Source organism: Acinonyx jubatus, chromosome B1 (genome assembly GCF_027475565.1).
Source record: "Acinonyx jubatus isolate Ajub_Pintada_27869175 chromosome B1, VMU_Ajub_asm_v1.0, whole genome shotgun sequence".
NCBI lineage: Eukaryota > Metazoa > Chordata > Mammalia > Carnivora > Felidae > Acinonyx > Acinonyx jubatus.
Window position 1 is genome coordinate 68,649,569 of NC_069382.1, and position 71,717 is coordinate 68,721,285.

General features: G+C 35.2%; 1 protein-coding gene and 1 long non-coding RNA gene across 4 annotated transcripts in view; one reads left to right on the forward strand and one right to left on the reverse strand.

The window, feature by feature from the left end:
• Positions 1-38,655: 38,655 nt before the first annotated feature.
• Positions 38,656-43,433, forward strand: LOC113601147 (uncharacterized). The gene is made up of 3 exons (XR_003422317.2): positions 38,656-38,882; positions 41,670-41,793; positions 43,326-43,433. It is a non-coding gene; the product is annotated as an uncharacterized LOC113601147 (long non-coding RNA).
• A 27,273-nt stretch (positions 43,434-70,706) lies between these two features.
• The window catches only part of GRIA2 (glutamate ionotropic receptor AMPA type subunit 2), a 159,272-nt gene continuing 158,261 nt past the window's right edge, over positions 70,707-71,717 (reverse strand). For all 3 annotated transcript variants that reach the window (XM_015084768.3, XM_053216802.1, XM_053216803.1), the window contains one exon: positions 70,707-71,717. This exon is cut by the window's right edge and continues 1,637 nt beyond it. The gene's annotated coding sequence lies outside the window, so the exon portion shown is untranslated.

Genomic DNA, 71,717 nt, shown 5'->3' on the forward strand with positions numbered 1-71,717 from the left:
TATTGTAACAATGGAGCTTCTAGTGTCGTTAAATATTATGACTCTTATTAACAAATACATGCTTGAAAATATTTTAATAATGAGACTTAAAAAATTAACAGGATATTAAAAATATTCAAGTCTGGTAATTTTAAGTGTATATTGACAGTGTTGATTTGTTGGACTGGCACACAAGAGCTGGCGCCTACGGGCTGGCAGAAGCTGATCGTACACATCTCTTCTAAGCTCCTCTTCAATGGCACTATGTAGATTAATTGAAATCAACCATGATGAGAATATTTATACAATGGAAATCTGCAAGCACTCTAAATTAGGGGAATTTTTATGGTTTACCAACATACCAGTGGTGATGTAAAATATTGCTAACTAATAAAATCCTATACAGAGTTTTTATTTTTAATGATGTGAAATCAATGATTATTAGAACATTTAAATTTTGATGTCCGGCTATTTTCTATTTTATGATTTCCAGCAATGAGGCTGAACTTCACCTCCCATATCTTTACATTACTAAGTAGTTCATAGCAGCCTTTTTCATATAATTCATTTTGACAAAATGTTGCTTTATACACACATACACCTGTACACACACACACACACACACACACACACACACAATTGTTTTAGGCTCACAGCAAAATTAAAGAAGTACAGAGATTCCGCATATATTTCCTCCCCAATACTCATATAGCCTTCCCTATTATCATTATCTCCCAGCAGTTTAGTATATTTGGTACAAGTGATGAATCTACATTAATACATCATAATTATTGTTTTTAATGTTTATTTAAATTTGAGAGAGAGAAAAAGCCTGATCAGGTGAGGTGCAGAGAGAGGGAGACATGGAATCCGAAGCAGGCTGCAGGCTCTGAGCTACGAGCAGGGCTGACACAGGGCTCAAACCCACAATCAGGAGATCGTGACCCGAACCGAAGTTGTACGCTTAACCAGCTGAGCCATTCAGGTTCCCCTCAAGTCAATCCTTTACATTACAATTCACTTGTAGTGATGTACATTCTGTTGGTTTAGACAAATGTATAATGTCATGTATCCATCTTTATGGTATCATACACAGTATTTTGACTGCCTAAAAATCCTCTGTGATCTGCCTATTCATCCCCTCCCTCACCTGTTGCCCAGGCTGCAGAGACCACTGATCTTTTACTAACCTAATAGTTTTGCCTTGTCGGATTGTCATTTAGTTGGAATCACACAGGATGTAGCCTTCTCAGATGTGCTTCTTGACTTAGTAGTATGCATTTCAGCTTTGTCCATGTCTTTTTATGACACATTAAGCCATTTCTTTTCAGTCCTATATAATATTTATATATTATTGAAATCATATTTCAGTGTCTGGAGATACCACAGTTTATGCACATACTTAAGGACATTTTGGCTGCTTCTAAGTTTCGGGAATTGTGAATAAGGCTTCTACAAACATCAGTGTATAGGTTTTTTGAAGGCATAGTTTTCAACTCTTGGTAAATATCAAGGAGAGCGATTGCTAGATTGTATGATGAGATTACATTTAATTTTGTTAGAAACCGCCAAACTGCCTTCCAAAGTAGCTGTACCATTTTGCATGTGCACCAGCTTCACATCCTTGCCAGGACTTGGTGTTGTCAGTTTTCCGGTTTGTCCATTATAGTAGGCAGTAGTGGTATCTCATTAGTGTTTTATTTATTTATTTTTCTCTTCTTCTTTAAATATGAAATTTATTGTCAAATTGGTTTCCATACAACACCCAGTGCTCATCCCAACAGGTGCCCTCCTCAATGCCCATCTCCCACTCCCCATCAACTCTCAGTTTATTCTCAGTTTTTAAAAGTCTCATGGTTTGGCTCCCTCCATCTCCAACTTTTTTTTTCCCCTCCCCCATGGTCTTCTGTTAAGTTCCTCAGGATCCACATAAGAGTGAAAACATACGGTATCTGTCTTTCTCTGTATGACTTATTTCACTTAGCATAACACTCTCCACTTCCATCCACGTTGCTACAAAAGGCCAGATTTCAGTATTTCTCATTAGTGTTTTAATTTGCTTCCCCTAATGATGTATGAGATGGAACATGTTTTCATATGCTTATTTACCATCCCTATATCTTCTTTGGTGCAGTGTCTTAAGGACTTTGCCCATTTTTTAATCTGGTTGTTTGTTTTCTATTTGATTACTAGTGTAATGCTTGTCTAAGACTTCTATTTTATTTTTAAAAAGACTTCTATTTCATTAAAGGGTTTGTGTAATATTAGTATTATTTATTCTTCAAATAATTGGTAGATTTTGCAAGAGAATCCATTTGGACCTTTGTAAATTATGTTTCTTTTTTATCTGGTTGCCTTTTATATTTCCTCTTTACCTTTACATTTTAGCCCTTTGAATGATGTCTCTAGGCATGAGTTTTGTAGAGAAGAAGATATTTTCCAGCTTTATGTTCTTTGAATTTTTTGGATCTTCAGTTTAGTGTTTTTCACCATTTTGAGAGAATGCACAGACATTATCTCTTCAATTTTTTTTTCAATTTTTGGTTCTGTTTCCTCTCTCTTCTCCTGTGAAATCCTAATTATATTGATGTTCAACTATCTGATGTCCTAAAGTACAAAGTGTTCTCTTCTTTATTTTGTTTCCTCTTTATTTACTTCATATATTTTAATCTGGGTCATTTCTATTGGCCTGTCTTCAAGTTCACTGATTCTTTATTTGATTGTTTCAATCAGATGACTCTCTTAAAGCCATTTTTCAACTGTGTCACTGTATTTTTCATTTCTAGTGTCTCAACTTGACTCTTACTTATGGTTTCCATTCATATGCTGAATTTACCTATCTATTTATGCACAATCTGAAACTTTTCTATGAGAGCCTTTATGAGATTAATCATAATGGTTTTAAATTCTCTGTCCGATTGTTTAAATTGTTATATATAAGTATGATTGTTTGGATTGGCTTGTCTCTTGACAGCAGAATGTCTCTTGATTTGATTTTCTATGGTCATTTAAATTTTGGTTGAAGGCCAGATATCACGTGTAGGAAAGTACAGACTAAGAAATTTATGCCTAGAGTCAGGCGCTCCTCTTATTTGGTTAGGTCATTTACTATAGGGGCTGACAACATTATAGTCAGGAGTATATCTGAGCTTGTGTTCTGTTGTTGCTATGTTTAACTTCAGTGTAGTACTGGCTTGCATTCTCTGTGTCTACAACTTTCAAGGGCTCTATACTCTGATGGTAGCCAAAAATTAAACCTTTCAAAATTTAACTCAATAGACAGCTCCACCTTACTTTCTTGCTTTTCCCCTGGTAATTCAGTGTTTACATGGCCATGTTGCTTTAGTATCACAACTTATTTTTTTAGATATTACAGTAATCGGTTGCCTTGTGACCTCAGCTTTTTGATGTTTCCAGTGAATGTTGTGATTTTGTGGACTTTTCCTTACTGTTAGGATAGGAGAGGTGTTCTTCCAGAATTTCATATTGTAAGCAGAAGCTAAAAACTCTTTTTTAAAATTTTTTGTATGCTTTGTATTGTTGGCTCCATCAAGAAACATAACTGCATTTTATTGTGTGAAGTATTTCTTGGATGGAGAAAAAGGATGAAAAGGAGCAGTTAGAACTAATGATTGCTGCTACAGTTAAATGTATTGCTAGCACAGCAGGGCACCTATGACACATCATCTTCATTGAATTATGTATGGAAATACATATTTTATAAGGATGTGACAATCTGGTTATTTATCGGAAAAATATCTCTTGCAGGCATTAATCAGATTTTACAACTGAACTTCATGAAGTTTTTAATCTTTTAAAGACTTGGAACACTTTACAGACAGTATGCATATCTCAAATTGTAGTTTGCAGTTCTGCCAGACATAAGCTTATATTAAAAAAAAAGGAAATAAAAGTGAGGGGGAAAAAGGTGTCAATTATCTACTGTGCTGCCATAGGAAATCTAGCTATTTTGAGCACATCCTTGAGTGCAGGAAATAACTCCACTTATCTTCTTCCAAACGACTTCAGATTTAGGATATTCTGGCTCATTAAGTACTTTGAAATGTTACTCAGTTGAGGCCAATCTCAGGAGGGATGTTTGAGTAAATGAACAATTTGATCAGTTTTTGCCTCTTCTCAATATTTCCTATTAAAATTTGTACTCTGAAACTTATTTTAAATGAAATATGATAAAAACGCATTTATTTAATGGTCTCTAGGCAGCATAAAATTACTATTACCTTACAGATGTCATTTTAACTTTTATAATTCTTTATTTTTTAACTGAAATTTGGGAAACACCTCCAAAAGGAGCTACTGGCTTTGTTTTACCTTTAATAATGCTTAAAATAATGCATTCAAAACATGCATAAATGAGATTTTACATTTTTGATAGTAACCAAGCAATAAATGTTGCTCTTAAATAAATTATGGAAATTTAGTCATTATAATCCGGGATCTAAACCTATAAAAAGTTAGGTATCACAATCACAATCTCAGTTAACCTTTGGTCTGAGATTGCAGAGTAGATTTCTCTCTGTGTGTTTTTACCTTTTAAACCAATCAAAACTATGGTAATGAGAAATCAAAATAGAAACTGCATCTGTGATAACACTACAAGACATCTTTGTTCCCCAATCATGCTAAGAATAAGAGGCTGGCAGAAGCAATAAAGATTGGACAATATTAGGAAAGGACTTTAAGAGATGCTATGCAACTATTTCCTTTCATCTTTAGCCACCTGCAGTAAGCATATCATTGGACACATAGTATGAAGTATTTTCAATATATTTGCTCAATGATATTGGTTAATGAAAAGAACAAATGTTAAAGCTCTATGTATTTTAGATGCTATATCAAAGAGCAGAGGTACTGCAGCACTGTTCTTTCTAGTTTAATTTCTTTAAAGGTAATTAAAGACCAACGTAGACCAGAATATTTTTTCCAAAATGAGGGACAGCAGTCTCCACCTATTTCATTGTATTTGCACGTTTTATTTTTAAATGAATTCTCATTCCACTTTAAACCATCCTTGCTGTGATTTTTATCATAAGAATATGATATTTTCTCCACTTCAGACATATAAAATTTCCCTTGCCCTTTAAAATTCATTTTGGAAAATTCTTTCTGCATTGTTCTATGTTGTTGGCTTAATTTGTTATATGACAAAAATTAATCTCCAAGGTAATATTTAAGTTGGCTGGGGTGAAAAGGAAAGCAATGGCTTTGAAAAACACAATAGAGTATTATTACCAAGTAACTTACTCAGGGAATTTCTTATCTTGAACTCATGTTCTATTAAACTGACTGGAAGAGACTAATGACAAGAGTCTGAAAGACAAGTTTAAGACTAAAGAGCCAGAATTCAGTCAATTTCCTGGAGTCCTGAAGAGAACTTGGAACTCCAGATCCGTATCAGTTAATGAATGTTCCATTAGATTCCAAGTATCTCAAGATGACAACTTTCAATTTACATTTAAATTTTTTTTTAATTTATTCATCTTTTGAGAGACAGAGAGATCCAGAGCATGAGCAGGGGAGGAGCAGAGAGAGAGGGAGACATACAATCCGAAACAGGCTCCAGGCTCTGACCTGTCAACACAAAGTCCGACAAGGGGCTTGACCTCACAAACTGCAAGATCATGACCTGAGCTGAAGTCACACACTTATCCGACTGAGCCACCCAGGCACCCCTCAATTTACTTTTAGTAACTAAAGAAAAGGTAGCTTTTTAGTGGAAGGAATCTTGATATGAATATCTTTCACTTATATGAGCCTAATTTCTGTATTTTTTGTATGGTCCATTCAATAACATCAAGAAAAATAATCAAATTTTAATTCACTTTATTTTCTCATTCTATCAATGCTTTCTAGAAATATTTTTTAAGGTGATATATTTATTTTGAGAGAGACAGAGACCATGAAAGTTGGGAAGGGGCAGAGAGAGAGGGAGACATAGATTCCCAAGCATGCTCCATGCTGTTAGCGCAGAGTCTTACAGGGACTTAAACTCACAAACCCATTAGATCATGACCTGAACCAAAACCAAGAGTTAGACGCTTAGCAGACTGAGCCACCCAGGCACCCTTAGAAATATTTTAATGAAAATGTTCTTAACATATATGCTTTATTTCTACTTTTTCATAAATTTAAGGGATGTGCTCTTGAATTTCTATATATATGTATACATATATATATATATGTACATATATATATAAAGTTTATTTATTTATTTTGAGAGAGACAGAGAGCACCAGCAGGGGAAGGGCAAAGAGAGAGGGAGAGAGAGAATCCCAAGCAGGCTCCGTGCTTGTCAGCACAGAGTCTGAGATGGGGACAACCTGTGAGATCATTAACTGAGCAGAAATCAAGAGTTGGACACTTAACTGACTCAACCACCCAGGAGCCCCTGAATTTATATATATTTTTAACTTTCAGCTGCTCTAAATACTCAGCTCAATAACTTTTCCTTGTCTTTGTTGACATACATTGTGGTTGCTTCACTAAGCAAATATATACATAAAATTCATTATTCACCATGATAATAATACCTGATTTATTATGGCCCAAGTTTGTTGAAATTTTTAATTTATATTGGCTTTATTTTACAAAGCTAAGAAAGCAAATTGTACTGTGAGAGAATTTTTAGTTGTGAATTATAAGCAAAATATTCTTTTCTAATTTACTCAGAAAGATGAACTCAGGATTAAGTGAAGAAAGATTATTTAGTCTACTAGAATACAATTTAGGGAAAAAAATCACTGGTTGGAAACAAGCAAATAAATTTTGTATAACTGAAACTTTTTGAGGGCAAGAATGTGTGTCATTAATTTTTGTATTGACAAATCCTAACACAGTGACTGATTATTATACTATCATTAAATGTAGTATGTTTATTATTTTAGTAAGTAAAACTGTTACTGACTCACTCAATGACTAAACATATCAGAGGATGTGCCAATTTTCTGGACAGCATTATTATACTTAGAATCTTCCACACTGGTTTAATAGCATTTATGCAACCAGAAGAACTCTCACCTAGACCTGCAGTCTATGACTTACCATTACTAATCGCCTGTTTATACTGGGGGAAAATGCTCAGTCCTTGAGATTTTTAGTCTTTCACTTGTAGCCTGGGATGTTACACTTATTTTTAATATATTGCAATAAATTTACCTCCAAATTTTTCATAAAGACTATACAGAGAAACTTTTTCATAAGGTCTTTAATTTTTAAACTGATATTCTTTGTCTGTTTCTCCATTTCCCTCAAATATGTGGATTCTCTTTTATTAATATGGAAAAGAATTAACCTACTGTATGTTTTTCACTCAGCGTAATCTCTACCAAGTATAACTTTCTGCCCAATTGGTAAGGCATGGACTCTACTAATAAATGGAAGTTATGTCTACATAAATTCTCCAAAATGGTAAAGAGTAAGGACATAAAATCATTCCCCTGTCCTGAAATGATGAGAAAAGTGACAGATCGTCTTTCTCATATTACCTACAACAACCTGTCAGAAATGATCTATATTATTTTTTAAAAATCTCTTTTTTTTATCATTTGTTATTTTTTTTTAGCTAGCCCATGAATCTTTAACAGGAACATATGAAGACTGAACTTTAGTTCAATGGTGGACATAAGTGATACATCAACAGTTTTGCTCCCAACATGTAGGAAGAAATCCATGAGCAAAGTGACATTAGAACTAATGGGGGCTATTTGTAGTCCTTTCTCAGCTGTGCAATGAACTCTTACAAAAGTTTATCACTGACACAAAGGAAATAAAAAAATATATATTTTGGTATTTTTTACCTATTGAATATAATGCCATTGTTATGGTTAAACTTATTGTGACCTATAGCAATGAATTCAGTTTGTATGTGTAGTAAGTCCTTACATATAGGGAAATATTTATCTGGGTATTTAAGTTTCTAGCTTACGTTATATTTCGAGACTTCTTCAGTTAGCTCCTTGATATTTTCATGTCTTCCTCAATGGTTCTAATAAAACACTTATTTATAGTTACCTCTGCTTGATACTTTTTTGGATTTCTAATATTCTCAGCAATATCTTGGTATAATAAACTACTTCTTTATGTTACCATGACTGACATTTAAAGAATCTTTGTTCCTCACTAAATTTCAACCCGCTGTTGCACAGCTATCCCCCTGTGGTCTCCACAAACAAGTGTGGACATAAATTTTCGTAACTAAAGTTTCTCTTTTAGATCAATAGTCACAACATATTGTAATTCATTAAATTAATAACTTACACTCTTTTTTCCAGTCTCTTTAGATGCTTCATTTTGTTGCCTATAAAATGTGAATGATGGACCATAACATGAGACAGAATGCTAATTACCATTTCATATACCTATAATAAGCTTCATAAATTTTTCCAAAAAGTTTGACTTGAATAGGATAGAATATTACCAACAAGTATTGCAGAGTCCAAAAAAAGCCATGCTTATTTTGTCCTCTCTTGCCATTTGAAAATGGTATTAGTAACACTAACTTCCCTTTTTGTAATCTGAATCCATCCAAAATTATCAGCTCAATACCAACAACAGTTGTATACTTGCCATTACTTTATTATAGAAATATAAAATGTCATATGTGGAAAACACGCAAGAGACTATTATATTGAATTTCCTCAATTTATTCATGAAGAAGTAGAAAAATGGAGAGCGTAGGATAATATCTGTTTAGTTTGTTTAAAAACTAGCAGCGTAAGGTCAAGAACTATGGTGCTATGATTTTTAATTCAATGTTCATATTAATCTTTTCCATTAGACAACCTCTTTGCCTCTAATGTAATTTATCTTTGTGAATATCCTATATTTCTTTATGAAATGTATTAGGGTTCTCCAGAAAAACAGATCCAATATGTGATACACTGTAAGAATTGGTTCATGTGGTTATGGAGTCTGAGAAGTCCCGCCATCTGCCACAAGCTGGTGAAACAGGAAAGCTAGTGGTGTCATTCAGTTTGAGTCCAATGGCCTAAGAACTAGCAGAGTCAATGGTGTATGTCTCAGTCCAAGCCCAAAGGTCTGAGAGTCAGAGAGCTAATGGTATAAGTCCTGGTCTGAGTCTGAAGGCCCAAGGACTGGGAACATCAGTGTCCAAAGGAATGAAAAGATGAATGTCCCAGCCTAAGCAAAAGGAACAAATTTGCCCTTCTTCCACCTCTTTGTTCTACTCAGTCCTTAATGGATTGGATGGTGCCCACCCACCCTGATGAGGGGGAGCTTCTTAACTCAGTCTGTGCATTTAATTTCCCTTCCAGAAACACCCACACAAACACACTAAGAAATAATGTTTTACCAGCTATCTGGGCATCCCTTAGCTCACTCAAGTTGACACATAAAATTAACCATCACAAGTCTACTTTCTTTCAATTTAGTACTCATACACATCTCTTTAAACAGTACTTAATCTCTAAATTTAAAAAATGACAAAATCATAATTCCATCTAACATGATACAATTATCCTGTGTACAGCACAAATGTACTAATTCTATCCCCAGAAGAGGAGGTAAAGTCCTTGAGTGATTTTACTTTTTCCCTGATACTACATAACTTAAATAATATGATTTAAAATTAATAATACTTCAACACTGATATAAAGTCAATACATCTTACGTTACACAATAAGGGAAGAAGAAAGGAAACAAAACAAAGATAACTGCTTGATATATGTATATCATGCACACCAACATATTCATAACAAAATAAAGAGAAAATACTAGTGATAATTACAGTCCTTGATCTTGTAATTTGTCATATGGTCATAGCTGGTATTTATAAATACCTTCTTCTACTTATTCAGTATTCCCTCTGACTTCAGAAAACACCCCAGCTGGGCATGGTTCTATACCTGGTGGGATGACCCAAACTTTAATTCCTTAGGGGTCTGTGCCGTTACTAATCCTACCTGCATTGAGTTGTAGTTTTCCATTGACCTTGATCACAAGACATGGTAACAATAAGAGATGTCCTAAGGGATGTTCTGTATTACAGACATATTCTTCCTTACCTATACTGTGAAGGAGTAGTTCAGTTTACCTCCAATAGTCAGGGTCAGTCACCCCAGCCAAAAGTATAATTCCTTTTTTAGTGTGTTTGTTGATTCCAAGGCATGAGGAACCCAAAATGTCTGAGTGGCAATCTTAACTTCCAATTCAATGAAATCATTGTTGTGAGTCCTGGTTAAAGCATTCCTCCCTTTGGAACTAATACCTCTAGGGAATCAGAACATAAAGTCATGGGAACAGGAAGCAAGAGTTTTGCTAATGGGTCACTAGGGGAAATAGGTCCAGGATTTCTGGACCCATGAATCCTGACCATCAGAAAAAGAATACCATATACTGGATGCTGATTCAGAGAATATACATCATTCTGGAGAATCTTGCCCTAGCTCTGAAAGGTATTGCCATCTACCTGGTGCTATAACCAAGTCTTCAAAAGGCCATTCAATGGCTGTATCAAGCCAACACTGCTTCAGGATGGCAGACAGCATGGTAAGATCAGTGAATTCCATGAGCATGGACCCGTTGCTGTATTTCCTTTGCTGTGAAGAAAGTTCTTTGATCACAGCAATGTTGTGGGGAATATCATGGTGGTGGATAAGGTATTTTGTAAGTCTAGGTATTGTAATTTTGACAGAAGCATTGCATGCAGAAAATGTCAATTTGTATCTGAAGTGCCTATTCCAATAAGGACAAAACACTGCCTCTTCCATAATGGAAGTGGTCCAATGTATTCAACCTATCACCAGGTAGCTGGTTGATCACTCTGGGAAATAGTTGTCATATCAGGGGCACAGTGTTGGTTTCTGCTGGCAGACTAGGCACTTAGCAGCGGCTATAGCCTGGTGAGCTTTGATGTGTATAAGTCTATTTGCTGAACCCAGGAAGAACCTCCATCCCTGTGACTATAGTCACTTTTTCACGAGCCTATTGGGCAATAACAAGGATGGCTGGGGAATGAAGCTGACTGGTATCTACATAATGGGCCATCTTATCTATTTGATTATCAAAAATCCTCTTCTGCTGAGATATTTGTGCTTTCTCTGGGGCACAAATATCTTCATGTCTTTTGCCCTCCAATTTCTTTGTTATCAATATTTCAATCATGTTCCTTACAATTCCTTGACCATCCAACCAAAACTTGGCTACAGCCCACAGATCAGTATATAACTGCATGTTTGGCTATTTCTTCTTCCAAGAAAAGTGATCAACTAGATCCAAATTTCCACCCATTGGGAGGATTTCCCTTCACCACTATCTTTCAGGGATGTTCCAGGAAAGGGCTGCCATGCTGTGATGTCCACTTTCAGATGGTGTCTACATAAGGTGTTTATACTTCTATTGCTGTGAAATGAGTTCTTTGATCAGAAGAGTTCTTTTGTTGATTGATTGCAGAAAACTCTATAAAGTAACAAATGCAGGTGAACAAACAGAAAGAAAGTAACAAGACAATGTAGCCCATGGGAACCATGGGCATTTGGTCCTCTTCTTCATGTAACTCATTTGTGCCTTGAGGGCATGCTTGGCCAAATCACATATATATACTACTTTCATCTGATGACACAGTGTTCACTCAAATTTATGGCTCAATGGGTCAGATGACATCAATTCATAATGGGCAGCCCAAGTCACATGGTAACTTGGTGGCCCATGGTCAAGTGTTCAATCTCTCCTAAGGCTCAGTAGCAGGCCAAGAGTTGTTTCTCAAAAAGAGAGTATTTCTCTACAGATGATGGCGGGGTCTAGCTCCAAAATGCAAGAGGCTTGTACTGCAGTTTACCTATAGGGTCTTGCCAACATTCTAAACAGCATCCCTACGTGCCACTGAACCTTCAGTACCTTTGGATCTGCTAGATTGTGTAGCCAAAGTGGTAGAGTAGGTTGAACAGCAGCCTAGACCTGCTGCAGAGCCTTCTTGTGCTCTGGTCCCACTCAAAACTATCAGCTTTTAAGTTTGTTCAGCAAATGAGCGAGAGTAATACATCCAAATAAGGAATATCTTGCTTCCAAAATCTAAAGAGACCCACTAGGTTTTGTAACTCTGTTTTGGTTGTAGGAGGGATCAGGTACAACAACTTATCCTTCACCTTACAAGGGATATACCTTGATATGTCTAACACCCCTGGAGCCCTAGAAATTTCACTGATGTAGAAATCCCCTGAATTGCAGTCAGATTTATGTACTACCCTCCGATATGCAAATATCTTTTAATAAGTTTAAGGTAGTTGTTATTTGAGCTTACTAGGTTTAATCATATATATGTATACACACACACACACACACACACATATATATACACATATATATATATACATATATATATATATGAAACCCATTATATTGAGGATACAGAGACTCCTGTGTTGGTAAAGTACTAATGAAGTGAATTCTGATTCTGAAATAAGAAGTGTATTAATGTCATTTGGAAAGGAAAGAAAGTAAAGAGGAGAAAATAAGCACAAAAGAAATTATCAAGTTTTGAACTAACTGTGGCTTTTGCAGAATATCTTAGGTCCTGTTTGTGCTATTCAAGCAAAGGAGAAAAGGAAACAAGAGTCAAGTTAATAGAGTAATAATGCCTTAGACATGAGGAAGTAATATGTATCTACTATTAGTAAAGCGCTTCGAATGTACACCAATTTGGATGTGAAACAGTGAATTTCACTGGGCTCTGAAGCTCATGTTGCCCCAAGCAGCAGTAATTTCACAGGGAGATTTGCACATGGCTGGAGTTTCTCCATCATCTGAACAGGGTGAAATAATGAATTTGTGAGAAGGATTAATATTTGATGTGATCTCATCTGTACACTGATAGGTAAGCCCTTATTCTACCTAATAAGTAGAGCATCACTAGGATTCAACTCAGCTATTGCTGGTGTCCATATTATTAATACACAGAATATTTGTACTAGAAGGAATTTTACAGATCCTCTTTATGGAAAATCTTAGTACACACATTAGGAGGTGCACACAAGACAACTGGCCAGCACTTTTCCATGTGCAGCAAGCTGACCAATATCCCAGTGGGCCTTGCAAATAATAGAAACTCAACCATTAATGCTTTAGTAATTGATATAAGTTTAGCTAAAGGACCTTAATCATGGTCTAAATTTCTCAGACTCTGTTAATAATAACATATGGTATTTCTGTATTTAAGTATTTTTGCCTGTATAATTCCATACCTATATCCAGATATTTTCATATAATACTTTTATTTTGTAATCACAAATTTACCTAGAGATTATATTTTAACCATCATGGACTCCTAGTGCTTAGCATACTGCTCAAAAATACAACTCAATTAACACTTATAAATATCACAGTAAGCAGAGACATGAACTCTAAATTGTCCTATATGATCTTTTGGAGCTTGAGAAGCATCGCAGAGTTACAGATATTTTCATTAGGTAGCATAGAAGTACATTCTTCTCAAGCAATAGGTTTTCATCTGCATCCATCATCTCAAATTCACGAATATGTTGAAATGGAAAGACATTTTGTCAGTGGTGCTGGCGGAGTGTGTGTTTTAGAATATAAAAATGACACATTCTACTAAAATAACCTGTTGCAAATTCAGAACTTTGACTAGATTTCTCAAGAAGAATTTTTAGTTGGCCCCAAATCAACTTATTATTTCCATCTGGCTCTTAGCAACAATGTATCCTTGGCATAAAATTGGTCTAATCTAATACTAATTTCAAATTAAAAAAAAAAGGATGAATCAAATTTGAAGGGAGAGTTCAAGTTCTATCATGTCATTCCATCTCATTTAAATATTCTATATTATTTTTGACCAGAGATAATATAATGGCAGCCCTCATTTTATTGCCAAGTAAACAGAGGGAATGTTTTTGAAAGCATTGTTATCACAGTCAAGACTAAGTTCGAGCAATCAGTGATGTCAAGAGATAAAAAAATGCCGTCACTAATCCAGAGTGTTTCTTTGGAGTATCCTTTTTCCGTGTGTCTTCTCTATGGTTGAGCTTGGGAAGTCTCGATTATTACTTCCAAAGAGCTAAATCTAGTATAATTTTATTATTTACAAATTTATAGAAGCCATTTAAGTGGTTCCTAAATAAATGTTCTCCAAAGAAACAAAAAATAATAGTAATACATGTATTTAGAATTCTTTCATTTGAAAAACCTTATATTGAATTATACCCTGTAGACCCAAGTGTCTTTCTCTCAGTGCTTTCCCTTCTCATATTTTGTGCATAGTGGATTTGTATTGTTTAAAGCTCTCTATGAAACAACGTGCCGTGTTAAGACTTAGCTGTCACTCTAAGGGCTTGTAGGTTCTCAAGATCCTCAGGAGCCTCCCAAGTAAAATCTGTAACCATCCCCCATACACAGAGAGGGCAGGGAGAGACTGAAGAAAGAGAGAGGCCCCTCCACATTGATGGTGGCAGGTATAATAGGCAAGAAAAGTTACCTATGAGGCTTTTCCTATTCAGCCTCTGCACTGGCTGGCCAAATCTTAAAAGTTTTATAGGTACCTTAACTGGCTTCAGTCATATATAGTATCCAGAGGATCTTAACACAAAATCACCATCTCAAGGCTATGGAAAGAGCAGCCTCTGGGAAAGGGGAAGGGAAGCGGAATGCACCTTTCAAGGACAGGAGAGAGGGTGAGGAGCCTCCTATTGCCCTGAGGTCAAGTATTAAAATGAACCAGAGGTCAGGTACCCTCAAAGTCATCTCCAAAGAGCTTTCTAATATACACTGCTTGTAGTGGTTACTCTTCCTTTCTTTCTTTTTAATTTTTTTTTTTATGTTTTATTTATTTTGAGAGAGAGAGCATGGGAGGGACAGAGAGAGAGGGAGACACAGAATCTGAAGACAGGCTCTGAGCTGTAAGCACAAAGCCTGACACCGGGCTCCAACCAGGAACCATGAGATCATGACCTGAGCTGAAGCCTGTCGCCCAACCAACAATGCCACCCACGCACCCTGTGGTTATTCTTTCTTAAGTGCTGACACAACAAAAGGGTCACTACCTTGCAACTTTAATTTTCTAATTTCCTAACTTTTGTATTGCCTAAGAGATCATAGATAAATGCTGATGGAGAATACAACCATTTGATTGTTAAGAGCTTTGTTGTAGGAAAAACATCATCAGTGTTCTGCAAGCTGCCCTGCATTTCTTCTTAGTGTTAGGTGCCTCTTTAGCTTTAATTATAACATCGTCCTGGGATTTACCACTATGGCTGGTGCTTCCTTGAAGGAAATAGTCAAGATATGCAAACACAATTTGCCAATTGTTCTCTTCAGATCAATTCAGAGGATAAAAAATAAAATTTTCTCGTAGCATTATAGTCAAATTTTGTTCTCGCTATGCCAGCTGCCCTGGATCAATTCATCTTCAAACATCCTACAAAAACAATATGCTTGTGTATTAGCATCTGATAAGAGAACATTTATAAGAGACTAAGGTCCCTTTTTGAGAGGTGCTTGTTAATAAAGTTTAGTAACTTAAAATTGGGTTGCCAGAATGTGGAAAAATGTATTGACGTAAAATGAATGCTTATGGCCAAACATAAAATCTGGTTATGTTAGCTTAAGGAAACCTGTGGCCAAAACTGTCTGAATATTCTCCTCATCTTAATTAAACTTTAGACAGGTTGCTTCTTGGCTTTCCTTTAGAAAACACGCAATTGTAAATTCCTTCTCTGTTCCTTTGAAATATAAACCTTCTCCCAGCCTCTTGTCAATATTTCAAGCCAGTAATGTCATTCTCAAGGGCTGGAAACTATCCCTTGGTAATGTAATCATCAAGAAAGTACCCTTATCTCCTACTTTCTGTGGGAAAATAGGGGTTTAACTTTGATGAACACCAATTAGCAAATACAAATTGCCTAATCACTTTGGCCTACCTCTTCCCTAAAGTCACCCAATACTTTTCCAGTAACTCATTCTAGCACTAAACACTCTCTTTTCTTTTTAATGTTTATTTATTTTTGAGACACAGAGAGAGAGAGAAAGAGAGAGAACAAGCAGGAGAGGGACAAAGAGAGAGGGGAACAGAAGATCTGAAGCAGGCTCCACACTGACAGCAGAGAGACCAAGGTGGGGCTCAAACTCACAAACCATGAGATCTTGACCTGAGTAGAATTTGGTCTGAACCACAGGCGCCCCTCTTGTCTTTTGTTCTAGCAGAACTGAATTCAATCTCTCTCCTACTGTAGTAGTCTTGAATAAAATCCTCCTTGCCTTTTCAACTTATCCAGTGCAATTTTTCTTTGACACATGTATGCCATATTACTTGAACAATTTCTCAATAATACATTAATTAGAAGATGAGAATTTTTTAGGCCCATAGAACATTGAGGCAAAATAAGTATCTTTGCTAAAGGGCAAAGAGGCACTTAAATTAGTCAACTATACCAATGATTTAAGATATTCTGTTTAACTTCCTCTTGTACTCATTTATAATGACCATAGCAATGATATAGAAATCCATGTCAGGTGTGAATAAAGGGACAGAATCACTCTTATCTTTGCAGAACCATTCTAACTTCCCATATCTCAAAGAAAAGAAACCTGCAAGTATTTATAGGAAACCTCATATGGATAAGGCACAATGGAAAAGGGATGGCTCATCAGAGGGGAAAAGGAAGACAATCTGAAAATGACCAATGTATGAATCAGACTTATTACAATAACCTGGGAGTGTCCCAGTGCTCTGGGGAGGATGTCTACGTACAAACTGATAAAAGAGAGGACTTCTCAACCTGGAGTACTTTGGGCCCCAGGCCACTAAGATTAAAGTCTTGTAATTTATTGTGATATTGGAAACTTTTCTTTCCCAGGGAAATGCTACTTAAAAGATTCCTCTAGAGTCTTTCTGGTTGCCACCAGGTAAGTTGATTAGCCTCTGAAATGAAGTTTGGGTTCCACTGTCAAAGGCAATATGACACCGCTCCTCTTTGAGGCGGTCAGATGTTTCAGATGAAGAGACTCTTATCACTCCCTGTAGGTCTGATTCCATCACTCCTCCCTATCTTTGAATCAAAAAGGAACTGAGAGAACTTTATCTAAAAGAACCTGGGAGTTCTGACTAAATCCCCTACACTAAATATATGCAACAGAGTGAGAAGGTGAATACCTGAAGATTTGCTTCTTTAGGTAATGTGTCTCCTATGCATCTGTGTCCACTGCAGAAATTAATATTTCTTCTAGATATAACATTTTCATCATTAAGGTCAACTTTTTCCTCTGTGGTTATAGTCAATATTTGATGGCAAAACCAACCAGAATCCACAGCTCTCTATGACTCTTAAGAGGATAGAACCCAGAATGGGGAAGCAGGCCTTAGGAGAGGGATAGTTTAAACGTCCATTACCAGAAGAGGACAACAATTCCTTACTCTGGGGATAGAATGGAACATATTATCTGTAGCTTAAGCTATGTAGGACAATCTGACTGATGTTATGTATGATTTTTACCTTTATTGATTTTTAATGACTTGAATTTTCTTAATTGATGCTCTCTCTTTCCTTAACTTTAGTTGCTATGTATAGATATAATATCCTTCATTGCTGTAGCCCTTGGAATGCTATTGAAAGGTAACATCTTTAAAGTCCATTTTGGTATGGTTTAGGTTTTTTTAATCCGTGCCAGACATTGTAATCTGGCTACCAAAGCTATGACTTTTGGGGGGGCACCTGGGTGGCTTAGTCAGTGAAGCATCCAACTCTTGATCTCAGGGTTGTGACTTTGAGTTCCACTTTGGGTGTAGAGATTATCTAAAAAAAATAATAAAAGTGTAACTTCTTTTTACTTTCTTTAAGAAATCTATAGTATGATAAGATGCAAGTATTTTGGTGGTGATTCATGTTTTTATTTTTTGGGCTTTGTTTTTATTAATCACGTTTATTACTTTTATACAAACTACGTTTCAAAGAAATTATATCAATTTTCATTCATGATGATATAGTAATTTCATCTTTTTATAAGCCCCTCCATTCTATATGCATGAATGGATGGAATATAATTAGATAAAAACAAAATGACACAGCTGGGTTCAAATACAAGTTGAAAATTTCTTTGGACCAGAATCAGAACAAAGATGTAAAATATTAATATGTTCTGAATCTCTGAAATATTTCTGACTTTGGGGTCTAGAATTTGTCAGGAGAGTCCTAGACCTTACATAGGAAAGTGACTAATTCAAGACTCCCTGCTGAAAACTAGTTTTTGCAGTCTCCAGATTTGTTTTGGGGAGTTATTTTTTGACTATTATAATATTGATGATTTTCCATAGTAAGGAATGATTGTTTTCTCTCAAGTCAAGGAAAACAAAATTATTACAGAATTTTTGCATTTCCTTATCTTCAGAGGTTGCCATTTCCATATATTTTTTTGTTTGTCTTATTAGGGTCTTTTTCTTCCTTGAAAGACCAAATTCTAAGAACTTAACTGGGGTTCATTTAAGTTGTATTTTTCTTGCAGTATTGATTATCCTCTATTTGTAAAAGTTCTATTATTTCATTAGCCTTTTGATACATTTTTCTTTATATTCTTCTATGATTATATATCTATAAATATCTATTACAGTTAAATGTTTTTACATAGGTTATTTACTCTCTTTGGTCTACTGAAATAACTCTTGGAGCTGTCTAATGAAAATATATTGGGCCCTTTCCATGTAATGTGAAATGTTTTTGGTGGTCTTCAACTATGAAATTGCAAAGAGCATGAGACAAATAAATTGCTGACATGTATTTCCACGTGGTAACAGAAATCTCACAAATTAATTGTCCTAAACCTCATCTAGATCCTGCCAATTTTGTTACCTTTTTTTTTACATTTTTAAAGTCCATGACAAATCTCCAATTCATAGAAGCTTTTTATTAGCAAGCTACAATTTTGAATTATATTATGAAATGGTGACTTTGATTATGTCTTTTTATAAAACATCGTATATTATTTTTACTATGTCCTTAAGTTTCTTTCTACTTTGTATTGGAAGCTATTTGCATTTTGAGCTGGGTTGGAGAGATAGGTTCCCATCTGCTTATCCTACCTTCATAGACTTAGATTTTATTTATCTGTCATGTATTCTGAAAAGCAACCCAAATAATATTCATTGTTATCATGCATTCAGTTGTTGGAGTAATTATTGCTTTATATTGTCTTATAGGCCATCTCACAACCTGAATCCATTATTTTACATGTCATTTAATTATATTCCTATCATTTCCCAATATTTTAAACATATTGTTTGTGGACTTTCCATCCTTGCTTCTTTGGGGATGCCTCTCCCTAAGTGTGCCTTCTAAGTAGTGTTTCTATGCAACTTATTGTAAATAATGCCTAGCTCAATATACTTACTCTGTTCATTTTGTCTTGTTTCTCAAGCTTAGCTCTGAAGCAGTTTTTATTCTATGGCATCATTCCCAGGCACACGTTAAGCCTTCAATGTCTTTAGCAGCTGTTATGCTATCTAGAATATTTTTCCCTTCTGTTACTCATGTGGATTTTATTAGTATTTTCTTACTTTATGCTTCCTCTCATCCACATATAATAAAGGTTTTGCCTATCCATTTAGGCTTTGTTCATATATTCATTTAATCATTTTTAATTTAGTTACTAATCTGATTATTTCTGGTATATTTTTTCCAAGGTTTCCGTCCTGTTGGTTACATGAGAAACTGGCTACACTTCAAATAGCCTATTAAAAAGAATTTGGAACTTCCTCATTCACAGACATTGACTTTAATCCTTGATCAAATACTGAGGCTTTACTTCTCGTGCTGCTAGAGAAACTATGTCGATTGCTTTCTGATATAGATTTGGAACCATTGAGTCTGTGACAGTCCTCGCTCTTGACAGGGATATTTTTGGAAGTGTTCTAATTCTGTCCTATTATGTGTCCTAGTTTCTATGACTTCTTTGAGCCTCCTTCTGTTTTAGTATTGTTCTTTAAAATAATTGGTTCAGCTGAACCAGGAACTCATGGGACATCATCTGGCATACAGCTTATTTTTAATACGAAGAAGTAAAACTGAGATTGATAAGCAAAAACAAATTTTCTTTTAAGCCACTGTTAGAAAGTTCTGTTATACATTATACTTGTAGCAATAGCTGATGACACATTCCTATTCTATATCTATTTGCACATTTTAAACAAATACCATGCATATGAGATTTAAAATATTTAATATGGAATATGTTCACTTGCTTACTTTACAGTTACGAATTTGTTAATTTATCTGACTTAAGTTGGATTAACAGCTCTTTTTTGTGGAGACAATGTATACTTAACCTATTTCACTTTTTCAAAAATAAGATGAAAGATAGAGAAACTAAATTAAAGAAGATATTTAAATAAGTTTTACCACATTCATTTAAAAACTTTATTTCAAACTGAAGTAAGTGATTCCATATTTTTAAATTTATCTTTAATTTTTAATCAATGGCCACTTTTAATCATTTATTCTATAAAATTTTAAATAAATTTATATAAAATAAATGAATGACAGTTTCACAGATTTCTTATTATCTGAATCGTAACAGATTCTGTATCTAAAATTTGATATACATATATACATATATATACATATATACATATACATATTGAAGATGTGTTCATATTGCTTAGAAATGAAGACATAAGGTTTGGAGCAATAAACATGCCCAGCTGGGACATTAATTACTATCACAAAAGTTAGGATAACATGATCTTGAGAAGAGGAATTGAATCACGAGGAAGAAGTATCATACATTACATGAAAAGACGTCAGTGATCTGTTTCTTGACATGGGTAATGATTTTGATGGTGTTTTCTTCATTATTAGTTATCATTCTATACATATGTGTTTTTGCAGTCTAATATATATATATATATATATATATATATATGAAATATCTGATCAGAAAAAAAAAAGAAACATCATTCTATCTATACAGTGTAATATGGATGTGAGTGGTGCATCCAGGAAGCCCACACATAATTTGGGAGGGTTTTACCTGATCCAGAGAGACTATCAGGTTGTGAGCCAGGGCAAGGCTTATGCTTAACCCACATAGGCCACACATGCACACCTCCCCCCAAGAGGGAGGCCGCTATCTTGGAATTCGATGCGCTTGGCCGCCTTAGAACTGGGCAACACAATGACCCAATCCAGGAGATAGATATTGGTGTGTTCGGTGAGAACAGATAGCTAAATCTGTATTTGAAAAACATGATTAACATTATATCATGTTATGTAATGGGGTTTAATAAAATAGTAGGGTAGTTTATTGATATACGGAAAAAATTTAAAAAAAAATTGCCTTACCCCAACCCTGGTTCTCTTTCTGAGTACTTTTACTTACCAACTTCTGCCACCCACCACATATTTTGCTGAAGTAACGTTATAGTTTAACTTCAATACCATGTGTTCCTTTGTATTATATTCATTCCAAGTATCTGCATGGAACATTTTATTAAACCCTTAAGTCACTTATCATGATCCATTTATATTTATTGTTCACCAATATTTACTCTATGCTTCATCTGTCCCATCTTAAACCGTCTTCCAACTTATTTATTATAATTCTTACTTGAGTATTTTCTTCTATAAATAATGAAGTTCCTGTAAACACAAATGCACACATAAAAAGCGAGTTTAGGTGGAAAAAATTTATGAAGTATAAATGATTACTCCTATGTTTCTGATTTGGACATCAGCATGAATATAGGAAATGCAGGGGGGGAGATCATGTTCAGAAAAAACAGTGGAATTAGTTTGGGGCATTAATTAAGTGATTCTCAACTGGTGATATTTTCCCCCTAGGGAAACACTTGACAATGTCTAGAAACATTTTTGGCTGTAACAACTGAGAGGCATTCTACTGGCATTTAGTATGTAGAGGACAGATACACCGCTGAACATCCTACAATGCGTAGGACAACCTCCTATCTTCAAAAAATTGTCAAAATGCGAACAGTGCCAAGATTTAGAAATACTGGTTTATTTTAGGGTAACTGGAGAATTCCAGGATGAGATCTGGTCCCCCTACCTGAAGCTTAGGAGAGAGACTTGGTAAGATACCTTATCTGTTCGATTGCTAGAAAAGGTCCTGCAGTAACTGAGCCCTTCCCTCCTTTCATGTAATACTTTGTACATGTTTATTGGCAATTCTGCACCCTAGTATAGAGTGTGGAATCACTCAATTGATGAATAGGTTTTGAAGAAATGGTCTGCTCTCCAAATATATTTCCCTTTAGGTTTGTTTTGAAATAGCAACAAATGACAGTTCTTCAAAGAGCTTTGAAAGGGACTACATAAATTCGTAAAAATTGATAGTGCAATACAAGGCATAATTATTGAGCCTTTAAGTGAATGATTTTTGCAAGTGTATGATTATTTTGGTCCTGGCACCAAAAAAATCCATTCTTCCTGAGAGAAATCATTATCATTTTCACTGTGTTCTATTTTCTATTCAATCAGAAATGGGGAAATACTTGTAAATGCTTTAAAGGAATATTCCTGTCAACGTGCAATCACAATTTTCTTTGTACATGATGTTCATTCATTGTAAAATAATTTGATTTGAGTCTTCAAGAGCTAGCCAAAAAGAGAATGCTTAGATGCAACACATTCACTTCACACAATGCTCCTGTTGGAAGTCAGGCTTTTTATGTAGATTTCTGCAGGTTCTCCCTAGTGAAAATCTACTTTGTTATTCCCATCAGGTCTTCTCTGCTCAGTTTCCACATGTGGGTGATTGTTTTTCTCGCATGGACAATAATAAACAGCTCTTCCAAGACTTCGTTTTCCTCATTACTTTTCTCAGCCCACTGTGTGAAAATACACGTTTGTTGCCTTTCAGAAGCGCAAACACTTCTGGAAAAAAATCCAGGAGACAGATGTGCACCATCTTGATGCTGCCTCATCCCAGGTCTCAAACTCCTCTATAGATAAGGGTCTTTATTAGGGGAAAAAAAAAAAACACAAAACACAAAAAAAGATAGAAATTGGAGCCATTTCTTATGAAAGTTAGTTTCAGAAAATTCCCTTGGAGGGGCTCCCGGGTGGCTCAATCGGTTTAAGTGTCCAAATCTTGGTTTCGGCTCAGGTCATGATCTCCCAGTTCATGAGTTCGAGCCCTGTATCGGGCCCTGTGCTGACACCTTAGAGCTTGGAGCCTGCTTCAGATTCTGTGTCTCCCTCTCTCTTGCCCCCCCCCCCACTCTCTCTCTCTCTCAAAAATAAATAAACATTAAAAAATTTTTTTAAATATGACAAATTCAGATTTATTTTTGGCATTATCCAAAATAATAACAGGTATGAGTTTACTCAGTAATCTGGCAATGGACCTTCCCATTCCCGACACCCCCCCCCCCCCAGATGCAGATAAAACTTCCCTATCAGCCTCAGGAATACGGAAGATCCAGACACAAGGTCAAATTCTCATCAGCCACTGTGAGCCCAGAGACCACAGATCCTCCCAGGAACACTGACACAGGCCATTTTCCCCTGGGGTAGGGGAGGTCCATGAAAATCAGAATACCAAGCTCTCTACATACTCTATGCAAATCTCATTTTTGCTGCTGATCACCAAGCTCCCAAAAAGGGAGTAAGACCAGTCAGTGCCTTTTCCTCTGTCAGGACCCTGACCAGAGGCTCTTAAATCTCCCAGCCCTGGTTGGCTGCCCCAGAAACTACTCAACTAATTAGAGATGGGGCGGACTGTGGTGGCAGGACTGGAATTAGATGAGAGAGCAACAAATTCACTTTCAAGCAAACACCTTTCAAAACTCTTTCTCAAAGTATTAAAATGATCATTTATACCTTCAGTATGAGAAAAAAAATAAAGGGTGATTTTATTGTTGCTGTTGCAACACTGGTAATATTATAGGAAAAAGTTACGTTACGTGAGAAATATTCAGGATTTGGCTTAACATGGCTAATATTTCTTCTTTAGATTATTGTAAGTTAGAGAAAGATAAATATATGATTTCACTCATATGTGGAATCTAAGAAACAAAACAGATGAACATAAGGGAAGGGAAGGAAAAATAAGATAAAAACAGAAGGGGAGGCACACCATAAAAGACTCTTAAATACAGGGAACAAACTGAGGGTTGCTGGAAGGGAGGTGGTGGGGGGGAGGTGGGCTACATGGCTGATGGGCATTAAGGAGGACACTTGCCGAGATGAGCACTCAGTGTTATATGTAAGTGATGAATCACTAAATTCTATTCCTGAAACCATTATTACACCATATGTTAACTAACTTGGATTTAAATAAAAATTGAAATTAATTAATTAATTAAATGAAAAATAAACACAAATTAAAAATTATTGTTATTATAATTTATGAATTCAAATGAAATTTTTATGCGTCATAGGAAGATCGGTGTTATGCCTCATAAGCAGGATAGAATTAAAACTTGCTAATTGTTCAATGCCCTTACTAAAATAATACTCATTCATTTCACTATCAATAAAACAAAATAAGGAAGAAAATCCTTTGAGTCAGTACATTTACCAGAGACAGTAACAGTCCTACAGCATTCCAAATCCAAAGAGATGGCCCTATAGCAGATATCAGCATTTGCCTCTTATTATTAGTTTTATTATGTATGGCATAATGGTTTGGAAACAGAGATGACCCTCCAGTTGTTCAAACTGTACAAAAGAGTCAGTGATATCTTCATAAAACAGAAAACCTGAAAATGAATCTAGGACAAACCTAAAAATACCCAATTTTCAGTATTGAGGCAATATTACAATATTAACATTTGTTGAAGATCAAAGAAATAATAAGTGAAAGAAGTAAAAGAAATAATAACACATTCAAGACCCCACTGTGTTTATACTTCAATAATAAAAACTAATCTTTGATTTATAAAAAATGCTGTACTGGAGTTGAATGAACAAAGAAGTGATCATTTTTAACAAATTATTTTCTCAAAATATAGATGAGGGCCAGGATATTCTGATTCATATTTCTTATGCTTTGCTTGAAAAATCAAAATCTTTGTAAACATTTAAGACTTGAGGGGGCTCCTGAGTGGCCTCAGTCAGTTGAGCATCGGACTTTGGCCGAGATTATGATCTCAGGTTCATGAACTGGAGCCCCGCATCTGGCTTGCTGCTGCCAGCACAAAGTAGGCTTTGGATCCTTTGTCCCCTTCTCTCTCTGCCCCTCCCCCACTTACATGAGCTAGCGTGCAGTGCTCTCTCTCAAAAATAAACACTTAAAACTTGATATTTAACCCCTGTAAGTGTACTATAGGGCTTCAATGCTTCAGTTTACACATACATACGACATATCAGGGAATTTATAGAAAATCATAAATAAATAATACACTAAGTTATAACCCCCATCCAAAAATATTCTCAACACCCATGCCATTTTTCCTAATTCATATTTGTAAGTCAGTTATATAAAGCAATGTTTCTCAAACCTTAATGTGCCTATGATGACCGAGGACCCTGTTAAAACACAGATTCTTATCCGAACAAGCTCCCAGGAGTGTTTACATTACTGGTTCATGAACCATTCTTTTCAAAATAGAGGACCTTTTGATCCCACTAAATGTGTCTGAATTCAATGTTCAAGAAGGTAAAACTGGTAGTTTAAAAATATGAAATATGTAACTAGCAGCCTTTATGTATAAGCACTGTATTTATTTGAGTTTGGAAAGAAATATTCTGGAGCAAATAATAGTTGATCTAAGTCATTTTAACCTCTTCTGCATTGCAGCTTATGAACAGAAAGAGTAGGACATTAATTTTAAAAACGGAGTGGAGAATAATTAAAGGAAATGTCAACTGCTGAGTTGATTATTTTCCTAAAATTTTAAATAGAGTGCTTTTTGCCAAAAACACTCACAATAAAATGTAATGTCAACTGCAAATTAGGGGCAATTGCAGTACAGAAAACTCTTAGTCAGTACTTGTCAAATCCCTGATTTTCACGTTAGACTGGCATATGAAAAGGAGAACACTGCATGATTTTTCTTTTTCTTTATCCTTGGTATTGTGTCTTTTTCCTACTTGCGCTGTAGAACTGAAGTCCGCACAAATCCTTTCTCCAAATGTTGAGTGATAAACACCAGCCTCTTCATTTCCTAACAGCACTCTGTGCTTAAGGGGTATGACTCTTGTTTCTTCTAATGGAGTCACAGTTTTGATCCCACACAATTCTTTGAAAAGCATGTAAAGAGAAAGCTGCACTTTCCTTTTATCTGCCAGGTTGGGCCAGGATATTCTATTATGCACTGGCATTTGAGTGGGAAACCTAAAGATAAATACACCCTGGAGGTGTGGTATTTCAAATTCCTCTTGGTTTAGAAATGCCCTGGGGGAACTAAGGGTATTATTTACTGAGCATTTCTAAAATGGTTCCCTGCGATGCATTGTTGTTGGTACTTTGTCTTACCCACCTAGTGGAATTGTGATTTGTTTTATAGTAAAAATATATTAAAATGACCTTTCAATCCCTGTAGCTAAAAGGAAAGCCACTTTTGAGGCCAGAAACAACCATTTAATTACTTACATGATTTGTCACCTTCTGTTTATTTTTGTCTCCTCCCTGGGGGCAAAAGTCTTACAAGTATCTTATAAGTATTCTTGCCTTCTTGGCTATTTAAGTTCTTGGATTGTCTTTGATTTTTATTTTAATGTATATAAATATGTAAGAGACTTCCAATATCTTTCATTTTGTTCTTTCTCCACACCCTATATGTTTATTCTGTTATTTGTAGAATTTTTTCAGAGTTTTTCAACATACAAATAAATACACTAACTAAAATGAGAAGAAAAGGAAGGCAAGACATTTTTTGTGTGTGAGAGAATAGTTTAAGTCATTTAAAAGGCTGTATTGACAAGTCTATATCTTAATGTATAACTATCTTGATATAGATGATAGATATTTGTAATCTGGGCAAAAAATAGCAGAAGCAACCTTTCCTATCCCATTGTGAAAGTGACAAAAAAAAACTAATGCAAAGAAATCTCTAACTAAAATAAGAGATACCAAATCTACCTGTAGCCGGGCGCAAAGACGCAAGGACACCTGGCGCCGGAGGTCACAAATAGATCCGGTTTGGCCATTCGCTGCTGCTGCTGACAAAATCCAAAGACAGAGAAATAAATGGTGGGAAACAAGGAAGAAATTTATTTCAGTGATGCCCACACTGGGAAGACAGCATGGGCTGTCAAAGACTCTCCAGAGTGCGGAAAATACTTCCAGATTTACATAAGGAAAATGTGGGGCAAAGATGGGTGGGTAGTGCAGGTCGAATGGACCACTCTCTTGGAGTCAATCGTGGGTGATGTCTTGCCGGCTCAGGTCAGTCCTTATGCTTGAGGGGGTAGCTTCCATTCCCATGGTTTGTCCTCAGGGTCTTCCACCTGAGCCAGGAGACAAGCCGGAAAGAAGAACCCAACTAGAAAGTTTGAGGTCAAAATGGAGGCAGCCGAAGCCCTCATATACCTAACACGACAAAAAACTGTGTAGAGTCCCTATGATATGGCAAGCTGCCATAGACACTGCCAAGACAGAAATATGTGTAAGGTATCTAAAACTCTATGGTTTCTTTAGGTACCGAGTAATTTAGTAAATTTCCCACAGTAAATTGTCACTGAAGATATTTATTTCTCTCCCTGTGTGAAATAATTTCTTTATCCTGCTGTAAGAAATAATAACAGATGCTACAAAACCCATATAAGGAGTGTTAAAAGGAAAACCACAGGCTCAAAATGGTGTTACGGCCCCAAATCAGTAAATCAAGACTAAACACCTAACCTAACTGCAGTTTCTCCCCAAGGAATATAACCTTTCACCAGTCAACGTGGGAATTTCTTGATCAGCATCAGAAATGTACTGATAGACCTCTTCTGTTCCCCTTAGGAGTGTGACCTTGCCCAAAACAGTGGACTCTTTACTAATAATTTCCTTTTTTCCATTCTTTCTCTATTTGTAAAGATCTTTCCTATTCTGTAGCCCTTTGGAGCTCCCCTATGCTTGTTAAATTGGATGCTGCCCAATTCATGAATCAATTAGTAAAACTAATTAGATCTTTAAAATTACTTGGTTGAATTTTTCTTATTTAACTGTAGGATTAACAAGATTGGTCCATCTGTATAAATGAGACCAAAATGTTCCAATCTGCTATAGAATATTTGTGCTCTACACTAAGCATGTGAATTTCTGGAGTTTTTTGAGCTTGCAAATTCTGAAAGATAACTAACTTAGTGGTTTTCAAAGGATGGTCCCTAAAACAGCAGCCAAATAGTATCATCTAGGAAACTGTCTTTTTTTTTTTTTTAATGTTTTTATTTATTTTTGAGACAGAGAGAGACAGAGCATGAGCGGGGAAGGGGCAGAGAGAGAGGGAGACACAGAATCTGAAGCAGGCTCCAGGCTCTGAGCTGTCAGCACAGAGCCTGACACGGGGCTCGAACTCACAGACTGTGAGATCGTGACCTGAGCTGAAGTCGGACGCTTAACCGACTGAGCCACCCAGGCGCCCCTAGAAAACTGTCTTAAATGCACATCTTTAGGCTTCAACTCAGATACACTGAACCAAACTCTCTGGGGTTGGGGCCCAGAAACTACTATTTTAAGAAGCCTCCTAGTGATTCTTATAAACATTAAGTTTCCTCTGACCTAACTCCCTTTTTATCAAAGGAGAATATTAAAATCAAGGGAGTCAACCAGGTCATAGAGTTAAAAAGTCGCAGAACATAAAGTGTAGCACATAGTAGGTACCCAGTTACACAATCTGACCCGTAGCATAATTAAAGCCATAATATAATTAAATGTAAAAAATAGAATCATTTTATGTCTGAATTATTTTTGCATTTTGCGTAATACTGCATTTTCCTAGTACCAACACCAAATCAAATATTGAACCTAATCCTTAAGATCACTTTGTATAATTACTTAAACTGCTGATCTGATGATGGCAAGATGTCGTAAACGCAAGATGAGGTTTCAGTCCCGAGAGGATGTGTCAGTTATTAGAGAAGTGTGTTTGTTTTTGCCTTGGTCTAATCCTAATTTGAGCCTGAATTAGGGAGACTTTTGGTTTGATTGTTGAGAAGGGATTATAGAAGATATTGAGCAGAGAAACAGAAATGGCAGAAGGATCATTCTTCAGAGAAGTAATGAAAGGAATATCTCTTTTTTGTAATGTTCATTTATGTATTTTGAAAGAGAGGTGGGAATGTGCAAAGAGAGAGAGAGAGAGAGAGAGAGAGAGAGAGAGAATCCCACGCAGGCTCCACGTCGTCAGCACAGAGCCAGATGCAGGGTTGGATCTCACAAATCATGAGATCATGACCTTGACTGAAATCAAGAGTCAGTCACTTAATCGACTGAGCCACCCACATCCCCCAGGAGTATATTTTAATGTATCTTTGAGTGTATACATCAGAGAAAAGATCAGTGATCAGTAAAAAGATAAGATTCTGGTTGCCTTTAAACAAATGAAATATAAATATCCCTGTGTCTTCAACTTGTCATTCTCTATTCATTACTTTCTTTGTCTATAAAAAAACCCAGATGAACACTATTTTTAAAATAAATTTAATTTCCATAAATCTTCATTAATCTACCATGCTAACTTCATTCTTTCCTTCACTCAAATTATTTTGTAACTACGAAATTAATTCAGGTTAAAAGTTGAAAACTAGAAACCAGAACAAATCAAAGATGAAGCATAAGTCTTTGAAATGTCTTTAGCTGATATGTTTTCATATTAGTGTTTTCATAGAGCATGTATTCATTTGTTAGCCAAAGTGGTATGATGTGACAGTTGCTCTGAAGCTATTTAAAAAATAAACTAATTTTGTAATTTTCCATTTTAGTAAATAGTCTTTTGAAGGCATAATTACAATGGATATTTAATATTGCATTATATAGACATGGCATAATTTTCCAGTCACGCGTATTTAGACATCTGGGTCATTCCCAGGTCTTCATCATTATGCTAGATTCTGTGATGACAAACATCCCTGTAGTATATAAATAACAAATTCAAGCAGTTTATCTCTGATAATATTCTCAGCATAAAATCTAAAAAGTAAAAATTAACTAAAATCATTTAGAATTTTGTTATCCATGGCAAATTGTCCTTCATAGCTCCCTAGAAGTATATGATATTTACATCCAACCTTTAGCATATAGAACTGTTACTTTTTTATATCTTTAAAATTTTTAGAGATCAAATAGTAATATTGTTGTTTCTGTCCCATTAATTATGTTATTACTGTCATATTTTAATATTTTAATAATTATTAGCCACTTTTATTTCCCATTCAAACATTTTGCCCATTTTTAATGATGTGTTCACATAGTTTTTGTTGATAAGCAAAAAGCTCTTTAAGTGTTAAACTTTTTCATTTCTGTTGTAAATGCTTGTGGTCAATATTTTGGAATGAACAACTTAAGAGTGATGGAAAATTTTATTTGTGTTATTTTCTTCTCAAATTTTAAAAATCTATTTTTCTCTCCCACTATTACAAAAACTGCTCTTGCTAAGGGCATCCTTATCAAAATACATGTCACTCCTACATTCACCACCAGCAGCAAGTGGTGTTGCCCCTGGCTTACACCTTAAAACTTTTCTGTTGTTTTGGTTTTTTTTTTAAATTTTTATTATTTATTTATTTTTGTTTATTTATAATTTTTTAATATTTTACTTTATTTTTGAGAGAGAAGGGGGAGGGGCAAGGGAGAGGGAGACACAGAATGGGAAGCAGGCTTCAGGATCTGAGCTGACAGCTCAAAGCCTGATGTGGGGCTCGAACTCACAAACCCTAAGATCTTGACCTGGGTGGAAGTCAGATGCTTAACCGACTGAGCCACCCAGGTGCCCTTGTTTTAATTTATTTTTGAGAGAGAGAGACAGAGACAGGCAGACAGGGCACGAGTGGGTGAAGGGCAGAGAGAGGGAGACACAGAATCCTAAGCAGGCTCCAGGCTCTGAGCTGTCAGCACAGAGCCTGAACACAGGGCTCAAACCCATAAACCACGTGATCATAACCTGCGCTGAAGTGGGACATTTAACCGACTGAGCCTCTCAGGCACCTTCAAACTTTTGTGTTTTGATTTCCCTGGTTCTACTTCAGTGTTTTGGACTAAGTCCTTCATTTCTTCTTGGGCTTCTCTTTCCTTGCACTCTCCTGAAAAGAAAGGTTCCTCTGAGTTCTTCCCTTGCTTCTGTTTTTGGTCATACTCACACAAAGAGAGAGATTCCCAAGAGGCAGGAGGGTATTGGACTCAGATTAAGATGAATTTAGTTTTGTCTTAAATCTCCAGCTCTAGCAGCATTTTATTTTGCAGATAATTCATTTTCCAAAATAATAATCATAATAACAATAACAACAACAATAATAATAACAATAATTGAAACCATCAGACTCTCAGCATTTAAGTACACAAATTGACCTATGTTCTTACAAATATTTTGCCTTCCTCTCCTGTTAGAAAAGTCCAACTGCTTGCCTTGGTTAAGATATCTCCTAGACTGCTGAAAACAAACAACAAACACAGCACAAAACAACACTATCAATAAAACTCCATCAAGAAATAAACAATAGCAACAAAAATTGAAACAGACTCATAAATACAGAGAACAGGGGTGCTTGGGTAGCTCAGTCGATTGAGCATCTAACTTGGGCTCAGGTCATGATCCCACCTTTCATGGCTTGGAGCCCTGCGTTGGGCTCTGTGCTGACAGCTCAGAGCCTGGAGCTTGCTTCAGATTGGGTGTCTCTCTCTCTCTCTCTCTGCCCCTGCCCTGCTTATGCTCTGTCTCTGTCTCTCTCTTTCAAAAATAAACATTAAATAAATTAAATAAATAAATAAACAAACAAATAAATAAATACGGAGAACCAACTGGTGGTTGCCAAAGGGGCTGGGTGGGGGGGATAAGCAAAATGGGTGAAGGGGATTCAGAGGTACAAACTTCCGGTTATAGAATAAATAAGTCACCTGGGTGAAAAGTACAGCATAGGGGATATAGCCAATAATATTCTAATAGCTTTGTGTGGTTACAAACTGTAACCACACTTAGGGTGGTGAGCATTTTGTAATGTACGTCAAATCACTGTGCTGTACACCTGAAACGAATTTAATATTATGTGTCACTTATATTTCAATTACATTATTTTAAAACAATAATAATTAATTAACATATGGTTGCTTCAACTCTCTCCTGAAAACACAGAAATTCTGACTTTTTCCGCAGGAACAAGTTCTCTCTTCAAAATGACAGCCATAGGGGCGCCTGGGTGGCTCAGTCAGTTAAGCGTCCAACTTCAGCTCAGGTCATGATCTCGCAGTCCTTGAGTTCGAGCCCCCGCGTCGGGCTCTGGGCTGATGGCTCAGAGCCTGGAGCCTGCTTCGGATTCTGTGTCTCCCTCTCTCTCTGCCCCTCCCCCGTTTATGCTCTGTCTCTCTCTCTGTCTCAAAAATAAATAAACATTAAAAAAAAATTAAAAAAAAAAACAAAAACAAAATGACAGCCACAAAACATATATGCTCAGGAGCCAGAGTACATGAATTCAAATTTTCATATACTCTGGGTCCAAGGCCAAAATTATGTGATATCAGGGCACAAGTCAGAGCAGTAGATCGATGAGGAGGTACAAGGTTATTATTTATTTTTGAGATGATTATATGTAACATATTTCAAAGCTGATGGAAAGGGAAATATTTTTTTTAATATAAATTATATTCTAGGCTCCAGTGTCACTCTCTGAACAATGGTGAAAACTTTAAAAATACCTCTCAGAGTTATGGTAAAAATTATATATAAGGTTTATGTTAGTTGCCTGAAAATAATAAGGATTTAATTTTTAGAACACTATATATACATTCCTCCTCATCATTTAAAAAATTGCATCAACATTAATTTTATCAACGCAATTATTTCCCTGATTCCCATTCGCTCCTCAACCCTCCTGGAAATTGGAAACAGGCAGAAGAGATTACTGGGCATTTTCCAATACACCCCTGAGCTTGACTTTCTATTGACAAGACAATTAACATAATCTATTGGGACAGAAGTTAATTTGTAGATTTTTGTCTGTTCAAATTTCCAATTATTGCTGTCTGGTGAAACTGATAATTCCAGAAATTAGATTTACAGCTTTACCAGAGAGTAATCAGTTTTGTATCTAATCAAGGACCCCTAGCATTTATTTGATGTGCACATATACCTACTTCTCAAATGCTCTCTGGCCCATTCATAACATCTTTCTTATGATGAGTTGAATAAATTTTTGACAAGAGTTCATTTTATTTTACTCATTTTAATGAGTGATGATTTCACCCTTTGAAAAGATACATACTTGAATTCACTGCAATCTAGTACTTAATTCCAATATTCACAATTATACTGCAAAATAAGACTATTTGTCTCTGTTCATCCGTTGAGAAATATGAAGCTCACACATGTTGAATAAATTGCCTGATGTTACACAGCTGCTGAGGGTTGGACCTCGAAATAGAAGACAACTTTTGCTCTATGTCATGCTTTCCATATTAAGCAAAATGGCTACAAGCTTACGTTCTACAAAGTCTGAGATAAGTTAAAATAGTGAATCTTTCCAGCATTATTAAATTTATTGAAACATTTCTGGAAAAATATATAATTTAAATTTTATGCCACAAAACATTTTTGTAGTGCATCCAAAATTATACAATTTTTATGGTTGTTCATGAAATACACTTGTTTCGAGCTGAATTCCCTGACTCCAGGATATTCTCTGCCATTGGGATACATTAGTGAAACAAGATTTAGAAGCACTATTGATCTATGGCCTCTCCCAATGCATCGGACAAATAACATATCATTCCTATGCCCAATGAAACATAGTTTGGTGGCCCAGATTATTTAAATTCCAAACCTTAAGTTAGGATTCATATCAGAATTGCAATATACAGACCTGGCAGACTGACTAGATTATTGCAAAATTTATGGTTCAACTGAGCCTTATCATGTAGTTAAGTAGCCTTTGCCAAATGACTAAAAACATATAAAACATATAAATATAGAGGAGCATGATATAAGAGTGAACGGTATCTACACCGATGAACACAAAATGTTGATATTCATTAAGATTTTTAAAATACATATATTACATGTATTTTTTTGTCTCCCTATGAAAATGTAAATGATAACCTGTTTACATACATTTGCACTTTTAGTATTAATCCAAGTATATATGCTTTGTGTCATATTTAAATATTGGAATGTCTTTCTTGGTGGAACTTTAATTAAATATTTGCTAAAAATCCAATGATTAAATAACTTTATTTGAATGACTATAATCTTCCAAGAAAGTTTAATGATTATTTTGTCTATGTGAAACACCAAGCAAATAAGCATGCAAACAAAAAATGTGTGAACATTATATTCTAAATAGACGTTCTTTTTATTATATCACTATTGATTTTCCTATAAAATTCACTCAAAGAATTTTTATCTTTTCATTCAGAACAATTATTCTATTTATGCTAAAATTTCTCATATGTGCAGCAAAATTAATGCATCCAAGGAAGATGAAATAAAGGGTACTAAATGTACTTTTCTATGTGAACCAAGTGGAGTACTTGACACAAAATAAATTAAAACAAAATAAATTAAACACAAAGTAAAAACCAAAATTTTTAGGCATTGGACAGCAGGCAGCATGACACTGTGATGCCTGAGAGAACTGGAATTTACAAAGTGAGCTCTACAATTGCACCCGTTTAATACTTGCAGGTATTAATATGTGCGTAAATATAGACACATTTTCTCATTTTTAACCTCTTTAAAAGATAAATGACTGTTTAGACAAAAAAAAATTAAATAGCGATGCATTTTGAGTTTCATAACATACGTGGAAGTATAATGTATGACACCAGCAGCCAAGAGGATGAAGTAGAGGAAGGAACTATATCATTGTAAGGATTATGCAATATACATAAGGCGGAAAAATATTATTGAAAAATGGAGTGTGAATAGGGCGCCTGGGTGGCTATGTCCGTTAAAGTCCGACTTCAGCTCAGGTCATGATCTCCCAGTCAGTGAGCTCGAGTCCCTCATTGGGCTCTGTGCTGACAGCTCAGAGCCTGGAGCCTGTTTCAGATTCTGTGTCTCCCTCTGTCTCTGTTCCTCCCCTGCTTGCACTCTGTCTCCGTCTCTCTCTCTCTCTCTCAAAAATAAAAAATAAAAGAAAAAGTTTTAAAAAAATTGGGGTGTGACTACCAAAAGGAGAGAAATATAGACAAAGACAGAGATGGAGGAGAGAAAAATCAAACAGTGGAGAACAGAATAAATAATTGAAACCTCAATTAATGCAAATGATGTCAGGGAAAGAAAAAAAATTGAGTAAAAAACAGATGGGACAAATAGAAAGTAAATAGCAAAATGATAGTTTTAAACTCAACCATATCAGTAATTATAATAAGTAAAGTTGGCTTAAACATTCAATAAAAACCTACCCGTGTCATAGGTAATTTTTTAAAAGACCTAACTATATGCTATCTACAAGAAAGTCATTCTAATTTTGCAGATGGGGTAAAAGTAAATGGATGGGGATAAAAAACCCATTATAGACTACTAGAATTTCCTAAAGTGGGATTTGTTCCTTGGGATTCCTACTGTGTGTCCAGCCACTATACAGCCTCGTGGCAACGGGGGCTGGAGCAAATGTTGATATTCCGGTGACTGCTACAGCAGTGAGGAAAACTGTCCTTTTTCTCTGACCCAAGAGTCTCCTGTCTTCTGCCAGCAACCATGAAACCGTGGTCGGCTAGACTGCTAGATTGCAAGAAGTGTACAGACAGGATAACAAGTAAGAAAACGTTTCAAACTCTTCACAGTCTCTGACAAAGTCCACTTCCAATTGTCACATGACTGGCAATTATGGACTGATTTTGATGTGAGACCTTGGTTTCTCCATAGGCAGGCCTTTTCACAGGCTGCGTGAGTGTTGTCACAACATGCAGCTGTCTTCTCTCAGAGAGGATAATCCAAGAGAGATGGAAAACCAAGTGGAAACTAACTTTTTTATTATCTAGTCTCAGCCATCAAATAGCATAATTCTACAGCATTCCTGTTCATTAAAAGCTAGTTAGTAAATTCAACCTGCACTGAAATAGAGAGGAATTAAGCATCCTTTTTTTGAAGGGAAGAGTGACAAAAAAAAATTTCCGGACATATTTAAAAACCACTGGGTAGTATCATTCTATTTATAGGAAGTTATAGAAAAGGTAAATCTATAGTGACAGAAAACTGATCGGTTGTTGGCAGTGACCAGGGGTGGGACATAAAGACTGGCTGCTAAAACACACAAGGGAACTTTGTGAAGAGATGGAAATGTTCTACATTCTTATGCTCGTTATGCAACGAATAAAACCGTGCACTTAAAACTGATGGGTTCTACTGTATGCAAGTTATACATTTATAAGTGTGATAAAAAATAGAAAAAAACTGTTCATATTCATGAAATATTGATTATTATTACACAGGGGTGTAGTGTTTTGACTTCTGAGAAAGATGACATCATTAGGGAGCGTGGTTAGTATAGGTGGTTAATTCAATGACATGAGAGGAACTAGTAATTTGCAATAGAAAGTTGGGTCTCTCACGGTTTTCTAGCCCAACTACTCTAAATTAGAAGACTAAAATAAGAGCCAGTAGTAATCACGTTTGTTTTTCTTCACCACCTCTTCTGAGAGATAATGAAGTACAATGAACCCAGCATCAACGGCAACATGTTTAGCAGTAATGGAAAACTTCGTATGAAAATGTCAGGCAGCGTTCTTGGAATTGGGTGATGAGAGTTATCGGCAAGCAATACCATCGCCACCTGGCACCAGTTAGAGTGCTGTTATCAACAGACAATGGGAGCAGGGGAAATATCCTCCTAGTAATTCAGAGCAAGAACATGAGGCATATCCTGAAGAGGCCAGGAGATCTGGTCCTCGGAGCACAAAAGAGACTTCCTTAGCCTCCCAGGACTATTCGGAGATTTTGGGGGGGAGGGTCTGGATTTTTCAGAAAAGTTTTCAAGGTAAATTCAGAGAAATGGAACATTATTTTAATCTGACCGATATGAATTTGGAAAGATGAAATATAGTTAGACTAAAGCTTCAAGAGGGAGAGGGCACTGCAAAAAAGGTGAGCAGACACTCTTTGGAAGAAACATTCGGTATCTATTACAGTAAGGGATACCTGAGTTTCTTAAATGATCTCTTCTCACCATAAAATGGCCTGGGTTTCTGCTATCTTTTGTAACAGAATAATCCAATGCATCAAAGTTCAAAGTGAACACTATTGTCTAGCACTGACAAGGAACTAGAGTATATCTGTAAACAAACCCTTGATATGGTTATCACAAATCAAATAAAAATCATTTACTTTAAAGGAATTTGATTCAAATAACCCAAGAGGTTTCAAATTATTAAATTTATAAAAATCACCACAGTGCTCATTAAAGTGAAACTTCCTGGGCTTACAGATAATCTATTCTATTTGGGGTGAGACCCAGGAGTATGAATTTTAAACAAACACCTTGAGCAATTCTAAAGCAAAGGGACCTCAAAACACACGTTTTGAGAAATACTGAAGAGACTAGTATTAATACTTAATAGACCATAATCTCAGCATTCTGAAACAATGCATGCATTTACATTACATTATAGAATAAAAAAGCTATGCGATCAAAAATTTAACCCTGCATGGGTTTTGATTTATTTTTCTTAGCACATTTGAAAAAGAATCTACTTGTACTAGGAATATTTCTATTAATATTTTCAACCCCATGGACTCATTTTATACAAACATGTTCTTTTCATTATCTTCTTGGATCACTGCCATATAATTATTTATCTTTTCTAATACAAAGATTTTTCTCTTCTAAAAATTACTCTTGTTCTATAGCATTATCTAGAACATCTTGTTGAGAATTCTTTCTAGAAAGCAATTAACTGAAACTCTTTTGTCTGTATCTGATACAAAATTACAAGAAGTCTAACTTTCATACAGGTTTAATTACTACTAAATCAATATTATGTATTTAAATCTAATTATAGTATGAGAATTAGGATTCTGATGAAGAAACGATCTCATGGATAATTAGAAATTTAGTTAGCCTGCATTAAAACTAGCAGACTCTTAGTCTTGACTATCTTGATAAAGTACAGGATATTAAAAACTGACTTAAAGACAATAAATTGTCATAACAATAGTCATTACAATTATATGCTAGGTGTACATAGACAAGGTATTTTTTCTTTTCTAACAGGTTTACAATTTGCAGTCATGACTTTCACCTTACCACCAGCTAGGACTTAGCCCAGAGAGAAAACCGATCTCTTTTCTTGAAGTTTTCCTCAGAAGATTAGATCTTATGATGGCCGTTGTCATACAGCACCAACATTATATTATAAACCTAAATACAGAAGCCGTCCCCCGCCCCCCAAACTCCTATCTGTGGGGAATATGTTCCAAGACCAGTAGGGGATGCCTGGGTCCACGGCTAGTCCCGAACCCTATATATACTATGTTTTCTCCTATACATACATACATACATATGGTAAAGTTTGATTTAAAAATTAGGCAGTTAGAAATTAATAACAACAATGAATAATAAAATAGAGCAGTTATAGCATACTGTGATAAAAGGTATATGAATGTGGTGATCTCTCTCTCACACATTCAAAATATATTGCACACTACTCACGTTATGATGTGGGATGATAAAACGCCTAGGTGATGAGACGAAGTAGGCACTGTGACATAGTTAGGCTACCATTGGCCTTCTGACAATACGTCAGAAGGAGAACCATCTGCTTTCCCACTGCAATGGACCGTGAGTAATGGAAACCGGGGAAAGTGAAACCTCAAAAAAGGGAGGACTATGGTATTTGCCATTACTTTTCACTTCCTTCTTTGCGAGCTTCTGGGGAAACAGAACAGATGTTTCACTCTATTTACATAATGAGTCTTCATGTATTTGAAACAGACTATTATTACCATTTTACTGGGTAATGTTAACAATTGTACCCATAATGCACAGGAAAACGCAATCTTACAGTGCTGAAATTTAACAACAAATAAGATGTGGTGGTGTGCTTTGAATGCAAATAATGTTTTCGAGTATCTCTTCTAAGTAGTCGATTACTGACAGTTGTGTAAGACTTGAATCTGAAAAATGCGACTGTGAAGGTACAAATTCTGTTTTCCTTCACACATCCAACTGTTTTTTTTTTATATGATTACTTACTGCTCCGTGCACCATCTCCTGAAAATTTTCAGTCCATTGTTTAGATTAGATCAAGACCTTTTTTCTTAAGCATTTTAAATGCGTCTATGGAGAATAATCTCACTCCACTGTTACATAGCTCTATGTTATACACACATTGTATGCTGTCCTTGCAGGCATCAGCTTTAATTTTAATTTTTTTCTTTTATATCTTTTTGCCTAGAAGTAAGTAAGCTCCTTGAGGGAAAGGGTACTTGTCTTAGCCAGCAAATCACTGCCAGGATGTAGTAAGTTTTCAATTAATTGTTCTCAACCTAATTTTCAAGCCATTTCCCTTTTTGCCATCAATTCACATTCTTCTTGTTTTCTTGAATATTTTTTTAGCATAAGAATTTGTTTTCCTACTCTGCAAGAGTGCTGATTCTTAATTTGGTTTTTGCCTCTCCCTTCTTGTTCTTTTGTAGTTTTAAAAACCCTCTTTTACACTGTTTTCATTTCTGTATTACCTTGAAAACCATTGTCATTTGCATTCTTTCCTAACAGTCCATAAATAGAAACAATACCTCATCATTTTCAATATCATTGAATATTAAAGATACAATTGTTATTATTGAAATTACTATCATCCTTTCACTTCAGGCAAGTGAGAAAACTAAGTAATGAAGAGACTGAAACCAACCACATAAATTTCTTTTTTTTTTGTTTGTTTGAATTTTAGTTCAGTTCAATTTTGGTACATCTATCTGATATTTATTAGCATTATGTATTTCTTTTTAAGAAGTTACAATGGCACTTTGGTTATTCAATGAAGTACTTACATACTGTGCAACAGCCTCTTGTTTCAACCCATTTGTTTCCTCAATTTCATAATCCTTTGAAGAGTCATTGTGACAGTGGAAAGCTAAGTGCCCTATGCTTCTGCAACAGCGTTCAACAGAATGTAAACTGAAATGTAGCCCCATCAGACATGATTCTAACCCTCAACCACTACGACTTTACCTTTTCTGCTACCCTCTACCTGACTGGTTTTCTTAATATTTTTTCTTTCGAGAAAATATTCTCCTCTCCAGTAGGATGAGATCATCATAGTAAGTCCAGATATACGGTAACCCTCCCAACTCACACTGCTCTTGGAACAGCACTATGATTGTCCCCATAGTAGCTTATCCACAGTGATTCATATAAGAATCGCAGTTTCTAAGAATTTTCATGGATTTGTTTCCTTTGGATACAGTTCTTGTGACAACACAAGATATAGATCACAAGATAAATAGATACTTGTGTGTGCATACAAACAGGGATGTAGATATACTTAATCAGGCTGACTCTGCTTAAGATTATTGCTCTAAATATCCATTTATTTTACAAATGCTTTTGATTGCCCGGGCCTGGGTGGCTCAGTCGGTTAAGCTTCTGACTCCTGACTTCTGCTCAGGTCATGATCTCACGGTTTGTGGCATTGAGTCCCACGTTGGGCTCTACACTGATGGTGTGGAGCCTGCTTGGGATTCTCTCTCCCTCCCTCTCTCTCTCTCTCTTTCTCTCTCTCACTACCTCTCTCCTGCTCATGCTCTCTCTCTCAAAAATAAACGTTAAAAAAAAAAACAAATATTTTTGGTTGCCTTCTATATAGCAAGCCCTATGATCTGCATTCAGGATAAAATGATACAGTTGCTTATTGTTTCACAATGGTGGGAGTAAGGTTTATCAAATAGCCACAGAAATAAATATATATCTGAAAAGTATTAAGGTATGCTAAGTAGAAAAATTAGGGAGGTGCTTGCGAGAGAATTAAGTTTGAGGGAAACAAATTGAGAGGCTTCTTGGAAGAAGTAACAATTAAGCTGACACCTAAGGAATAAAATGCAGTTAAGTAGTAGATGAGAGGATACTTCAATCCTTGAGGCAAGAAAGAACATGGCTCATTACAGTTAAGCATCTGACTCTTGATTTTGGCTCAGGTCATGATCCCAGGGTCATGGGATCAAATCTCGTGTTGGGCTCTGTGCTGACATGTAACTGCTTGGGATTTTCTCTTTCTCCCCCTCTGCCACCCTCCCCTGCTCATGCTCTCTCTTAAAATAAAATAAAAAAAATAATAATAAGCATTAAAAAGAGAAGTAAAAAAAAAATAAAGTGAATGGAGGGAGTGGAAGTAAAGAAATAACCCTTCATAGATGTATGAAATAGGAGACACATAGACTTGACAATTGGAACTTGTTTGCTGAAGATAATTTTAATTTTGGTGTTAGATATTATTTCTGATTATCTTTAGTTTGGAAGAGATTTATAATGAGCTAAAGTCAAAATAGACTAAGAGTATTCATACCAACAAGGGGAGCAAAGGGAAAATCATGCACAGATAGAAGGCATTGCATAGTGATCATTTACAGAAAGCAATTTACTTAGATATTTTTGTTGTCTAATATTCGTCTTGTCTCTCAGATTCTTCGGGAAATGAACACTGAAAGCAGATATTGAAGACTCCCTGATGAGACTCACATTTGGAATTAAAATGATCAGTCTGCTGCAGATGCAGATATCCATAAACATTTGACATTTTAAAAAAGTAAATACAATTACATTATTTTGTTGGTAATGATTTTTAAAATATAGATGTTTGGGGTGCCATAAATTACTTTTATGGGTTATTTTCTCACAAATATGTTGAAGTTACAGCTAGTTAAAAATTTTCTATTACTTTCCATTCCACTTATTTACAAGATTTCATTTGCTTTCACTGCCAACTCTATTGAAAAAATAGTCTAAATTCATTACTTAACATCATGAAAACAAGTTGCCTCCCTATTACTACTGAAAACCATCATCAAAGATCATTCATTATTTCCTACCCACCAAATGCAACAGTTATTTCTATGTTCATAAACTACTTCATCTCTTTATTTTTCTCTACATTTCTTATGTATACTAAACTTTCTATCTTCTCTTATTCTATTTTTTTCCTGTACACATTTTTTCAACTTCAGCATTTACCAAAATAGCTTTCTCACTGAGTACTGCTTCATCCATTCTATAACTTTTCCTCTTTATTTTATGGCTTCCTTATTTACATCCACAAATAGATTTGCCAACTTGCTGCCCATGCAACAAAATGTGTTCATATCAGGATTCAGTATTTTCCTTCAGTTCCTTATTCTTATTTCCACTAACACCATACTGTCCTCCCAGTATCATAGGCTCCTTCACCATAAAACCCATTTTTAAATAAGCTTCCATAACAGAAAAATTATTTATAAACTATATGAGTCTTTTCTCTCTATTTAAAAATGCTTATTTGTTTTTGAGAGAGAGAGAGAAAAGAGAGAGAGAGAGAGAGAGAGAGAGAGAGAGAGAGAGAGAGACTGTGAGCAGGGGAGGGGCAGAGAGAAAAGGAGACACAGAATCTAAAATAGGCTCCAGGCTCTGAGCTGTCAGCACAGAGCCCAACACAGGGCTCAAACCCACAGACCTTGAGATCATGACCTGACCCAAAATCAGCTGCTTAACCGACTGAGCCACCCAGGCGCCCCGAGAGTCTTTTCTTTATTGCCATTCACACCACCTAAATGGATTTCCTAATTGATTGTCCTTGCCCATAATTTTCTCTTCTTAATTTCATCATTTACATGGCTTTCATATTTTTTTCCTCAATTATTGGTGGCTTGAGAGCACCCCCTTCACCAAAAACTTGCTTACAAACACATCCTAAATTTTTCGTATGAATTTCAAGGCAATTGCAATTCCAACTGTAAACTACTTTTCCAACTTCATCTACCAATAGTCTTTTCACACATTGTGTTTTTCTTCACCAGGGCTCCTGCCATTTTGAGAATGCACTACACATTTTTATGGTTTCTCCTTTAGGTTGGGTGCTGTATAAATACAGCCCAAGACCAAGATTCTTGCGAAAAAGATTTATGAGAGTCCTCTTGGAAAGGAAGTGTTACATAGACTGAGCGTTTTATGCCACCAAGTACATATGCTCGAATCTAATCCCTAATATATTGGTGTCAGGAGGTGGGGCCTTTGGGAGGTGGTTAGTGCACTTATAGAAGAACTCCCGGAGGGCTCTCTTGCTCTTTCCCCTTTCTACCATATGAGGACACAGTGAAAAGACAGCCATCTATAAACCAAGGAATGGGCTCTCAGCAGACACTGAATCATCCTCCAGAGGCTTGATTTTCGACTTCCCAGCCTCCAGAACGTGAGAAATAAATTTGTATTGTTTATAAGCTCCGCAGTCCATGGTATTTTTGGTATAGCAGCCGGAAGGAACTAAGACAGTGACTAAGAGAAATAATAAAAATGCAGTGCTCCTTTTTTGTTTTTAAGGGCATATTCTCTTTATCAGCATTTAATACTTTTCTTCTATAGCCTTTTACAATGAGTTACTTATATGGAGCAAAATCCTTGAGAACAAAGACAGGTTTTTTTGTTCATTATTTTTATACTCACTCAACCACGGCTCCTAGTAAAAACCTCTACAGCATAGGCAAAAATTTTAAAAAAGTTCTTAAAATGTATTGTCAGTAAAAGTGGATATTTTACAGGAAATCTTAAGAGTAGTAATCTCATTTTCTGGAAAAAAAAGGCCATTATATATTTTATATTTTAATGATATATTTATGGTTATGGATTTAAGGTCTTCTTTTGTATTTCATGTCAGACTTTTCAAAAAATTCATCATTATTTCTGTCACTGAAATGCTATTTGGTATTGGTCCAAGATTAATTATATCAGCCATTCTTTTTTTTTTTCTATATCAAAACTGAAAGCTATTAGACATAAAGTTTATATAACTAAAAGGAGCCTCAGGAGGTCACCTTAGCTCAAGACTTTAAGTGGAACGAAACACTGATCTCAAATTATTCCCAAAGGTAGCTGTCCACTTTTGGGGCCTAACACAGACTAGGTTCCCACTGACTTGCTTTTATAATTGAAAGCAAGCATCTATTTTTGTATATGGTATTCAATTGGCTTAATTTTTAAATCTAGATTAACTTTCTTTTCCCCTTGATTTTAGGGGGGAGAAGCCATTTAAAGTGAATTATTTAACTTATTTCACTGAATTTTTTATTTTGAGATGATTGGAGATTCCCAAGCTAGTCATAAGAAATAAAAATCTCTAACCACTTCTCCTTAGTAGTAATGTCTTCAAAATTAGAGTAGAATACCACAACCAAAATATTGACTTTGACACAGTCAACACGCAGAAATTTTCCATCACTGCTATGGTCCTTTATGTGCCTACTCCCTACCTGCCTCCTCCTCCCCCATAACGCTGTGCAACAGCTAATAAGAATACTATACACATGGAATCCTATAATATGTAAACTCTGGATTGGCTTTTTTTCACTCGGTATAATTCCCTTGAGGTTCGTTCAGGCTTTTGCAGGTAACATATCTGTTCTTTTTCAATGCTGAATAATACACCATGGTATGGCTATATCACAATTGGTTGAATTCCTCACTCCCTGCAGGACATTTAGGTTGTTTACAGCTTTGGGTTATTACAAATAGAGTTACATGAAATAAACATTCATGTGCAGGTTTTTGGTGATCACGAATCTTCATTTCTTTGGGATAAAAGCCCAAAAGTGCAATTTCTGGGTCCCGTGATAGTTGCATATTTAGTTTTTTAAGACACTGCCGAACTATCTTCCATTGTGTTTATTTTACATAGCCACCAGCAATGTATGAGTGATCAAGCTTTCCTTCATCCTTTGCAGGACTTGGTATTGATGCTTTATTTTGGCCACTATGATAGATGTTAGTAGTATTTCATTATTGTTTCAATTTGCATTTCCCTAATGGCCAATGATACTGAGTATGCTGACGAGTTTTTATGTGCTTATCTGCCATCTGTATATCTTTTTCATTTTTAAATTTTTTTAAATGTCTTATTTATTTTTGAGACAGAGAGAGACAGAGCGTGAACAGGGGAGGGGCAGAGAGAGAGAGGGGGACACAGAATCCAAAGCAGGCTCCGGGCTCTGAGCTGTCAGCATAGAGCCCGACGCTGGGCTTGAATTCACAAACTGTGATATCATGACATTAGCCAGCCACCCAGGCTGCCCAGATGAGTTAATTCTAAATATAACTTTGAGATATGTATAATTATTACATTATTAGATATACCTAATAAAACTGTTTTAAGTTTGTTTCCTCTGAGCTGTCAAGCAATAGCTCATGAGTCAAGGGCCCTGTCACTGGAACCAAACTACCTAGAAGCAAATCCAGTACAACCCGTTTGCTGCTGTGCAGTGCAGCTCCAACTCGCGAACCGCGAGATCATGACCTGAACCGAAGTCTGGTGCCCAACAACAGAGCCACCTGGGCACCCGTATATCTTCTTCATTTAAATGTCCCTTCATATATTTTTTCTATTTCTAATCGGACTGTTTATCCTTTTACTATTGAGCTTTCAGTGCTCTTTCTATCTTCTTGATGCTAGTCCTTTGTCAAATATGTGATTTACATATATTTCAACCATTGGTAGCTTGCCTTTTCATTTTCTTTGCAGTTTTAAACTTGGATGAAGTTCGAGTTTCCATTTTTTAAAATTTTATGAACGATGTTTTTGTGTGAAGTTTAAGAATTCTTAACTATAAAAAAAAGGAGTCTTGCCAAATCCTGTATCCTAAAGTTTTTCTATTTTTTCTAAAAGTTTTATAGTTTCACATTTAATTACAAAATTCATTTTTAGTTAATTTTCGTATAAACTGTGAAGCTTAGGTAACAATTATTTCTCTCTCTCTCTCTTTTTTTTTTTTAACTTTCTGGCTTATGAGTAGCTGATTGCTCAATACTATTTGTTGAAAAATTCTCCTTTCTCTGGTTAATTGTTTTTTCATCTTATTGAAATCAGTTGAGGATATTTTTGTTGGTCTATTTCTAGATAATCTTTTCCATTCTACTGATGGATGTGTCTATCTTTCCACCAACAACATAGAGTCATGATTCCTGTTACTATTATAAAAATTATTGAAATTGAGTAATTGGTTCCTCTAACTTTACTTATCTTTTGCATAATTGTTTTTTCTATTCTAGGTGCTTTGCATTTCTATATAAAATTTAATACGATCTTGTTTATTCTATAGAAAATCTCTCTGGGATTTGAATAAGAACTATATTATCCGTGTATCAGATTGTGGAAAATTGATGTCTTTGCTATGTTGACTCTTCTAACCCATGAACATGGTTTGATTTCTTCATTTGTTTAGATATTTTTTTTTTCTTTTGGGGTGCCAGCGTGGCTCAGTCAATTAAGCATCCGACTTCTGCTGGGGTTATGATCTTGTGGTCTGTAGGTTGAACCCTGCGTGGGGCTATGTGCTGACAGCTCAGAGCCTGGAGTCTGCTTCGGATTCTGTGTCTCCCTCTCTCTCTGCCCCTCCCCTACCTGCACTCGATGTCTCTCTCTCTTTCAAAAATAAACATTAAAAAAACTATATTTTTCCTTCTACAGTGTACAGTTTTAGCATATAATTTCTGTACATATTTTAGATTTATATTTAAGTATTTAATTTTTTGACCAATTATAAATTATACTTTTACTTTCAGTTTCCACATGTTCATTTTTTGTATACAGAAATGCAATTGAATTTTGTGTGTTGACTTCTATCTTGCATCTTTGCTGAACTCATTTGTAAATTATGAGCGATTTGGGGGGAAGTTTGTTTTCTTTTTGTACATTCCTTGAAATTTTCTACATAATCAACCATGCCATCTGCAAATATGGACTGTTTTACTTTTTTCTTTTCTAATATATATACCTTATGTTTCCCTTTCTTGCTTTATTGGTTGAAATTCCAAAACTGTTGAAAAAGAAGGATGACAGTGAACATCTTTGTCTTGTTCCTAGAGGAAAAGCATTCACTCTTTCAGCATTAAGTATAATATTAGTTGTAGGGTTTTTGTAAGACATTCTTTATGAAGTTGAGGAAGTTCCATTTTTTTACCAACCAGTTTACCAGAACCCCAGTGATTTTTTTCCAGAAATTAAACAAATCATTGAATTCTCTGGGCCTATATTTAAGAAGAAAAATAATGTAATTTTGATTTCTTTATGAACCTAAATTTAGATGTGTTAATCAGCAATGGGAAGTAAAAGGATGAAACTGAAGAAATAGATGCCCATCAAATATAGATTTACACCTATGTATGATTTATGTTATATTGTATCCATTATATCTAAAACTTCAATAAAACATATTGAAATCTATGGTATCAAATGTATGGGTCAAGGGAAACCATAATAAACAGTTAAAATATTGAATATGGGAAATCAGTTTTAAAAAAACCTAAAGACTCTTCCTTGCAAAATTAGATATATTTGTATCATAATCACTACTGCAAATGCATATGGATTAAATATATGTAGGTAAGGAGTGTCTTCCTTTTACTTTAAAAGTGGTAAAAATTCCCCTTGTTTCCTTGTTTCTGGTAATACATTTCATTTCCGACAGGGAGATCTTTTTTGTGCCTTTAATGTGAAGTAAAAATATAATCAATATAATCAACCATATTACTCTTTTGTGACAATAATTTTTTTTCTTTGAACCAGCTACACAGATTCTACAGAGGTAGAAAAGGGTGGTAGCATAAATTACGTTTCAAGTTATCAAAGACTGAAATTAGCAAAAGTCAGTCATAATGAAAATATTAGGAAATTAGGGCGCCAGTGTGACTAGGTCGGTTGAGCATCCGACCCTTGATTTCATCCGACTCTCACTGTCGTGAGATTAAGCTCTGATTTGGGCTCTGGGCTGACAGCACAGCGCCTGCTTGGGATTTTCTCTCTCCTTCTCTCACAGTCCCTTCCCCGCTCACACTTTATCTCTCTCTCAAAATAAATAAATAAACTTTAGAAATATATTCGGAAAGGAGATGCTGAATAAATATTTGTGAAATAAATAAACAATGATTATAATCTGAAGTATTATATTAGAGCAAAGCAACCTGATTCTCACAGGAATTAAGAAGTTTCCACATCCACAAGATGGTACATTGGTGAAAGTGGAGCAAAACTGATAATAGAAGCAAAAGAAATGTTTTGTTCTATGTACATTCACAGTTATCAGTGTACTGAGTGCCATGAGTGTGCCCCAATAACACTTAACGGACATGTCAACAGGAAAAGGAAAATGAATGGTACCATATTAACAATCCCTTGCTTTAGTTTCCTGTTAACCATGGCTGCAGCCGTCTGAGCCAGCTATCCAGGAGTAGCGAGATTCCCAACGTGCATCTGTAGGTAGCGGAAGAATGCCAATAAAGAATAGGAAAGGACTAAACATGCCAGTGGAAGCCAACTAACCATGGTGAATTGGCCACCTCTATGTGAGCTGAGGGAAGATACTAACTGTGCCTCCTTGGAATACCAGTCTTCTCACTCAGTTGACTTTATAATTCTTTCTTTGCTGTTTCTAGTTACCTTGTTTTCTTAACTCTGGTTGTATCCAAAATCTATTTTTGTCATAATTCATTACGCTATTTCTCTCACTTTTTAAATTTTATTTTGCTTCTAGTCCTGTCTCCTTAGTTGCTAATATCTGGGAATATCATGAGAGGGTATTTATCATGTTATTTAGGTTTCTTGAATAGTTAGAGGGTTGGTGATCAGTAGTTTTACCATGTTTTCATAAAAACCTAATACAAGTCTGCTTTATAGTTGATGTTCCTTCTGACAAAGATGGAGAAATAAGGATTAGATGATTAGATTTACTTTCAGGCTTTAAAAGATAAAACAAAATATTGGATAAAATATAAGAAATCATAAGACAGTTGACATCAAGGAACAAAAGAAAGTTATTCCTGAAAAAGAGGAAATAAACAAGATACAAACTTGAGCTTACTGACTGTAGAAAGTTTCCATGGTGCAAAGTGAAGGATTCTAGCAAAGTCCAAACTGTCTGAGTTAACCATATAGAACAGGAGGTCCAGGGAAGCCAAGATGGCTAAGTTTACAGAAGAGAGTGCTGGAGAGGAGAACAGTACACAGAGAGAAGACTCCCAATGTCTGCAGAAGAACCCTCTTATGTGTTCATTTGGGTACCAATCAGCACATGTGTGTAAACAAACTACCCAAAGCCAGAAAGAATTACCCAAAAGAATTAGGGGGGAAAATAAGACCTAGAGATCACACAGGGCCAAGAATAGTGCCTGTTCCCAATAGCCAAAGTGAAATGCTTCATAATTCATGTGGTATCAGTCAGAGTTCTAAAGAAGGTCTTGCTTCAGTAAGGTGGAAAAAAATTTACTCCAAACTTAATGATGCTTTGGAATTGCCTAACAAAGTCTAAAACCAAGACCCAAAAGTATCAAACTGATTCCAAGTTCCAAGTAACTTAACTGTGCTGCAAAATACAGATCAGTATATTTACCAAAAAACAAAAACAAAAACAAAACAAAACAAAAAAACAACAAAAAAACCAGAACACAACAAAACAAAAACAATAAAACAAAGAAAAATAGAAGAAAACAAAAACGAAGAACTCTGAATCCAATAGGGTAAAATTTACAGTGTCAAGTATTTGATAAAACATTACCAGGCATGCATGCAAGGAAGCAATAAAACGCAATCCATAATGAGGAAAATATAAGGAATGAGGAAATGGCACGTCATAGAATAAGCAAAAACATTAAAAAATGCTATTATAGATGTATTGCACATGCCGAAGAAGTTACAAGGAAGACTAAACATGTTAACTAAAGAGTTGGAATAGATTTTTTTATTAAAAAAAATTTTTTTTTTAATTTTTATTTTTGAGAGAGAGTGAGTGGGGGAGGGGTAGAGACAGAGGGAAACACAGAATCTGAAATGGACTCCAGGCTCTGAGCTGTCAGCACAAAGCCCAACATGGGGCTGGAACTCACGAACCACGAGATCATGACCTGAGCCAAAGTCAGACACTTAACCAACTGAACCACCCAAATGCCCCCCCTTTTTAAAAAAATTTTTCTTTTTAAGAGACATGGAATAGATTTATTTTATTTATTTTATTTTTTTTAATGTTTTTTGTATTTATTTTTGAAGGAGAGAGAGACAGAGCATGAGCCTGGGAGGAGCAGAGAGAGAGGGAGACATAGAATTTGAAGAAGGCTCCAGGCTCTGAGCTGCCAGCACAGAGCCTGATGCAGGGCTTCAACTCACCAGCCGTGAGAGCATGACCTGAGCTGAGGTTGGACGCTCAACCGACTGAGCCACCCAGGCACCCCGGAATAGATTTTTAAAGAGAACATAAACTGAACATCTCTAGGTGAAATCTATGTCTGAGATGAAAACTATACTGGATGGGATTAACCCCAGATTAGATATTGCAGAAGAAAATATCAGTGAATTGAAGATACAGCAAAAGACAGCATTCAAATGAAACATAGGGAGAAAATTATCTGAAAAAAAAATCTGTGTACTTTAGTAAAACTTCAAGTGGCTAAAATGTGGTTAATTGCATCTCCAAAGTAAAAGAGAGTGACAGAAAATATATGGCTTACAATTAATGACCACTTTTTTTTCAAAATTTGGTGAAAACTATAAATTTGCAGATCTAAAAAGCTCAATGAGCACAAACACAAAGATGTGAAGTACAGTATACTAAAGCAAATCATAATGAATTGCTTAAAGTCAATGATAAAAATAGAAAAAGTTTTAAAGTAGTGAGGGAAAGACACATTATATGTAGAGGGACAAAGATAAAGGGCACAGATTTCTGGTCAGAAACAATGTAAGTTACAGGATAGATTGGAATATTATCTTCAGTCTATCAAACATATATAAAACCTAGAATTTTAAAGTCATAAAAAAATATATTTCTAAAAGGAAGGTGGGAGTGCCTGGGTGGCTCAGTGGGTTAAGCGTCCGACTTCGGCTCAGGTCACGAGCTCACGATTTGAGAGTTCCAGCCCGGAGTTGGGCTCTGTGCTGACAACTCAGAACCTGGAGCCTGCCTCGGTTTCTGTGGCTCCCTCTCCCTCTGCCCTTCCCCCACTTGTGCTCTGTCTCTCTCCGTCTATCAAAAATAAATAAAATATTTTAAAAAATAAAATAAAATAAAATAAAATAAAATAAAAGGAAGGTGAAATAAAGATGCTTCCAACATAGAAAAGCTGAAAAAACTCATTGCCAGCAGACCTTTACTACAAGAAACATTAAAAGAAGCACTGTAAAAAGAAGAAAAATATTGCAAGATAGAAGTCTGTACCTATTTTAAAAGGCAAAAAGTACAGGAAATGATCACCGATAGGTAAATATGATGACTTTTTTCTTAGTATCAAAATATCTTTAAATGTATTAATCATGTAAAGCAAAAATAACAGTATCATGTAGTACTTGTAACATATATAGAACTAAGATGTATTACAATAAATAACGCAAGGACTAGAAAAAGAAAAATAAATATACTAGTATAAATAAAGTTCTTATTCCATACATGAAAAACCATACTATCACCTGAAGGGTAGACTATGATAAATTAAAAATTTGTACTATAAATGTTTATTTATTTTTGAGAGAGAGAGGGGGAGAGAGAGAGAGAGCGTGCACATGCATATGTGGGGAAGGGGCAAAGAGAATCCCAAGTAGGCTCCATGCTATCAGCACAGAGCCCTGAGGCAGGACTAGATCCCAGAAACCATGAGATGCGACCTGAGAAGAAATCAAGAGTGAGTCACTTACCCAACTGAGTCACCCAGACACCCCTAAAAATGTGTACTATAAACCCTAAAACAATCACTAAAGGAACACAACAAAGAATTTTATCTCAGAAGTTTCAAAGGAAAACCCTTTTTATAATTTCTATATTAAGACTGTAGACTTAAATCCACCATATCAATAAATCTATCAAATGCCTGATTATCTCAATGGAAAGGTAGAAATAATCAGATTGGGTAAAAATCAAGACCCAGAGCATCTAGGTAGCTCAGTCGGTTAAGTGTCCGACTTAGGCTCAGGTCATGATCTCATGGTTCATGAGTTCGAGCCCTGCACTGGGCTCTGTGCTAACACCTCAGAGCCTAGAGCCTGCTTTGGATTCTGTCTCCCTCTGTCTTTGCCCCTCCTCTGCTTGCTGTCTCTCTCTCAAAAATAAATAAACAGTATTTTTTTTTAATCAAGACCCAACTAGACACTGCCTGAAGCTAATCTACTTAAAATATAATTGCGAAAATAAATAAATAATAAATATGGAAAAGACATACATGTTTAAATTGGTCAAAGAAAATAAGAGTGGCTCTATTAACGTCAGATACAATAGATTTCCAAGAAAAATATTACCAAGAACAAAAAGGTAACAAGAAACATACTAACTAGGGCGCCTAACTCTTGATTTTGGCTCAGGTCGTGATCTCACAGTTTGTGAGATTGAGCCCTATGTCAGGATCTGCGCTGACAGCGTGGAATCGGCTTGGGATTCTCTCTCTCTCTCTCTCTCTCTCTCTCTCTCTCTCTCTCTCTTTTTTCTCTCTGCCACTCCTTAGCTCATGCTTTCTGTCTCTCTCTCAAGATAAACATTTTTTAAACATAAAAAGAAGCATACTAAACAAAAATACTTGTATACTCAATAACAGAAATGTAAAAGGCATGATGCAACAACTAGAAAAATCCATAATTATAGAGATTTGAGCAGCTCCCTCTTAATAACTGATAGAACAATTAAATGAACAATCAATACAAACATAGATGAACTATACTGTCAACCAATTTGGCCTTGTTGACATTTATAGATTACTCATCAACTGCTGAATAAACTTTCTTTGTGAGTGGACCCAGAACATTTGCCATGACAGGCCAAATCCCGAGCCATGAAACAAATCTCAATCCACTTAAAAAGTATTCAAGCCATATCAAATTTAGATCACAAAGAAATTAAATTTGAAATCTGTAATGAAAAGGCATCTGAAATAGCTCCCAAATATTTGGAAATGAACATACTTCTAAATAACCAGAGCGCCAAAAAATAATCCCCAACAAACAAACATACAAACAATGAACAAAAGAAACCTAAAGAATTAAAAGGGAAATTAGAAATTATTTTAAGTGAATAAAAATCAAAACGAAACATGTCAAAATTTGTGAGATGGGGTTAAAGTGGTACTTAGAAGGAAATTTGTAGCACAGAATACCTCTATAACAATTGAGGAAAGATCTAAAATTAATGATTTTAGATTTCCACTGAAGAAACCAAAAACGAGAGCAAGTGAAGCCAAAGGTAGGAGACGAAAAGAAATAAAGGTCAGAACAATAGTCAAAGAAATAAAAAGAAAAACACATAAGGAATAGTATCAACTATTAGTAAAATTAAAAACTGGAGGTTTTTTTTGAGAAAATCAATAAAATTGATAAACCTTCAGGAAGATTGATGGGGAATAAAAGAGAGGAGACAAACTATTAACCTACGAACATCAGGAAGCAGAAAGATATTAACCCTCTAGATTTTACAGGTATTAAATGTTTAATAAAAAGAGACCTCTATGTTAATAAGTTCAACACCTTACATGAAATAGATACATTCCTTGAAAGAGTCAAATGATCAAAATCTACTAGTTAGGTAATAGTTAACCTAAACAGTTCTTTATATGTTAAACAAATTAAATCTATAATTAAAAAACTTCCCACAAAGAAAATTCCAAGTAGTGATGTCTTCACAGGTGAATTCTACCAAGCATTTCAGAAAGAATTATTATCAATTATATAGCAAGTCCTTAAAAAAATTTGAGGAGGTGAGAATATTACCCAAGTCACTGAGGTCAACAATATTCTGATACAAAAATAATAAAGAGATATTTCAAAAACTAAAAATTACAGAAGCAATATTCTTTATGAACACAGATCCAAACAATTTTGACAAAATGTTGACAAAAGAAATCAAATTATATATAAAGACAGAAGCATTTTTTTAAATAAAAATAATAAAATTCCATTAAAAATGATAATATACCATGAGGAAGCATAGAAAGCAGGATTTATTCCAATAATGTAGGCACAATTTAACATCAAAATGAATTGGTATAATTCATCTCATGGACAAAATATATATATATGTATATATATATTATATAAATATGTATATATTTATATATTATTCATATACGTATATATTATACAAATATGTATATATTTATATATTATTCATATACGTATATATTATACAAATATGTATATATATTTATATAAATATGTATATATTCATATATTATTTATATATGTATATATTATATAAATATGTATATATATTTATATAAATATATATATATTTAGATTCATATATATGTGTGTGTATATATATATATATATATATATATCAACAGATGAAGAAAAAATTGACAGAAACTAACATCTAATCCAGGAAGAAAAAAAAAATCTCTCAGCTAAGTAGCAATAGAAAGGAACTTCCTCAAACTCAGATACGTCTGACTCCAAAACCTGTTTTTGAATGCTTTGTCAGGATTACATTTATACATTAATCAGGAAACACAAAAACAATCTAAAGCACATCACTCTGTTTTCAAAATACCTAAGAATCTGTTAGCATTCTCTCCAATGTATACATTCTATACAGGAGTAGCACAAAACTCTCGCAAGGAAATATGTAGGATGGTGTACTCCTATTATAGCTTTCCAGTTCTTTTTATTTTTTCTCTTTTTACTTAAGGTTTATTGAGTTTCTCTTATGTACCAAAGTTAGCTGACTTGTAGGAAGACCAGAACTTCTGCTATGCTGTTGCGAATTGTCTTCAGTGACGACTAGACACAGGACAGACCTATCTCAAGCAGAACATGCGATCGAAAGACTTAATAAATAGCCCATTCACCCTGGCGTTTCTTAAACACTATGGCACAGAAACTCCCTGTAACATCAGCAGCTGTATACTTAATATTATGGACTCCACAACAAAAGCTAAGAAAACTCAAGAAGCATTCACAGAATACTGTTTTCTCCTATGATAAATGCCCACTTGAGAAAAGCTGTTTCATGCAAGGGAATATTAGGGAATTTTGAATTGGAGAGTATTTTTCTCTAAAATCCATAATTTGAATTTTTAATAAGCAAGGCCATATTATATATAGAAATGGAATCACATTAAGAGCTATCTGGAGGGCAAGGACCCACATTTGACACCACTTCTTATGTGTGATACCAGTAATAAGGTAGGTGTTTAGTATTTATCCTCTAACTCCAAGCCAGTGATTTGTCCATAGCACCAGACTATGTTCATTTTTGGTCAAAAAATATATAATTCTTATGAATAAGATACCAGTCAAAATATGTTACTGATTAATGATAATCACACATTGTTGTGTTTTCTCGTTCCTGATAGATGTTTAATTTATAATGTGAAGCAATAATGACATAGATTTATGAACACGTAGATTACAGCATCTATCCAACAAGTGCTAAGTACTAATGTCAGTCCTGACGGCTAAATTTATTCTTTCACTTTTCTGGAGAGATGGTATTGAGACACCTGGGCTTCTTCCACCTGACGTAGCATGACCCACTGGAAACTGAATAGAAGGAACAAATGACAATGACGTTAATTGAACATTTACTCTGTGCCTAACGTAGTAGAGGGTTTATGTATTTATTAATCCTACGCTTGTTGAGTAATTACTATCTGTAAGACACCATCTTTTGTGCTGGAAACAACGATGGTGAATAGCACAAATCAGTCCCCTTACTGATACATTTCTGTGAAGGAGAGAGGGGCAGTAAAAAAGAAAGTAAATAAATAAGGTATCTGTAGTCAGTGATAAGTATTAGCAGAAAGTAAAACAGGGTAATTTAATAGTGACTGGAGGGGTAACTCTTCTGAATTCGATGTTAGGAAAGACTAAAACAAAAATGACAAGTGTAAGCTTGAAAAGAGATCTGGGGGAGAAGATTTTCGAGAGTTTTTCAAAGGGGACAGCACGGGCAGAGGCCCCGAGGTGAGCACACAGCTTGGCCTCCTCAAGAGCAGGCAAGGGACCAATATAACCAAATGAGAGGGAGGGAGGGAGGGGAAAAGTCAGAGAAATGCAGGAACTTGTAGGCCATTAAAGGAAGTTTGACATTATTCTAAGATGAAAATTCTTTGGAGAGACTTAAGCAGGGGATAAATATGATATTTTATTTGTATTTTTAAGAGATCTCTCTGGCCAGTCTGGAGATCCTATATATAATGCTAAGACTGAGGAGGCAAGAGTGAAAGCAGAATGACTACTTTGGAGGTTAATTCAGTACTTCAGGAAAGAAATAATGGTTGTTGGCCTAACGTGGTAACACTGAGGAAAGAGAGTCAGTTGGGTGGATTTGGAGCATAATTTGAAGGTAGAGCTGACGGTCCTTTCTAATTTCTTGGATTTAGGAATGGAAGATTATGGTAGAAGGGAAGTCGAGAAAAATACTGCAGTTTTTTAGTTGAATTTATATTTGTGCCATATGATGTCTCATTAATTTCTCATTGTAAGACTGCCAAACAAACATTAAAAATCCAAGGCACGCATGATGGAAGTTCAGGAAGAGGAAGAACTTGCCTACACAGCCAGGGAATGGTGGGATGGTGAGGCAAATCCAAAGAGCAGTATGCTTATTTCTACAACATCATCACCCTTGGTAACAGTGCACCCTTAAATGTTTCCTGCCTGCTTTGACTGGACTAGAAAATAAAGAGCTACAAAAAGCAGTGATTCCTTCTGCCAAGCACAGACTCTACTTGAGAATTTTAACTTGTGGGGGACTTGCAGCAGACCGTTACATTTGGCATTATTTTTTTTAACTGCTGCCAAAATCTACCTTCCGACTTCCTCATGTGTGCTATTAGAACTCTCATACAAGGCCTAAAATCTCAGCTGTATAAAACCATTAAAATATTTGAAGATAGAATTGTTTCCCCACAAGAGAAGATCTTCAGCCACTACACAGTGTTTGGGAAATGGACTTAAGATGATTTTGAGTTGGTTGCTAGTTTTGTTTTTAAGAGAATGCTTTTAGGAGAAAATATGTTATGCTTTTAAGAGACTTACTTCATTTTTTTTATTGGTAGCATGGAATTAAAATTTTCTACATGCATGTTTGACTGAAAAGTCAATATTTCCTCCTATTACTGGGGACTTCAGGTTATACAAGTAATATTTGATATCTTCCATAGGTCAATTCTATACCATTGATGGTAGTTTTATTGCGTTTAAAGAAAGGGAAAAGAAAGAAAAGAAGCTATGTTTAAAAACAAATAACAATAAAAAACATTTTTTTATAACTGATGCTCCCTTTGCTTAGCTTTGCAAGAAAAAAGAAGTCTCTCTGCTCTTGGGATAATAGTTCTCCTAAAACACCAATAATCATTAGCTAGAAAAAAAAACATATTCTTCATAATATATGTCCTACATAATATGTTTACCCAAAGAAAAGAGATTCAGAATATATGATACTGCCTGGAGTGGGGTGATTTCTTCTAGCATAAGTTAATTATTATGTAGGCTAAAACAGCTTCATAAAGATGTCTTCAGACACTGTCTCAGAAGAAGTTTTCAGGCTGAAGTTGATTTGCCCTTTCATTATCCCTATTAATTTAAGGAAAATTATAGCACAAAGGAACATTATAATGATTTATGATTCTTTGTGATAAATGTTGGGTAGAAAAATCAGTAAGTGAATGAGATAAGCCCATAGCTATTATTGTGAAACATAATTTGTTTTCATGAAATATAAATAATGGTCTAAAATAGAAGCAAGGAAATCAAACTTATAAAGAAATGCCAATTAAAGATGCAGACAATGAGTTTATAAAATGATATTTGGAGAAGTGTTATCAATAATATCATAAATTTAGAAATAGCCTTCATGCCTAAAGATAATAGGAAAATAGCTATATAAATTTATCCATTCATAAGTCCTTACGATAATGTTTTCACAGGCTTATGAGTCAGCGAAATGCTCCTATGATAAACTGAAAATGGTACAAGGGTAACAGGTTGCTCCCACCCTAGGCTAAGCTCTGCGTTGTATACACTAAAGCATTGTATCAGGTACTCCTCACCACTCTAATAAATAGCCACTATTGCTGTCTCCATTTTCCCGATGTGTTAGGAATGGCTAGATGAAATGAGTTTCCAGCTAACACGTAATAGGTGTTGGAGCATCTATTTGATTCGAACCTGGTGTGTCAGCTTTCCAAACTCATGCTCTTAATCATGACTTGCCCCCTTTTCCTTAGGATTGTCACAATGTCTCGGCTTAACTATCTTTAGGATGATTGAATTTCATTTTTATTGCTTATTGCTCTTCCATGAATACGCAGCCAAGAAAACACTCAGAGCGAGTGTGAGTCCACCCAGGAACTTAACAAGGCACACCCTATAATTCTAATGGGCTTCAAAATGTATCATCCTGGTATCTCATTAACATACTACGGAATTAGGATTTCGCAAAGCTCTTCTGTTTTAGTGACTGTGATGCCCTCACAGTAAGTAGAGTTTTCTTGAACCTTTTAGCTGTGAATTTCTATACTGTATCTTTATACACTTGGTTTTTGGTTTTGGTACTCACTGAATAATGAAAGCATGATATCCAATATGCATTGATTTTACATGTTGTTTGTATAGGCATCCAAGGGGATATTAATTTTGCCTCTTTCTCTGTGCTATCAGCTTCCATTTATCTGTTTCATCCTCAGTGTCATCTGCTGTAAGAAACCCATAAGCTCGATTCTTTTGGATGCTCCATTGGTATGACTACTTATAGGACACTAGACTTCCCAATGTCATTCCATCTTCACTGGCTGCTCCGTCCTTCTCAGTCTTCTTCACTGATCATCCTTAAATTCTTACTTCTAAATATTGGAGTGTCCAAGACTCAACACTTGGACCTCTTCAGGGTTATTTCATCCATACCTATGGCTTTAAATGAATCTTTAATTTGATGACCTTCAAATGTTATATCTCAACATAGTTATATCCAAACGCCCATATGAAAAGTTTCATGCGCAGGTCTAAATAGGTATCTCAAATGAAACAAGCCAACAAACATAAAACAAAAAACCCCCTTCTCCTGCCCATTCTCATTGCCAGCCTTAGTAAATAGCACCAGCACCACCATTCATCTCTGAGGGCTAAGTTTATGCCCTCACCTATAATCCATCATCACATCTTGAGGCTTTATCTTCAAAGTGTATCTCTAGCCACTCACATCTCACACCACCACCACAAAGTGTCATGGTTCACTTCGACTCTCAGTACAGCTTCTAAACGAGCGGCCTACTTTTGTTCAAACTCCTCTGAGCCTACTGTCAGACTTACCAGTTTCAGTCACCAGCTCGATTGCCAGCTCTATGACCATATGAGAGTCACTTAATTTCCTCATCTAAGTTTCCTCATTTATTAAATAAAGAAAATATAAACACCTCACAGATTTCATGTACGACGTAAGTAATTCAAGATAAAATGCTTTTGAAAGTGTTGTCATCACATCATTAGCAGTTAGTTATTATTTTAAGCCAATTTTAATAGTCAGTTTTAATACTTAAATTTGATTATGTCACCTTTTTGTTCCAAAGTCTCCATTGGCATCCATCACAATTGGTTATCATCCAAAGTCCTTACCATGACCCCCAAACTCTAAAAGATCTGGACCAGTGTTACACCTGACTCCATTTCTAATTTCTGCCTCCCAGGTTATGGTGCCTCTTGTTTTCCCTGTGTTCCCTGAATTTTCTAAACTATTTCAGCCTCACATCATTTTTTCAGGTGCCTCTGCTTGTCCCTCTTCACCCAGGTCCTTGCAAAACCTTCTCATTTTGTTAATGTTTTTGCTCAGATTTTACCCACATTTCAGGGATGATATGCCTTCCCTATCAAAAATAACCCCCCCTAACAGTCTCCATATTTCTACCTTGCTTTATTTTGCTTCATCTCACTCATCACAACCTGATATACATTTATCTGTCCATTTATGCATTCCCAGTTCTTCTTAAAAGCAAGTAAACTCCATGAAAATAAAGACTTACTTTAGCAAGATTGTTGTTCACTTCCATATTTCCAGTACCTGGAACATTTTCTTGTACTAATAGGTGCCATTAGCTTATTAATAAATACCAGTGAATGAACAATTGCCTAAAATGCATAATAATTATCTTTTCACATGTCTGTCTCCTTCAGTAGGCATCAACCTATTTTCATTGCTTGAGCCATAAAAAGCACTTAGTGAATGAATGTAGTCAGAAAGACTATTCCCATGGAAAATGTAATTGGGGAAGGTGTGATGTCAATGCAACTCCTTATACCTGTGACCAAATATTTAATTTACAGAAAATCTAAACTACTTCTTTTCTTTTTAAAATGTTTTTAAAAAGTTTATTTATTTTGAAAGAGCAAGAGAGTGGGGGAGGGACAGAAAGAGAGTGTGAGGGGGAGAGAGAGAGAGAGAGAGAGAGAGAGAGAGAGAGAGAGAATCCCAAGCAGGCTCCACGCTGTCAGCACAGAGCCTGATGCAAGGTTCTATGTCACGAACCTTGAGATCATGACCTGAACCAAACTCAAGAGCCAGAAGCTTAACTGACTGAGCTACCCATGTGCCCCTAAACTACGTCTTTTCTTTCCTGGTTATCATTTCTGATAATATTTTGTTCCTTTTCGTTGATTAAGTACAGGTTAGTTCTGGAAATATGGATAATGGGTTGCATAATAACAGCTGACATCATCTCTGACACCAAAAAAATGCACCCAATTATTAAAAGCCAGTAAACATGTTTTGAGCAATTATTAATTCAAATTTAGTTGCCTCAATTCAGCTTTTGAGATTCTCCTTGACTTTGAACATGGATATGTCTTTTTCATGGATTATTATGGCCTAAATTCTGTGTTCTAATGGCAAAGACAATTACTATCTGAGGAAAGAGACAGAGGGCAAGAGACTGAGGATGGCAGTGGTGTTGGAGTACCTGGTGGAAGGCTTGAGGAACAGACTGGAAGATCACAATGCACTCTAACAGTCAAACGTTCTTAATGTGCTTATGCTTTTAAAATTTTCTTAAAATTTTTTTAAATGTTTATTTACTTTTGAGAGAGAGAGAGAGAGACAGAGCATGAGCGGGGGAGGTGCAGAGAGAGGGAGACACAGAATCTGAAGCTGGCTCCAGGCTCTGAGCTGTCAGCACAGAGCCCCACCCAGGGCTGGAACTTATGGACCCTGAGATCATGACCTAAGCCGAAGTCGGAGGTGTGACCAACTGAGCCACCCAGTGCCCCTAAATATTTTTTATCATGAGATCTTTCCAGAAGCTCCTCCAGGAGTTCATATTGCCAGAAATATATTTCATTTGAAATTCTCTTTGCTGAAGTCAGCTTGAGAAAGAGAGTAGAAATCCTCTCTGTTCAAAAACTTAACTGAGGTATTTTTACTACCAAAAGGAAAGGTGCAGAGAATCCTTTGATCATTGTGAGAATAAAGAGGAAAAATTCATTGAGAGTTCATGCATGGATTTATTGAGATTCATTTCAATCAAATCTATTGCACAAGTATCTAGTCTAGGGTAAACAAAACATGGCTTTGGAGAAGTGCATGCCAAAGTCATTTTCTGATCTGAACTGGTCAGTGAGGTCATGGCTCTAACCACACGAATGAGCCCTGGCTGGGCAAGAGAGCAGCAGGATACCCACAGAGATCAGGGGCTGGTGGTGAACACCTGAATCCGGTAGTTCTGGTTCTGACACTTCCTAGCTTCCAGAACATGGGGACATTTCTTAACTTCTTCATTAGTCACACCCGTAAGCATGGATGCTATCTAACAGGATTGCTCTAAGGAGCAAATGGATGTCACTTGGCTCAAGCAAGCACCACGTTCTGGAAAGGGGGCAGTATGGCGCTTGCTGTTGGGTAACTCCTAAGCGAAATACTTCCGGAGCTACAAAGCAGTGGAGGGTAGAAAGAGTGTGCTGATGCTGGTAAGCGAGAGAGAGATCATTCTAGTCTATCTGCCTTAGTGTGTTATAATCCAGGCTTATCTGTCATTTTCCTTCTTGCAAGATTTGCACCAATTCCTCTGCCTGAAATGCTCTTCATGCAACATACTCTCTCCTTTGCCAGAACTCCCACTTGTCCTGTAAGTCTCAGCTCAGATGTCATTTTTCCCTAGGAGGCCTGCCAGAGCCCACTCAAACTAGATTAGGCCCATCTTGTCCCCATGGTACATTCTTCTTCATAACACAGCTGGTCTTGTGACTACTTATGCAAAATCTCTCTTATTGGTCACACAAAAAGTTCTAAAGGGCAAGGACTCTGTTAACCATCAGAGTATAATACAAATGCCTCTCACATGAGTGGATGCTCAATACATGTTTGTTGGGTGAGTTATCAAGTAATTTTAATCCACATCTCTGAATAGTTAGGAATATAAGAAGGAGACAGCAGAGGGATGAAACATATGTAGGGGGCAAGTAAAGAAATTTAAAGAACATCTTGAACAGTTGGCTTTTTCATAGAAGATGGGTGAAACATAACTGCTAAAAGTGCCATGTATTATCGTATGGTATAGAGCCTGTCATATAACACATGTTCAATTCTCATTGAGTAAATAAATGTATAATTAAATGAATGCATATATAGTTAACATGAGCCCTCTGGGACTCTGATATAAGACATTCTAGATGTGATTATAACACAAGGAACAACACTTAACTGTTAATATGAAATGGATTATAATTTCAGGAATGAAAACATAAAAGATTGTTGGGGGATCTTTTTTTTTCTGTTGCATTTACAGTTATTCAAAATGCCTTGGTTCGTATTTATATCTGTTCATAGATATGAATTGTGAGGGGGGAAAGAGTGACTTGAAAAGAGTTTCTCCTACATTTACAAAAACGGTGAAAATATTACAGTGTTTTTCTACGTGTAAAAAGGTTCACATTTACCTAAGTAACCTAAGGGCCAAATGTAACTGAAAAGAGACTTACTGGAGAAAGGAAAAATTTTCATTGGAAAGGTAAAAGTCAGTTTTGAATCTGTTCAGACCAAAATGCCTATGGGAATTTCTAGCTCTAGTGGAGGCTGGGGCAAGTTATAGAATCTCTTTTTACCCTATATAATAGTATCAGACTCATATTATTCCTGTATTAAAAGCATAGTTGTACGTGAAATGTTTAAAACAGCGACTGACAACTGATATTCAAAGGATATCAGTCATTACTTTAACGACAGTAGTGATATTAGTACTAAAGAGTCTACTAGAAAGTGGAATACATAGGCCTGGAACTGAGGAAAGAGATCAGGGTTATCCACACACATTTGGGAAAACTCAGTACAGAGGTAATGATCAAATCTATAATGAAAAAAAAAAAGGGTTTCCTAGAGACAGAGAGAGAATCATTTGAGAAAAGTTGAGATAGAAGGGAAAACGTTGTAGATAGTAAGGGCTTACTCAGCGAAGGAGCTAAGAAGAAATTGAAACAGTGCGGTCCTTTTTAAAAAGAAGCCATTATAAAGACTGCTAATCAAAATACATTTCTATTGAGTTAGAAGATAGTCTCAGGACTGGTCATAAAATATGACTTAAAATAAAACATTATATAAAAACAATGTGTGTAAAAAAGTTCCTTTGGAGAAGGGGATGATTTATGTTGAACTTTGCCTCCATTTTCTTAGCAATTCTGCTCTGACTCCAAATTCAGCAGACCAAAAGCTAATGTGATGTACCCTCTCTGGATGACAGTTTAGGAATTCTCTATTACTACTGGAGTGTATCTGTCAGGGATCTCTAGCCTGACTTATTATAGTAGTTTTTCTGACTACGCAAACCATTATCCCATGGGGACTGCACTATGTACCCTTTTCTCCACATCATTATATATCCAGTGATGTTTGAGTACTCAATATGCATCTAAGCTCTGGATATTTGTCTGGCTGTTTGGTGAGTCTAACCCTTGGTTATTTTTTTCTCTTAATTCATTTAAAAAAATTTTTTTAGAAGACATTTTTGGTCACTTCGCATCATATTGTGACCTGGATGTTCCCATGTGAGGGTTACAGGCGCTAATTCTGAAACCATCATGCTCTGATACAAAACCTGTTTCTACCTCTTACCAGCTACATGACTTTGAATTATCTGACCTCTCTGTGTCTTTGTGCCTCAGATTCTTTATTTGTAAAACGAGGGTTATGACAGTAGTATGCACTTCGTTGTATGATGCCTTGCACATAATATGTGTGTTGTGAGTGTAAACTATCATTATTTTGAAGAGGTATTAAGTACTCAAGGAGGAATAAGACATATTTATTTCCTGCCTTCAGGAAGGTCACACATAATAACGGAAGTAAATCTTTAAACAAATCACTGAAAATATAGCATCATTGCTGTACCAGAGCGATGCTTACTAGGTACAGCATTTGAACACACAGAGAACTTCATCAGCTTTTGTGGAAGCTCCACGCTCGGTGTTTCAAGAAAGGACATTTTTCACACGCTACTTGAGAGGTTACTAGGCTTATGCCAAATTATGTATTTTCGTAGAATCGTATTAGTAAGAAAGGGGAACTAAAAAGGCAGTCATTACATGGATGCTTGTGAATGAGAGGTGGCCGATTAAATAGGGTACATTATGGAAAACGAAGATGAAAGAGAAAAAGTGAAAATAGTAAATCATGGTTGTGTTCAGGCACAAAAATAAATTTTATGCCTTAAAATGTTTTCTTGTTTTGGCATTGTATTGGGAAAGGCAGCATGTTAATAGGCACAATGTGATAATGTGTGAATAATGAATGTAAACCTGAGAATCAAACAGGAAAATGGTTTGAAATTTACACACTGCCATAAAGTAATACTAAATTTTTGTATACAGAAGTTTCATATAAACTACAAACCCAGATATTAGTATTTTATAATCGAAGAGCTTAAAAAATCACTATAAACATATTTAAATAAACATTAAAATGTATATTTGACATTATATACTCAAATCTATGATTTTAACCACTGTAAATTTTTACTTGCAAAATGTTTTCACACTTTCTGGAAGCAAGGTAATATGTAATAATGGCAAGTTTTGCTTGCATTTATAAGTCCACCTTTTCCAAAAATGATCTTAGGTTAGGACAGCCGATAAGCAAAGATGGGCATGTATATTTCTTTACCAATTGTTAGACTAGATGATTATGTTTTTCTCATAAATATTTAAGACATCAAGAAAAATAAATGTAAGTGCTTACTTTAAATAACATGTATAATAACATTTCAAGTTGTATTTTAATTGTCATTCTGGACCTCCGGCCAGTTTTATGCCATCTATCCCAATCAGAGTATGAAAAGCTTCTGGATATAAATTCAACACAAAAGTGCATCCTAATTCAAAAGTTACACCATTAATTATGGGGGAAAAAATGTCTTTCTTGTCAGAGCACTCCAACTCTTCTGATACGTACGTGTTAGAGAACTAAAGAGATCCCATCTGGCAAAAGAAGTGGGGGCGGGGGGAGGAGATAGGGCTGGAATCAGGAATCCACCCTGGCTATAATCCTGACTTATCCTTTCCCAGCTATATACAGTTGAGCAATGACTTAAACTTTTTATGCCTGGAAGATAATCGTGACACTGAAAATTATATTGGTAACTAATTATCCTTTGATGTTGGAAACAGTTATTCAGATAGCTGGGATATACACTTTTTCCTACCTCCAGAAAACCATTTCCAGATACTGAGGCACAATTTTATTGCCCATATATTGTTGTTGTTGTATTGTGTTTTGATGAAAATGCTAAAGGTGACACTGTGTAAATGTGACTCCAACTTCTTTCCTGTGTGGAGATGATTTGACAGCTAATTATGAAGTACAAATCTTGGAAACTCACTTTTGAAGAATTAAATACTTTCTGATGCCTTTCAAATAAAAATATTTTAAGGTCTAATTTTGTGCTTGAGTTTAGTTACCTTTGATTCTTATATGTCTTACCTAAATAGTTGCTTAATTTTTTAAAACCCCTTTAAAAGCTTTATAATAATTTACTCGAATTCATTTAACATTTTTTGAGTCAAAAAACTCAGAAGGAATGTCAACAATGTTACAAATAATTAGCAGAATAAGTGCTACAGAGGATGTCGAATCTTTTTAATACACACGTGAACATACATACACACAGAAACATAAACAACATTAAATAAAAATGAACAGAGACATGTTTATCTCTTTAACACAAATAGCTGACAAGATAATGCACATAAAACAGACTTGAAAGGCTTTTAAGATACAGACTAAATATAGTTATAAATCTGGAATGCATTTTAATTTAAAATGAATCCCAAATAAAGATGACAGCTTCACACTGCTTACCCATATTAACCCTCACTGAGAACTAAGGCACATATTTGCAAGAAGACTATGTAAAGACAGATATGTGGTCTATGATTTCAGAATCACGTACAATTAACTGTTACATATGATTGTAACTCATGACTTAGACTTCAGTATAATTGTCCTCTGATCAGCTGAGATAACAAGCCAAATCAAATTTAATTTGGGGAGGGAGGGAAACACTACAGATATCCATTTTCGTACGTATTTTAAGAACCTTGCAAATCATTTTTATGAGTCTGTTTCCTTTTAAATCTGTAAATATTTACACAAAAGTGTTTTTAGATATGGTTCAAATATATCAATAGCGTATAATTATAATAAGCACAGGATTTTTTTTTCTAGTGCAAATTTCTTGACCGTAGAATTTTGGGGGTAAAATGTGATTTTTACATAAAAAAGCTCTAAATTACATTATAATGAATCAAAAAAAGAAGGAAATGGAAAATATGTCCAGGTTAACCTATAATTGATTTTAGTTTTGATTCTTACCAAATGGACTTTCTTACCTATAAATATTGGCCATATAATGGATGATAATTAAAATAGCACGGCTATGATGTATACATTCTTAAATGTAAAATATACTTTTCTTTGGTTTAGGAAACACAACAAAAGTACAAATTCCTTCAAAATGCTTTCCATGTGAAATAAAATATCCTCATTTAATTTAGGTGTGATTTAATGTGAATGTTTAAATAAAATTTTATATATAAAAAAGAGTGACTTTCATTTAAAAAAATTTCCATGAATGAATTCTCAATTGGCAGGCTCATAGTTAAGAAATTACCAGCTTGTTTTAAAAATATTTTTTCTTTAATTTTTGTTGTAGTTTGAATGTAAGATACTGTTTAGCTGCTGACCAAAATATGTTGAGTGATATTTGAATTAAATTCTTATCCAAATAAATAGATTCTAGACACGTAAGCTATGCAGATGGCAACAATTTAAAATTACCAAACTGTGCAGTTTGTTAATGGATTTAATTTGACTCTTTGAAAATACAGATAGAGATACTGATTAGATGCCAAATAAATTTACAGACAAGCACAATTTACACAATCTCAGATTTTTTTGAGAGAGAGAAAAATATGTGTCCATATTTACAGAAGTTGTTGATGAATGTTATCAAATATGTGCTCTTAATTAAAGTTTGAATGCCTTGAATTAAAAATTGTTGGGACAGAAATATATAACTCTTAAATGTCACAGAGTTATCCATATACTCACAATAGCATTTCTAAGTGAGTGGGATCAAAGAATTTCATGCTTTAAAGAAAATATAATACTTAATCCTCAGAATAGAGGTTTCAACTTTAGCCCTTACCTTAAGTTTATATTTATTCAAGATACATTCAATAAATGTTTTTTTTTGATAGAATAAATGAGCAACTGAATGGATGAAAAGGCACAACACTGCTTTTCTAATATTTTGAGATGAAGAACCAAATTTGAAACTAAATGTCAAAACTGTTTCTGCATTAAGAGGCACTCCAATGCACACAACATTTTTTAAAGATGACACAATGTTTCATTATGTTTTAAATAATCCTATTAAGTTTCCTTGTATCATTGCCATGAGATAGTCCTAGTATCCATATACTCCAGTTGAGAAGACAGAGACAAAGGGAGGCGTGAAACAAGGAGAGATAAAGCTAGAATCCTGGTTTTGACTCCCTCCCAAGTGCTTAATCCACTCCCCCACATTCCAATTTACAATAAAATGAAATTGGCACATTAACCTGAAAGGAAAAAAAAAGAAAGAAAAATGACCAAATTCATTCAGTGAATTCAGGCATATCCAATGAAGTAACAGTGAGTTTATGCTTATCTGAAAAGGAATTTGGTTCTGAAATAGCAAAGTTGACTTATACCTAGTGGGGAAAAAAGGCAATTAAAGAATAGTCTGGAAGCGCTTGAGAGTGGAATTAAAATACAGAATTGGCTTGTGCTCATTGTGAAGTGACTTTAAAAAGAGATTCTGATGAGCAAACATATTAAAAATAGAGCTCTCACTCTTCCTGCTCCATCGAAGAGCCTCCCACTTCCTACAGAAATTCTATAAATTGTGCAGCTCTTTAAGTACATGGAGGAATAGAACACATTCGCAATTATTGGGTAGAATATGTGAGTCATGCAGAAATAGAGCTTAGCAGGAAATTTTTATTTCATTGGGCAAATTCTTAGTTATTTATTACCGTTATTAAGAAGACTCTGAAACTGTCAGACCTGTCTTTGATAAAATGAACTGTGTTCCAAGTGCCCTCCAAACAAAATCTCTCATGAAAGACCAGAAATAGATGGGATACCATGGAGAAAAAGCAAAAGGCAAGATGAATGAAACTAAACAACGAGATACCATTTGAAGTATAATATATGAAAAATGGCAGTTGTACTTAAGGGCAGGAAGAGAATGTAAAATGGTAAAGCAAGAAGGAAATGACTAGAGACAGGATATAAAATGCATACACAAATTCTTATGATCCAGATTTACTCCAGGCACTTCCCCGCTCACACTGGATATGAGGTCATTTGTGTTCATTTCTGTGCTTGAATATCATATTTATATAAATATGTTTGAACCTTCACGTACTTAGAGTGCCATTCGCTATGAGCTGTTGTTATTTTAAAACTAAGAAATACAGAAGGTATTATTTATTGATAGAACCTATTCTAATTTCTAGTGTCATAATCTAGCAAAGCAATACATTAAGAGAATGAACCCCTTTTTTAAAATAAAATTTGATACAATTTTCACAAACCTTCTAAAATATCCCCTGATTTCCATTAAGAACATCATGATGATTCATTTATACTTACCCATCTTTCATGTTGGTGATTAAAAAAAAACAAACCAGTTTTAAAATTATTCTACTTTTAAATATATATTTGCCTCATTCTTCTATTTCCTTTAATAAGCTTATTTTGAGTTCATGTAAAATTTGTGAAACCTAACAAACTCCAGAGTTCATGGATAAACCACAAATTACCAACTAAAATTGATAATACAGAGAATTTATGCAACTAATTCAATCAAAACACCTACTTATTTCATTCAAATTAGAGGTAAATGGAATATTTGTCTGAATTACACTTCATTTTACAAAACAGACCAGAGGCTCTCAAAATGCAATAGATAATAAAATTCTACCCAGATGCAAACAGGTTTACCCAGAGATACATTTCAAGGTACAGGCGATTCTTGACTTATTTGTTTAAATTTACTAGATCCCTAACTCTTGAATGTGATGAGATAGGGGACAGAAAGAAGGGTAGAAAACACATTGTATTCTATTCTAATTAGTTTCAATAAGTGTTCTTCTTTAATGGTATTGTCAAAGTGTTGTATTGAAATGATCCTGTAGGGTTATTACATTGTTAACGCTTCTCTGCATTTGCTTAACTTACTACCATGACCACTAAAATATTTAGGGTATCTGCAGAGTGGAAAGTAAAGACGACTGTATTTTTAAGCAGATGCATTTGCATACTCATCCATTAAACATTAAAGACATTAAAACCCACAAAGTTTCTAAAAGGGATTTTAATGTGCAATTTTGAGGAACTAAAATGTCTTAATAATTTTATAATTTACCTACAAGGGACTGCCTAAATACTAAAATGATCACCTTTGTAAAAAGACCTAATCAGAACTGTGAGAGTTTTAGTTTCTCATTCGTATTCTCCGAAAAACAGTAAATGAGCAAGCACACTTTCTGCAGCCTGGAAGCCTGGAAATGTGTTACCTTGTGGAATATTTAAAGCAAGTTACCATTCTGGCTCTTTCATATGACTATAAAAGCAACCGAGCTCACAACACACCGTGCAATGGCGGATGATAGCAACGTATGGCATTATATCTACCATAAAATGAGAAATGTAATTGATTCACTCATATTTCTACATATGCCCAAAGCATTTAATGACTGTAGATTTGGAATACTGACAATGTTAATCATTTTAGTTAAAAAAAACAGGTTATTTCTACTCTGTTCCATTTGTACTTAGTTGACGTGTGAACTGAGCAAAGGTGTCCTTGTTCAATAGAAATAGCCAAGTTTGGGAATACACTTAGATATATATATATATATATTTTTTTTGATTTCTCAGTATTATTAGTTTGAAGAACTATGAGGTTAAATAAATAAATAAATAAATAAAGATCTTTGCCTTTTGTAAGAACATGTTTTATGTATGATTGAAGTTTTTACAACACTCCGAAAAAGCCATCCGATGTTAGATTTAAAAATAAAATCAAAAGCATTTTCTGACATAGTACACATGAAAAATTGGAAATTCCAATATCTTCAATAGAAGTTGTAGAAAGTGTATGTCTCCTTGGAGTCTGACACCCACTTAACACAGCAGAAAATAAGGTACTATACTGTAAACAAAAAGTACAGTAAAGGACAGTTGGAAATTTACATAAGAATAGTTCATAAACATTTTGGTCTTTCCATAACAGGTTTTATATAAAATGAATAAAAAAACCTTTAGACAGCTGTCATCACTCTTGTTTGACCACTTTTCACTTATATGCACACGGACATATTTATATAGCAATATATTGATGCACCGTTACACGGATATTAAACTATGATTACTGCTTTGTAACTGAGATGTGCATTATCCAATCAACATTATCCATAGTTGAAATACTCTTACATTATGTATTCTTGTCATGTTGGATCTAGAAAAACATGAAAATATAACTTTACATTATTTCAATTATTTACATTAGTTCAAGCTTGACAGAGAAAAATTGATAAGCTACAATTTTTAGAAGAGTAGGCCCAGAGGTACAATAAATAGCATTGATTGTATAGAGTCATCTTTTTCATTTTTAAAAACTCATTTTAGGTACAATATGGAAACAATTAGTCTGCAATTTGGTCATTCTAGCACGTGTTAGTAAAACTTAAAATGCACCTCCAACATTCCTGATGAGGAGAAATGCACAAAAATATCGTACTCTCTACGGATTTGTGATCAGGGATGACTAAATTTGGTGAAGAACATCATGATACCACATGCCCCCACGTTCCATGGTAGGGGCTGTTGTTTAATCCTACATCATCTTTCCCTTCTGTGGAACATAATCAATAAAAATGTTTTCAAGGCACTTAGTAAGATACCAAGTGCTACACAAAGGCTTACTTGCAGAAATAAGTAATTA